This window comes from Protopterus annectens, chromosome 17.part0 (assembly GCF_019279795.1).
Source record: "Protopterus annectens isolate FY-2018-M chromosome 17.part0, PAN1.0, whole genome shotgun sequence".
NCBI classification, from domain to species: Eukaryota; Metazoa; Chordata; order Ceratodontiformes; family Protopteridae; genus Protopterus; species Protopterus annectens.
In genome coordinates this window covers 643,932,376-644,004,464 of record NC_056751.1, presented here as the reverse complement: position 1 = coordinate 644,004,464, position 72,089 = coordinate 643,932,376, and positions in this window count along the sequence as shown.

Below are 72,089 nucleotides of genomic sequence, written 5' to 3'. Positions count from 1 at the left end.
TCGGCAGGAAGATTGTCGGCAGCGAGGGTGGTTGGTTTAAGTTTTGCTAAGAGATTTTGGATGCTAGATATTAGTACTACTGGCTTGAGTGAGAAGGAGTAGTATTTATTTGGGGTTCAGGAGGTTGGGGGAGGTTGGTGAGGTTTGTGTCATTTATGAGTTTAAGTATGGAGGAAGTAAAGTAGTCATTGAAACTGGAGGCTATTTGTTTGTTTGAACCATCTATATTAGGAGGGGGTGTGGTGGCTTTACCGGGTTGGAGGATGTTGTTCACTGTGACCCAGAATTTTTGAGGGTTGTTACTGTGTTTTCTTTGTAGGGAAGTGTAGTGTTTTAGCTTATCAGTCTTAATTTGTTTCTTTGCTTTATTTCTAAGTTTGAGAAAGGCTTGCCTAGTTGTGGGTGTTTTTTGTTGACGCCAGATTTTCCAAGCCTTATCCCTCTCTTTTAGTAAAGCCCTTGTGGTGTTTTGTAGCCATGGGACAGGGTTGCTATTTATTTTAATTGTTTTGGTTGGGGCTAGATGGTTGAGGATGTCTAGAAATGTGAAGTTGAAGTATTCAAGGTTTTGATGGGAGACCAACTGCAGGATTCTAAGGCCTCTAAGAAGTGGTCTGTGGGGGCATTTTTGTGGGCATAGATTTGTAGTAGGGAGGGGGAGTTTTCTGATTTAAATTTGTGCCTAAGGATGAAAGTGGGATTGTGATCACTTTGAGAGTTAGGCAGTGTTACACATTGATGGTCAGTGTTCGGTTGATTTGTGAGGATCCAGTCTAGTATGGATTTCTTTTTTTGTAGACGTGTCAGTGCATGTAGGTGATTGAATGAGTTGGGTGAAATTATATAGGTTTATGTGATTGGTTGGTGTTGGCAAGTGGATAGAGTTCCAGTCGATATTAACATTGCCTAGGACTATGGTTTCTTGGGGGAGGGAGTGGGAAACCCAGTAGAGTACTGACTCTAGTGTGGTTAGGTTGTCCCCTGGGGGTATATAGATCCCAAGTAAGTTTAGGTGCTTGTGCTGGTTTAAGAGGAGTTTGGCACATATGATTTCGGCATTTTTGGAGCTAGGGAGTTATTTTTGTAGTAGCTGGAGTTTTAGGTTGGTTTTATAAACTAGGGCAGTACCTCCACCTTTTTTGTGAAGTCTGAGGTATGCTTGCATTGCCGTGACAGATTGTCAGCTCTTCTGCTGTTTATATACACACTTGATTGCATTGTTGATTTGAGTTTTCTTATAGCCATGATTACAGCAGGTATTGTATATTCCCTACATGAACTAGCTTACAGCAACTGTACGTATTCATAATTAGATTCACATATGTATAGATATGTCAAGGCCTCATGACTATTTATGACTTGCTTTTACTCTTGCTCAGGACACACCTTCTTTCTCTAGGAAGATCATACCAATCAGTCCCATAGTATATCTGTAGATACCCATCCAGTCATCTAGGTTATATTTAAAGAAGATAGTGAATCACATTGCTTAACATGCAGGGGAAGTCTATTCTAGAGGCTTGGGAGGCACTGTTATAAACATTATATGGTGGTTATACATGTGTTATAAATAGTTTTATGAACCTGTAATATTTAAATTAGGAAAAAAAAAACAAGGATTTACTGATAGGAAAGAGAAATGTAGAAGTAAAAGTTATTTTACGCATCTGTTTAACAAGTATTAGGCTGGATTCATAAAGACTGCCAGAAAGTGTACACTATGTGTACAGCTTCTGAATTCAAGAACAGCCCTACCACAATGCTTGTGATGTCTATTGCCTCAGAAGGATTACACTAAATGTACACTATGTGTGCACTTTCTGGTAGTCTTTATGAATCTAGCCTGTTGTTGTCAATGTAATAAATAAAACAGTTAAGAATTAATGTATTTGTATTTATGTTGCTACATGCTTACAATGCCATAGAAACAAACTTCAGAAAGCAGTATTATGAAGAGACTAACATTCATTTTTCTGAAGTGTAGCTCACAACTGTCACTGATTTTACAGAAGGTGCCAGATTTTGACTCATATTTTTCCCCTGTCCCTCACAAAATATTTGATTTTCTGATAAATCACTGATGATTAGTGGGTCAGCAATGACAGACATTAACATTTTCTGCTTCTTCTTCCTTTTCTTAAGAAAATGCATACTGTTCCCTCCACTGTGCTGACCGAGCAACATTCAGAGTGGAAGTGGTGGGAGTCAGAGCTTTTGGAAACTGGCCTGTTGTGTCTTGGGTAATACACAAACCATATACTTAAAGGCTATTGGAGCTGCGAGGAATCTGAACATCTGCTATTATGGGTAAGTGCAAATTGCGCAACTGTTCTTTCTGATGGGTATGTTATAAACTTCCCTACTGGCCATTATTTTCTGTTGCATTTTGAGGCAAAAAGCTGAAAGGAGGTATTCTATTTTACAGCACTGATATACAGAAGCCCTTCATTCAGGGTCATTTTTGCTCTGGGCCAGTTCAGGTAGTGAGCACAGATGATGGTTAGGAATTTTTAGCAGGCTAGATTTTTGCCAGCTTTTAGAGGAAATACTGAAGCCATTTTAGAGTTTTTTTCTGAATTTGGCTTACGTTTCAGTGTCTGCATTGGCTTGGTTTTATTATCTTTGACTGTATGTCATATTTATAACTGAAAAGTGGCATGGTCTGATTTATTCAGTACACATTTTTTTACTGAGCTGGCCTTTTAGTACCTTTCATTTTAACCTTGCTTAAAAAGTATCTGTTCACTTGTTAAAACACAACTTCAGAAAATGGCCTTGTGTTGAGACCTGTTTTGTAAAGCTTTTATTTCCTATTGCCTCATGTCATCTGTTGTCATACCTCTCAACTGTACAGATTTCTGCCTCATATTTTTGGTCCGTTTTTCATAAATTTGTAGTTTTCTGGCAAATCATTAAAGACTGAAGTTAAAAAAATAATAGACATTTGAGTTTCAGACTTCTCACCCTTCAGATATTCATGCTAATGCAAAACCTAGTAGTCTATCAACTTTCTAAGTTTGTAAGAGCAATATTTAAAACTTGCCCCTATTTTTGGTCCTTTGTCCCACTTCTCTTTATGGCTTTGCCCAGATTTCTTGCTCTAAGAGGTTGAGAGGTATAGTCGTGTATCTTTATTATGATGGCAGCTCATGTGTGTTCACTTTGCCTCCAGCTTTATGGTAAGCATAGTGTTTTCAGATAACTGTATTGGGTGCAGATTACTGAAATAACATTTGTCTTTTTCACTTTCAGCCTTTCCTGTGCTAGGTGGCTCATTGGTGTAGGGTCATGATTCTTGCTTTGGCTGTGAGAAGTCTCAAGTTCAAATCTATAATGAACCCAGTACTTTAAATGGGTGGGTTTGGCATATTGGTTAAGGTCTTTACCTCAAAGACACAAGATATAGGGTTTGATTCTAACCTTGGGTTATTGGCTAGGCTTAAAATGGCCTTTCATGGCAACTAGCCTAGTATTCTCCTGTGAACCTGTGAACCTGTGATGCAAAATGTGCTCTCCTATTAACTTTCTAAGTGAATTAGAATAGCATTTAAAATTAGTCTTGCTTTTGCGTCTTTATCCCTAATTAATTTTTCCTTGTTCCTGATTCTTGAGCAAAGAATTTGAGAGCTATGTTTTGAAGACAAATTTATAAAATAAAGATGGAATCCTGACTCAAAATTAAGCTATATCAGATGAGTGAGAGAGATGGCACCTATTAGACTGCAAAGGTAACAGTTACTATATTCAAAATTGTAAAAACTTAAAGATCACTTTTGCTTGTTTATCTTATGGTTCAGTGACATTCAGGTTTCTATTTTATATTACTAAAGGGGATATGCTGATGAAGCCCCCTATGTGGGTGTGATTGTTTCCTTTGCACATAGCCTTTGAGTTTTCATACTTTTTTAAACACCTTTATTGAATAATCACTTGTGACATAGGCAAACTTACATTTATATAAAAGTAATCAAACCATATTAACAAGTTCACATTTACAAACATTATAGTCACATATATTGTTATATGTCTGACATTCTAAGGAACTTAAACCTCATTCATCCTCTAAAACATTTCTCTGCATATATTGTTCCCACAATTTCCATTTTTTTTATAAAGATCCCACTTCCTTTTCTTTTATCTCTGGTATAGTATTCGCTACTTCAGGTATAGTTGGCTTAGATTTTGTTTTCCATTTTCTAGTAATTGCTTTTTTGACAGCTACCAGAAGTAGACTTAACAAGGCCTTACTATGTGTAAATAATTCAGATCTTGTACCCCAGCTCAGAAACATTGTTTTCTTAGTTAACACTCATTTGCTCAACCAATATTCCTGACAGAGTACACTGTAGGGAATGCTTAAAGGCTGCAACTCATTACAGTCCCAGAGCAAATGCTCTCAGTTAAGTTTTTCTTCCCTATCACATCTTCAACATTTGCCATCTACCTAAGGAAAAATTCTTTGGACTCTGCTTGGGGTACAACAGTATCAATACGAACAGTTTCAGGCAAAAATCCTAAATCTTCTAAACTTTGTTGCATATTTGGGAGCTATCCATATGTCCTCCCATTGTTTCTAGATATTGTCATGTTTGGGCATCAAGAGTTAGCACACATTACAGCTTCTCAGTATGGTTTGGTATGGTGTAATGAAATTGTCAAAATCCCCAAATAGTAGGGGATACAATGTTTCGACATTAACATCCATAAAGCTTGCATTGGGACACACCACAGCTATGACATTTGTTTTCTTTTAGAAATGCTTAGAAATACAGTTCCAGGCTAAAAATAGCAGCCACAAGTGTAGTTTAATGAAAGGCCAATACATCATTATAACTGTCCACATCTACATAGGTTCATAGGTTCATAGATGTGTACTAGGCTAATGACCCTGGGGCCTTTACAAGCCTAGCCCATAGAAGTGCCCTGGCATTGTGCTGCCCGTTGTTAGTTCCCAGTGCCTCTATCAAGTAGAGCAACTGGAGTGATCCCCGGGGTGAACTTTCTATTTACCAACCACTCATCAAGATTTTTCTTGAAGACAGCTACTGAGGTGATCTGCTTGACATGTCTGGAAAGTCTATTTGAGAGCATGGGCAGTCTCTGGGTTATGATCCTGTCCCTCCAGCATGTTCTGTTGATTGTGGTAATGAGGTTGAGGTCTCTGGAGCATGTGGTGCAGAGGCATTGGGATTTCTTTAGATTAGCATTTCTAACAGACCTGGGTCAGACATGGCTCTGTAAGTCGAGCAGAGATCGCCTCTTAGTAGACGATATGAGACAGGGAATATCTGGAGTTTTTTGCATCTGTCCATGTAGGACATGTGTTTAAGGCCTAGGATCCTCTTCGTGAGGTACTTTTTTTTGCCTCTCCAGCTCTTACAGGTGTCTAGTGAGTTACATGCCAAATGGGGCATTATATTCTATGATTGGTGTAATGAAGGAAAAGTAGAGAGAAATGATGACCTCTTTCTTACTGGATTCAAAACCCTTGATAATGAGATGTGCCACATAGAAGGACTTTCTGAACATAGTGGCAATGTGGTGGTTGAAGGAGAAGTTGCTGTCAACCTGTGTCCCAGATCTCTTATAATGCCTTCAGTGTTCAGTGGGCTCCCATCGATGTGGTAATTAGTGGGAACTGAGTTTTTCCCAAAGTGGATGATGATGCATTTTTTGAATAAAGCTTAAGGCCATGGTTTTGACACCAGTCGTCAGTCTCAGTGAGGCCTTTCTGTAGGATGTCTGCATCACTTGGGGAGTTAATAATGGCTCCCAGCTTGCAGATGTCTGCAAATTTGGTCAGCCAGAGTCCCTCCGTGTTCACCTGGAATTTTGAGAAGTAGATGCCAAACAAGAGAAGACCCAGGACCAATCCCTGTGGGACTCCACTCATGACTGGTTGGCAGTCTGACTTGGAGTCCGCTACTTTCACACTGTGTGTTCTATCTGTGAGCTAATTTGCAACCCACCTAACGATATAGGGATTGATGCCTAGTTTGGTGAGTTTATCAATAATTCCTGAGTGAGGAATGGTATCAAAGGCCTTGGCCAGATCGAGGTAGGCTGTATGAACTGCCTTACCTTCATCCACTGCTCTAGTGACTGACTCAAAGAAGTCAACCAGGTTGAGCAGGCATGATCTAACTTTCAGAAAACCAAACTGTGTGGAATCTAGTGTTTGTAGATTCCTATATCCTTGTTAATTAGGTCCATGATGATGCGCTCCATAGCCTTACATATCAGACTCATCAGGCTGATGGGGTGATCATTTCCAGGATCTGTAGTCACTCTTCCGTTATGGAGAGGGATGACTGTAACAGTGCACCATTCGGTGGGGACAAAGCCTGAGGTGACCCTGTGATTGAACAGGGCACACAGATGTGGTGTCAGTTCACTTTGTAATTCATGCAGAACACAGCCAGGGATATTGTCGGGTCCCATGGAAACTGTATTCTTGGCCTTACACAATGCAGCTTTAACCTGTGCTGCAGTAATGCTGGATGCCTGGCATTCTTCCGGTATTGAGATTGGTCCTTTAGGGGGTGAGAGAGGGGTAAAGATGCCACTGAATCTGTCGGCCAGTATGTTGGCAATATCTGTTGGCTCAGTATAGGAGATACCATTGAAAAAAGTACATGAAAAAAGTCAACTGATGAGAATGTAATATTATGTTTGTCTGTTTGATATTCTAAAGAACACAAAACTTTGATCAATGAGCAACATTTGTTTATTTTGCTTTATGAATTACATATGGATTTCATCTTTGCTCTACTTCCTGATTTGGTTCCATGCCAATAGCCATCTGACAGTTACGATTCAGCTAACCATACATTTCAAATGTTAATGTAGGGAGGAAAACCATTTCCCAAAGCCATAGTAAGTCTTCAGTGTAAAACCTGTCACTGAAGGGAATTTGGTTATCAGACTGCAGTGAGAGAAAGGCCAGTTCATGAGTTACAGCTAACAGATAATTTCTGTTGTTTATTTTAACTTCATCAGTAAGTTTAGTGACCAGACCTTTTGGGGAACTTGTCAGGGCGGCCATGAGGAATTTAAGATCTGTTCATCACAGCACTGTATATAACTCCCAGTCTTTTGTACAAGGCACTATTCAAAGAGCCGAAAGGGATAAAAATAACTTCCAAAATGGCATTATAAAAAGGAAAATAAATGAATGCTTATGCACCAAGTAGAGCACTGATATATGTAAATGATACAATGTAGTAAGCATCTACTTTGTATCCAGTAGTTTGTCAAATGGAATTATGCAGTAACTATGCAAATTCAGGGGACTCTGAGTGAGACACAATGATAGCACAGCATAATACTGATGTGTGTTGACAAGCTACACGTAAACTAAATGCCATTATTTGAATTGGGGCATTGTATGATACCAAAAAGGCTTTGTGGGTGAGTGTGTTATTGCACACCATCATCACTCCTGAGAGCCTAAAATGCACATTGTTTTGCCTTGTGCTTTGAAGCAGAAATGTAGTAACACATACTTATAGGCTGCATCTTCTGAATGCTATTTGAGAATATTAGCTTGGTATTAATATTATTATTTAAGAATCAGACAAAATGAAAGTTAAGTACATTTAACCTGAAATTCCTGCAAAACGTATCTTGGGTTGGATTCCTTAACAAGGTATAGACAGCAGTACGACACTGTGTATAAAGCAAGTGTTCTAATTCTGACAAAAGCTTCTGACTAGGCATACTGTCACTAAGTGAAGCAATATTGGCATAATAATCTTCAAGGTAATGTAGTACAGCAAGTTACAAAAGGCGCTATTTGTAGCCTAAAATTGTGAAAAAAACATTATAAAGGATACTCAGAGTTTTGGCTTTGTTATTCTGTGCTAAGATATCTCAAAAATGAACTAACAAATGGCGTGAGTTTGCAATACAGTCAGTTCATTGCTCCTTCTTTCATGTCACCACTATATGTGGTATCATCTAATACTTTGGCTATGGTCAACAGTGTACCTATGTCAGGTGTTGCTGTTTTATATGCGGGTTAACATAAGTGAGTATAGTATCTATCATATCTAATTATGTAACATCTGTGTTTGGTCTACGTTGTGTCTATGTTTATCTGTACAGTTGTAACATAAGCAATTTCCTGTGGGATCAATAAAGCATTTCTGATTCTGATTCACTGACTAGTGAAGCCAAAATGAACACTCATATTGTGATTCATAAATGTGAACTGATTTTATCACACCATGCTGGCAGTTACAGTGACAGGAGGATGGGATGAAGACCTGGCAGACAGCCTAACTCTATTCAAGTGACAGGTTCCATCTTAGTCCAATAGCTAAAATTGTGCTTTGTGCTGGGGTGGAAAGATATACCTCAACAATCATATCTTGAAGACAAGAAGGAGGGGGAGGGAGACTGTTAGAAGCAGAATATGAAGTAAGTGTTTAGGCAATAGAAAGTGAAAAGAGATGCAGAACACAGAAGTTGAACAAACATGGGTGGCTCATTGTATGATTGGGTAGTATAACTCCGATATGCAAAGATTCTGGGTAGAAGGATGTGGAAATTGCAAACAATTGGGGAGGATGGATTTTACTGGTATGAAGCTTGTGATAAAGGGGGTTGGGCAATTATGCTTAAGTAGAGGATATTCAGAAATAATAGGGAAGAGAGAGATGGTGCAGAGTAGCAATATATATATTAATGACAGAATCAGATGTGATGTTAAAGAGATGAAGCAGGACACCAAATCAGGAATGGGGCAAGGGTGCAGCCAGGTTAATGCCCTGGCAGGTAACAGAGAAGAATGGGGAAGATGGTGGATTTATACACTGTATCATCACACAGACACACCAAGAGATGAGAATGAGGATCTGGAAGTGAGAATAAAGGAATAAGGGCTAAGTGCCAGCTTGGGGGTTATGGATTGATACTCTGAATCATCCATCAGACACAGCAAGAGTAGATGATGTGAATGGGGTTTTTTAAATAATTATATGTAATTTGTGAATATCAAACTATTTTATAAAAGATGCTTGTGTTACAAATGTATTAGAACTGTATGTCATGCATATATCAAACTGTTCTGTACAGATGTTTGTGTTGAAAAGGCAACTGTAAAGTGTTGTGTTTAAAATGTATCCACAGTCTGCCCTACTGGAAGAGAACAGAAATGTGCATACACTAGTGTAACTGTTTAAATGTATATATTTTAACAGTGGAAACTGGAATACAGAGGGTTAATCTCAGTCCAGTAAACTTTAGAAAAATATTTGAAATTAAATCACTTTATAGGCTATGGCATAAAGGCTATGCCATAAAGAGGCTATCTCTCAAGTTTTCAGTGCAGCTAGAGATACAACATCTGTACCATGAAGCTTTACATATTGTCTTTGGAGAGAACTAATTGCTAAATTGGAAGCATGAATGAATGTAATTGTTTTATGTCTTCCAGCATCTGCCAAAGATCTGAGCAAAAGCCATTTTATGAGTATTTTTACAGAGAGATGCTAAATACTGCCAGCTTCAGCAATGGGGGGGGGGGGGTTGCTTGAGAACTACTAGTCAGATGATGAGAAATTATGTCATTCTGCAAGCTATCCCAGCAATAATAGTTTAGATATTATTTTGAGAAGTCTCTTGGTGAGACAGAGCAATCTGCACTCTGTCTTGGACCTGACAACAAGAACCATTCACCACATCATTTGCCTTGCTCTAATAGTAAGTTACTATGGAATAGTATAATTCTCTTAAATTCAGTCAGGAATATAGCAAAGCTTAGTTTAGATTTTAGTTTTCTTTATTTGTGTGAGCCTGTACTGCAGTGTTATTTTAAATATTTCCTGTGATTCTGAACTCTGATGTACTTATCAATATATATTTAGTATTGTATTGTTTTTTATTATTTATTATTAAATATATTTAAATATTTCACTGTGGCTGATCTGTGTAGAGATATTTAAGTTTTGATAGTACTTTCATATTTATTTGGTGACACTGTGTGGTCCACTCCTAATAGCCTTGCTCTCAGTCAAACTACCATTTGTGTTAATATTAATATTACACAATAAGATTGGACACCCTTTGTTAAGGGCTTTAATGTAGCTGGCAGGAGAGACTGGTGGCAGTGAAGTCTACCTTATAGTCTGGGCAGAAGGAGGCATAGCTAGTAAACCTGTGCCAGACTTTCACCAGATGTGTTTGTGTGTGTAAATCAAACCTCAAAGAATGTGAGTGTTAGATACATGGGCATGGACATGAAGCACTGGTTGGACAGAGAGGGTGCTGGAGGTCTTGGCTTGGTCACTCAGCTGAGATCACAACTCTATAGCTGTGTCAATGGGGAGTCTTACTGGGGAGCTGGATGAAGAGGGAGAAACCAGCCTCGGACTGACTGTGGTCTCTTGTGTGTTGTTAAGGAAAATTGCACTTGATGCAGAGAGCTGCATCTGGAAATACTGTGTGTGTACCTGTTATCTTCCCTTTGACTGTCCCCCACTGTTGCATTCATGCTCCTTGAGTACTGGTTGGCAGTGGTGGGTTGTCACAGAGGATAAGAGACTTTATGAGAGAAATGAGAGTAGGGGTTGGTGGAAAATGGTAATGGACATAGGAATTTGAAACTGCCAGGAGCAGGCTAGGGGATTCTGATATCAAGGTAGAAAGAATGGGAGCTGACTAAGGTCTTGGATCTTTAGGGGTTCAGTCAAGTGGTCTATCATTTTTTAGATAAAATATAAATCTGCTAATGGGCCTAACTAATACAGCAGGGGCCATGGATGTCCAGGTTAAGGCACCATTAGAGAAGGGGAAGGGTATGCATAGATAGACAAAGACCTTGGCTCTAGATTATAGTCACTGTTGAAGTGACACCCTCACCTCATGTGCAAAAATGGGAAAAAGGGGGTTAGGATGGATGGATGGATGGATGGATGGATGGATGGATGGATGGATGGACAGCATGGGTCATTTGGAGCATGAAGACTATTATTCAGGTGACGATGGTGAAAGATGCTTTAGGAGATTGAGTCAGGGATTGTATATTAAGGGTGATGGACAATGTTAAGAGAAAAAGACAAAGCTGGAGATAGGGAGAAAGGCCAGTGTAGATACATAGGAATGTGATGAAGCCAGCAATTAGGATAGAAAATAGGGCTTATACGAGAGGGAAAGGAGGAGGTGGGGAGCTGGGAGAGGCACAATGCAAGTAGGATAGCAAAACCAACAATGATGTTGAGAGCAACAAAGGCAAACATTGAAAGGAAGTTAGCAGAATGGATCATGAAAATAAGCAATAGCATTCTAGGTCCATAACAGAAAGAAGGAGAAATTGAATCAGCCAGGCTGCACCAAAGTGGGAGGGATAAATTAAGAAGCCTGGGAAGAAGTAAATATACTGAACAAATACTTTACTTCAGTGTTTATGAATGAAAGCAAGCGGAGGGTGCCAGGCTAAAAAAGAGGCATTGTAGAATTAGTGCAATGGTAGACCAACAAAAAGGTTGAAAGGGAGCAGAGAGAGAAAGGGAGCTGCCTGCCCGTAGAAAGAATGAAGTATAAGGCCTGAACAGATTACCTTCTAGAGTCCTCAGAAATTTGGCCAGTGTGCTGGCAGCCCCCCGATGGAGATCATCAATAGTACACTGGCTAGTGTAGAACTGCCAGTAGACTTAAAGACATCAAGCTGGTACTTTTGTACAAGGGTAGGGGTGTAAAACTATCTGGGAAACCAGAGGCTTGTTAGTTTAACAACAGTGACAGAGAAAGTCATGAAGGGAATCCTGAAGATGAGGATGGTAACATTTCTAGAGGACAGCTATCCCCCACAATCTACAGAAGAGCATATAATATGGTTTCAAAATCAGAAGGAGCTGTTTAAGTGTTATAGAGGGTTACTGGTAGATATGACAGATGAGCATTGCAAATGTAATGCAATACAGTGTAATCTGTAAAAAAAAAATGAAAGCATAACTGACCCAGGAGGTTAATATTACATAACTTTAAGTCAGTCACATGTACAAATCACATAATTCCCATCCAACAATATTGCAAGTACTACTGTGAAGGAGAAGTATTTAGCAAGCAAATGTATGCATTTGTAATACTGCATTCCCCTATTGTCTTTTCAATTAATATTCCCCTCAGCTTGCAGATGGACACCACTTTATTTTCTGTGTGAAGTGAATACAAGGTACAGCATTTGTGTGCACATTAAGAACTTGAAAGACTCAGAACATAAGTTGCAGTTACCACAACCTTAACTATTTTAGTATGATAGAATAGTTATATTACCTGCCAGGGGTGGACGTTATTCAGGACTTACTCTTTTCTGGACTCTGCATTTAATCCTGTGCCTTAGAATCAAACCTGGATCTCATACCTCTCAACTATCCCAGTTTTAAAGGGATATACCTGATTTTGGCTCAAAAGTTTGCTGTGTCCCTCCTAATCCCTCCTAAAACTGATGATTCTGGGAGAAAAGGTGGTGGGTTAGACCTAATAAATAATGGCAAGAATTAGAGTTGCAGACCACACCTCTTAACTGTCCAGATTTTTGCAGAATGTCCAGATATTTATCTCATATTGTTGGTCTCTTCCTCATAATTATTGTGGTTTTAATGCAAATCATTGACGTCTGAAATCACCAAATAATGACAGAAATAAGAGTTTCATACTTCATACCCTTCAGAAAATGTATGCTAATGCAAAACCTGTTATTCTATCAACTTTCTAAGCTAATAAGTGCAATATTTAAAAAAATGTCCCTATTTTGGGGCTCTTGTCCCTCCATTATTTTTTACTTTGTCCAGATTTCTTGGACTAAGAGGTTGAGAGGTATGATGCAGTCCTCTTTGAATTAATTTATAGTCTCCTATTCCGTGAACTTCTCAAGTTAACAGTAGTGGTATTTTTAAATGTGCTCTTGACTGTGCCTGATTAATTCTGTATTTGTGTCTAATTCTGGAGGTAAGAGGTTGAGAGCTATCCTGGACAGTAGGGAGTAAATCTCTACATGAACTCCTCCACTGGAAGGTATTGCAGGTGTAGTAATGTACTCTGTGTAGCATGCTGCTAGCAAGTCAACTGTAATGTCCTGGAGCTTTTCTCCTCGGGCCTCAACTGAAAAGGGACTTGTTGTCCAGTCGGACTTTCCCGGTAAACAAATGTAAAATAAGTAAATAATAAAATGTACTAATATAAGCGGCTCTATAGGGGTATGGTATATGTTGCATGGGGATGCTTACTGCTGTATGACACCACTTATCTGTCAGAGGGGAAGTTGTAATCTGTACCAACTGCTACAAAGCAAAGAATGGGAAATGAATAGTTAGTTTCTGTTATAATAAATCCTTTTACACCGAGGATTAAGTAGTGGTAATAAAAATGCTCCAAAGTAGCATTTCAGGCTCCTGTTATAATCACAAAAAGTAGAGAAAATGAGTTACATTCTATTGACACGATAGACAGCCATAGTCTGCTTAATCTTCTAAAGCTTAGTGCACAAAAAAAGTAGCGGATGTAAGTGAAGCTAGGTACATGTTTTTTTTTTTATTTGTTAATCATGCAAGCTGGAGCACTATCTGGTTAAATGATTTGCTCAGAGTTACATCATTTGTAGATGGAAGTTGTGAGAATCAAACCCAGGATTTACAGGATGTTGTTCATTAACAGCTCATAGCCCTTGCCTTCTTTGCTTATTCATATGCTGATTTTCTCTTTCTGAGGCTGACATGTTTATATGGCGAAGTATCATCATACAGAGTACACTGGGTGTGAAGGATTTAGTGTAAATTAGAATATCTAACTCTGACAACATCATAGCAGGAAAGAGCATTGGATCCCCAAATTAAGGAGAAACCAGTGGAGTGGGAAACTTCTGATCAGTTGCCATATGAAGATACTTTGGAGCCTTCCATAGGAAACCAGTACAGATGTTCAGCTGGAGTTGCACAGCAAGGGAAGGAACAGGAAACTGTGGCAACTCTGATGCAGTCAATGCTGCAGAGTGATAGGTCAGTGAGTTCCCATATGAAAGAGCAATGGATGACACAGGATGAAACTGAAGAGAATGTGGCACAGGAAAATGCCCTGGAACTTTCTATAGAATGCTCACAGGAAATGGAAAACAAAGAATGTGCCCTCAATTTAGAAGAAAATGATCTAAGAGAAAAGTTGCTTGATTTAATAGAGATGGACAAACATATTAAGATCAACGAAAGAAAATAGACTACAGAAAGTCAACAAAACCTATAAGGTTAGAAGTCTGATAAAAGAACTGAACACAGTAATTAGGACTGTTCATAGAGATTCATGTGATATAACAGAAGTAAACGAGATATATTACTGTGCAGCTAAATTAACAACCGATAAAGTCTTACAACAAAAAACAGACTAGTAAGGGAAAGGAAGGGGAGAAATTGAATGCCATTATGGAAGTATCAAATAGACAAAACTATAAAGCAATTAAGACAAGAAAATGTAAATTTGCCTATGTCACAAGTGATAATTCAATAAAGGTGCTTAGGCAGCAAAAAAAAAAAAAGGAAGCGTCACTGTTAGAGTATAGAAGAGGAAACAGATCAACAAAAATACTCAGAAAAATAGATGTGATAAAAGCAATGCACAATATCAGAATAGATCAGGATGGATCATGCACTATCGCAAATAATAAACTAAAATATCAGCACAGACAGAAAAACTTAGAAGATATGCAGATAAATATAAAGGAAAAGATTTTTGATTTCTGATTTTTTGTTACTGAGGATCGCTTGTCTGTGACGAATAAAGGCTTGTTGCTTTGGAACACTACCTGGGTTTTATGATTTTTGGAAATTATTGTGACTGAGATCATCAATGAAGTATTAAGACCACAAGTTTCTTTGTTTTTTAAATATAAAGGAAAAGTACAAAAATAAGGAATTTATTGATGACTCAAAATGTTTTATAGAGAATTGGGAAAACAAGGCAAAAAGAATTGAAATACCACTCAAAAAAGAAGTAGATAAATTTTGAAAAAATATGTCATGATCCTGTGGAAGATAACAAAGATGCTGCATGGATAGAAGTAGTAAAGAAATAATAAAGAAGTTGAAATGTACAGGATATGAAATGGAATGAAATAATGACCAAAGAGAGAAAAACAAAGTTAAGAAAAGCTCCTAAATGGAAAATCCTAGGCTCAGACACATTACCTAACTTCTGGCTAAAAATATTAGCATCTTTACATGAAGAATTAGCCATGAGTAAGAACTATTTATGTGTATACCCCAAACGGACACCAGCCCAGTTAACAACAAGAAAAACAATACTCCTTCTTAAAAGTGAACCTGCAAGATATCCTAAAAACTATAGACCGATAACTAGCCTTCCAACGATGTATAAACTATACACTGGAATTGATGCTAACAGAGTTTATAGTCATTTAGAAGAAAACTCAGTCATGGCAATAGAAGAAAAGGATAACAAAAGAAAGTCATATGGAACAAAGGGCCATTTGTTGTTAAAGTCATAATGGAGAACTGTAAAAAGGGGAAGAACCTCAGCATGGCATGGATAGACCACGATGCTTTGCCACCTGTTGCCCCTGGGGTTCAGGTTACTAGCTTAGGCAAAGTTCAAAGGACAAAACCACCACCATAACAGGTACAAGAATGCAAAATCTGAAGGTAATGCTACTCAATGCTAGAAGTCTAAACCTCAAAATACACTCTCTTGAGGCACTCCTAAAAATGGAGAACATCAATATCTGTGCAGTAACTGAAACCTGGTTCAAGGCTCCAGAGAGCACGCCTGCAATACCAGGCTACAACTCTTGCCACACTTTTCGGCCACCAAACCAGGACAGAAACACTAAAGGTGGAGGAGTGTCCATATTCACCAAGTATATTCACACCACCAGGCTAGTTGCCCAACACAATATGTCTGAAAATCTCCAGGTGCAACTAACACTAGGTAAGACTGCAATCCAGATTGTAGCTTGCTACAGATCCCCCACCATGCCCCAGGATTCTCACTACACCTTTCTAAACATACTGGAAAATATTAAGATACAACCAAACACCCTAATACTGGGTGATTTCAACTACCCTGCCATTAACTGGGAAAACTACTCATGTACCAACACCTTTGCCCAATGGTTCTTGGAATTTATAAATTCCAATGCCCTGGATCAACTAATCCATAGTCCCACCAGGGGCATCAATATCCTAGACCTGGTCATTACCAACATGGGAAATCGATGCTCCACACCTATGGTCACCCCCTCATTGGTCAGGTATGACCATAAGCTAATCATCCTTAAAATCCCACCCCGACTCCCCAGTAAGGAAATCTCCATAGAAAACTTCTCCACAGCCAACTTCATGCTACTCAAGTCAGAAGTGACAAACTTCATGACACTCATGCAGACAGGAACTGAAAGTTCGACTGCTGAATCCTACACTAAGGCACTGTATGAGCACATCCACTCATGCATGAATCATGCCATCCCTAATAGAACCAAGATTCTCTCCTCCAAAAAAAGGAAGCAATACTTAAAAAAATCCCAATCCCTCAGAGCCACATGCTCCAGGGATCTAAACCTTGTCATTATAATAAACAAAACATGCTGGAGGGATAGGTTCCTGACCCAGAGATTCCCCAGACTCTGGAATAGACTGCCCATACATGTCAAGCAGAGTGCCTCTTTGGCCATCTTCAAAAGGAACCTTGACAATTGGATGGGAGAAAAGAAATTCACCCTGGGGATCACATCAGTCAACCTGCTAAACAGGGGTCCAGGGAAGTAAATAGTGTTGGAAGAAATAGCCAGGAAATTGTTATGGCTAGGCTTGTATAGGCCCTAGGGCCGATGGCCTAGTACCAGCCTATGAACTTATGAACCTATAAACAAGCATTTGACAGTATACCACATTCATGGATAAGAGTGCTTAAAAATGTATAAGATACACCCTACACTGATCAGTTACATTACAGTGACCATAAAACAGGGGCAAATCACTTTGCAGTCAAGCCATGCTAAAGAACAAATTATTATTCCAGGGATAAAAATTGAAAAGTGGGATATTCCAGAGTGACGCTGTCACCACTGCTGTTTTATCTTGCACTTAACCCATTAAGCTGTCTACTTATCAAATTAGGTCATGGCTGTAATTTGACTTCCAGTCTTCTTTTTGTGGACAATTTAAAACTGTATAGTTCATCAGATGAGGAACTTAAAGCACAATTACAAGTGGTCAAAACTTTTTCAGATTATATAACAATGTCATTTGGTCTTGATAAATGTGCAAATGCAACTTTTAAAGCAGGAAAGGTGCAACACCAAGAAAACATCAGCCTGGGGCAGGAATGTGATATAAGAGAACTTGAACAAGATGGAGTGTATAAATATTTGGGAATTGATGAAGACTCAACAATAAAACATGAACAAAGGTGAATAAAACCTAGTAAGGAATATTTTAGAAGACTAAAATTAATACTGAAAACAGTGTTGATGTCTGGGAACAAAGTCCAAGCTATAAACCAATTTGCTCTTCCTGTCATAATGTATAGTTTTGCAGTGATTGACTGTCCCCTAAATGTCTTGGATTGGTTGGATAGGAAAATGAGAAGGATGTTTCATGCTCGTCAAATGATTTATAAAAATCAATGCATACCAAGATTACATATTCCCAATTCTGAAGGAGGTATGGGCCTCCTCGAAATTGATTACATGTATAGATCATGGGACTGCATACATATTTGCTGACCTCATAAGACCCAAACATAGCGAAAGTTTTAAAACATGAGGAGAATAAGTCTAGGATGACTTCCCCCATGCTTAGTTTAGCAGAAGCATATCAGTGTTAAGGGGGAATGAAAATTACCCTACTATCACTAGGGAACAGGTCCTTAATGCCCTCTCTAAGACCAAGAACACTGCATCAATGGGCTCAGACAATATCCCAGGATGCCTTGTAAATAGCATGAAACATGACCTATCAGGGCCTCTGGAATTACTATTTAACTGTAGCTCCAAACAGGCTTCATGGCTCATAAATAGAGAAAGGCAATTATCATCCCTCTGCACAAAGGAGGGACATCTACACACTCTGGAAACTACAGACCCATAAGTCTCACTACTCTTATATGTAAAGCCATGGAAAGAATTATCATGGAGATGATCAATAGAGATGTTTAAACCTCCAGACACTGGTTTCATCAAGGGCAGATCATGCCTACTCAACCTGGTGGACTTCTTTGAGAAGGTCACCAAAGCAATGGATGAGGGCAAAATGGTTCACACTGCCTACCTTCACATGGCCAAGGCATTTGACACAATATACCACTTGGGCATTGTTGACAAACTCAAGAGGTTAGGTACAAACCCATATGGCACCCGGTGGATAGCCAAGTGGCTCATAGACAGGACCCGGGAAGTTAGAAATGGGGAATCCACCTCTACAAAGAGGTCAGTCACAAGTGGGGTCCCTCAGGGATCAATACTTGGACCACTCCTTTTTGGCATTTACTTCTCATAAGTCAAGGCCAATGTCAGTGGTCTCTGGATAACTAAATTTGCAGATGATTGCAAATTAAGAGTTGTCATTGTATCTCACACTGACACAAATATTCTCCAGCAGGGGTTGACACAGACAAACAACTGGTGTCAGAGTCATGAACTAAACTAAATGCCAAGAAATGCATAATAGTATCCTTTGGGAAGTCATCCATCCCTGGTAACTATCACATTGACAGCACACCCCTTAGAGCTGACACAGTAGTCAGGGACTTAGGGACACACATAGATAGTAATCTAGCCTTTGATCATCATGTGTCTACAGTGGTGAGGAAATCATTCTATGCCGCAGAACTTATAAACAAGGGTATAGCATCTAAGTCCATGGAAATCATTGTTCACTGTATTCGGAATTTATCAGACCTATCATTGAGTACAATGCCCCCATTGGTATGTACCTAACCAGGCATATCCCACAACTGGAACATCCACAGAGGCTCCTCACTAAAAGAATACAGGGCGTAAGTAATAAGTCCTATGCAGACCTCCTCAAGGCCCTATCCATGTATTCTGTCTCTTACAGGCTTTTGAGGGGAGATCTATGCTTAGCATACAAGGCATTTTCAGGCCCCACTCTGATGGACCTCCTGCATATCCACAAAGCAAACAGTACCAGAATTACCCATTCTAAAGACTTAAACTTTTCCTGTGTATAAATAGGACCTGATGGAGAGATAGGTATGTATCCCAGAGACTATCCCATCTATGGAACAGGTTCCCAATCCATGTGAAGTAGAGTTCCTCCCTAATCCAATTCAAGTTCATCTTGGACAGTTGGATGGGAAACCAGAAATTCATCCCTGGTTTGGTCCCCTATGTCTCTGATGCAAACAGGTAACCTTAAATGGTTCATCTCCCAGGCCCATGCTTACACTTATCAAGGGCATCAGAACTTGTCAGAGATTTGGGATGCATGGCTAGGCTTAAAAAGGCCCTTGTGGTCATTAGCCTAGTAAACACATATGAACCTATAAACTTATAAACCAGAAGTAGATAAAAATCAGGCAGCAACTGAATGTGCTAAAAACAAAAGAAAGAATATAAGGTGAAGGTTCAGAAGAGAAGTCAAGAAATATGAAAAATGTATAAATATAGTTGCAAGTATAGCAAACTCTTGGAAAAACCTCATATTAATCAGGACTTGAATGCAGGAATGGTTGAGGAGAGGTAAATTTAAACCAAAATACAAAAGGTTAATATTGGCAGCCCAAGATAGTGGACTGCATACATGTTCATTTACAAAGTCCACTGGACCTGTGGGAGAAACAGACAAATGTAGGTTTTGTAAAACAGAAGTGGAAACAGTCACACATCTTGTTTCTGGTTGTGATATACTAATGTCAGAAGGACTGTATACTGAAAGGCATAATAATGTGGCAAAACTGTTGCATTGGGGATTGTGCAAACATTATAATACTGAAGTAGCTGAAAAACACTAGAAACATGAGCTACAAAGCATTATAGAAAATGATGAAGTTTATATCATATGGGATCACCCATTACCAACCATTCAAACAATAGCTGTCAGAAAACCAGATATGGTAGTCTATGGAAAGAACACAAAAGCAGTGTTGATCACTGAAATTGCTATACCCAGTGATTACAGTGTCTTAGGTACAGAGAGACACAAAGTCATAAAATATCAGGATTTGCAGGCAGAAATGAGGGCAATGTGGAAGAAGGATACTCAGACAGCAATGGGTCTAATAACAAAGAATTTACAGTCTTACTCATATATGTTACCAATATTTGTAACTTCATACAAATTGCAGGAGTCATTACTGGACACCAGATAATATCCCAGGTTGTTTGCTAAATTATCTAAAACAAGAACTAGTGGAGTCATTTGCTGTTCTCTTTAATCATTGCTTGAGAACTAGCTATGTTCCTGCAGAATGGAGAACAGCAACAGTAATCCTTCTGCACAAAGGGGGCCATCAAACTGTCCCTGGGAACTGCAGACCCATAAGACTAACCAGCCTGATATGCAAGGCTATGGAAAGAATTATCATGGACCTTATCAACAAGGACACAGGTGACTTCCAAATACTGTACCCAACCCAGTTTGGCTTCATTAAGGGTAGCTCATGCTTATTAAACCTGGTGGACTTCTTTTAGAATGTCACCAAAACCATGGATGAAGGTAAGACAGTGCACACTGCCTATCTTGACTTTGCTAAGGCTTTTGACACAATTTCCTACTCTGGCATCATTGAGAAACTCTTCCAGATAGGGACTAACCCTTACATTACTAGATGGATAGCCAATCAGTTTACCGGCAGAACACACTCTGTCAAAACTGGTGATTCCACCTCAACCACTAGACCTGTCACCAGTGGAGTACTACAGGGGTCTGTGCTGGGTCCCTTGCTGTTTGGCATCAATTTCTCAGAAGTCCAGGCCAAAGCAGATGGCCTTTGGCTCACCATGTTTGCTGATGATTGCAAACTGGGAGCAATCGAGTCCCCCAACGATATCAACATATTATAAGAAGGGCTAACACAAATAAATGACTGGTGAGAAGGGCACATTCAAACACTAAATGCAAAAGAATGCATTATTATTGTTATTATTCTCTTTGAGAAAACAGAATTCCCTACAAATTACAATACTGACAGCACCCCCTTGAGTGTCAACCCAGTGGTGCAGGACTTGGGAACGCAGGTTGATAGCAGTTGAAAGCCTTCTACACAGTGCACCCCATAAGCAAGAATATAACATCCAGGTCAAGGAATGTTATAACCCCACTGTACTTGACCCTCATCAGAGCACTAAAAGAGTATAAAGCGCCCTTATGCATGTACCTCACCAGACACCAGCAGCAGCTGGAGAGATCTCAGAGGTTTCTCACTAAGACAATACAGGGACTCCAAACCATGACCTACACAGACAGACTGAAAACCCTGTCACGTTACTCTGTATCTTATAGGCTGATGAGAGGTGACTTGTGTCTGGCCTATAGGGCAATCTCCAGCCCTGCTCTATTGGAAATGCTGCACATCTGCAAGTCAAATAGCACAAGAGTCACTCTCAGTAGGGATGTCAACCTAGCTTGTGACATTAACAGAACATGCTGGAGAGACAGATACGTTTCCCAGAGACTGCTGCTTCTCTGGAATAGACTTCCAATTCATATAAAACAGAGCTCCTCACTGACCCTATTCAAATGCAGCCTAGATTATTAAATGGGAGAAAGCAAATTCACCCTGGTGTGGCACCCATGTCGCTCATGGATAGGGGTAGCCGGTGTTGATCACAGACCCCTTCTGTTCATAAATTCATTCAGCGAACCACCCAAACAGAACCAATGGGGATAGTTGGGATTAACATGGCTAGGCTTCTACAGGGTCTAGGGCCACTAGCCTAGTAACCTCCTATGAACTGATTTACGTCAAATTATCAAAAACTCACTTTATCAAATCCCATTCCAGCAAATCTCATTTCATTGACTTCCATTATATTGAATTCCCGGAGCTATGAAAAGGAAACCCTGGGAAAGGAACCACTCGACCACCAGAACAAAAACAACAAACAGAAAAACAAAAAACCTCATTTCATTGACTTCCATTATATTGATCTCCTGCAGCTATGAAAAGGAAACCCTGGGAAAGGATTCACTTGACCACCAGGACAAAAACAACAAACAGAAAAACAAAAAACCCTCCAAGTGTCGGAATTCACCCCCCTCCCCGATGTGGGTACTGCACCCCCCATACCCCCCCAACTAAATATACCAACTCCAAGACTGCACTACAGTGGAGTAAGGGCAAAGTTCACCATGGTGGCCACGTGTTTCTTTTCCCAGGGTTTCCTTTTCATAGCTCTGGGAGTTTGATATAATGAGAGTCGATGAAAGGAGGCTCGTTGAAATGGGGTTCAATAAAGTGAGTTTTTGATAATTTGAGATAGACCCCTATGAGCACTTCTAGCTCACATCAAAGATTGAAACAATACTAATTTTAAGACCTTTAATCATGCTTTGAGTTAGGAATGGGGTCCATTCCAGTCATGGTATTAGAAATCCAAAAGACTTGGAGAAATTAAAAAAAGGGAGTATGCCATACATGAACCCTTCTTTTCAAAATATAACTCAAATATTGTACAGCTTGTAGTTTGACAGCTTTTTCATTATCATGGCAGCTCAGTGGTTAGGTCTTTGCCTCACAGGTAGAGGGTTTAATCTCGGCCACTGGTTACTATCTTTGAGGAACTTGCTTGCTCTCCCTGTGTCTTCATGGTATTTCTGGGTACTTCAGTTTCCTCCCATCTCCCAGAAGTATGCAGGTTGACTGACTATTCTGAATTCTCTATTTATATTTTATTTACCTTCGCCATTGTGCCCCGCATCATTGCTGAAACAGGTGCACGATGACCAATTGTCTTGTTTCTCAAGAAATTAATAAATTATACATTTAATTAATCTGCTTGTGCACATTAGAGTGCTAAAGTATACTTTTAATTAGTTGTGCTTTATACATGCAGTCACAGCTAATGTAATGATTTTCTATAATTATTATGCATATCTTTTAGCATGAAATACTGTATTGTGGAAAACAATGTAAATGATTTCCATGTTCTGTATTTTTTTAAGTTTACTTAATGCGTACCACATGGTTGACCTTTGTCCTTCAGGTCTTTCATTTAGCTTTATTAAGTGAGTTCTAGCTAATTCTATTCCATTTTCAGTTAAACATAAAATAATTAAAGTGACAGAGCTATGCATCAGATTTATAACCATACTCAGTTGCTGACATGCTGGATGTAAATATAGCATGCATACCAAAAACTTTATGCAATTACATCACAAATCAGACATGCCCTCTGTATAGTGATGAATTGTCCATCCTTGTGAACAATATAAGTAGGCACGCATGTACAGGAGATAGCACTCCGCTATGATAAAGTCCTGCATCCTATTCACAATGATCAAGAGATTGTTTACATGACATGCAATTTCGTCTTCCTGGTCATTTTCCATATTTAAGCTATTCATTTATTAGAATTTTGATGTTTTTATTTAATTAGAAAACAACAGCCCATCAATCATAAAAAAATATGTTGTTTGGCTTTGCTGTTTTACTTTGTGAATAGATTTGAGTTGTTATGAGTTCATGAGTGTCTTTTCTGTATATGAACCTTGCATTCATTTTTTGTGTATAACTAAATACATTCTGTGACTGTGTGTGTGTGTGTGTGTGTGTGTGTGTGTGTGTGTGTGTGTGTGTGTGTGTGTGTGATAGTAATGACACTTTACTGCTGTGCAGAAGCTTGAGGGATAGAAGCAAAATATTTATTCTTATTTTAAACTAATGCTGCTGCATTTCTAAGGCACTACATTAAAACATAACATTTAATTTTCTTTATTCAGTAGATTGTGCACTATTTTGGGGTAGAGGCATATAAACTACACATACAGTGGCAATGTTTCAGTTTGATGTATCTGTCTGAAATTAGTTTTCCTGTCATGGCTGAATAACTAATAATAAAATCATATTTAACTGAATACAGCTAATCAAACTTACAGAACATTTAAAGTGACACGAAGTATAAAGCTATCATGAAATTAATTCTGTTTTATTTGGAATGTATGTACAAAGTCTAAGTTTAATGGTTCTTACAAAAAGTACATCTGTAACCTATATATATTCATTACATGTTGTACAGGAAGGCAAATCTTCATTGCCTCCTTGGTGGTCGCGCACCTCTATCCCTACTATATTTATTCTTATTCTGAGGTAGCTGTACCTCACAGGAAAAAAAACATTCTAAAAATGTTTTGTGCTGTAACTCTTTTTATTTTTTTATTATTTATTTTGGTACCAGTATTGGGGCAGGCTAGGGATTGTACGTTCATGGCACTGCCACATTTATCATATATATCTACATCTCACACCACAAGTTCCAGGCCAGATGAATTCACTCAGTTTAGTACATAGACTGATTTATTAAAGTAAAAAATAACTTCTGCAATAAAAGTTAACAGCAAAACTTCAAACTCTTATACCATTAAGAGCAAGAAACAATTCTCCGGCACCTCAACTTTCAGAAAAGCCTTTGCAGTGTACATCTTTCTGCTAGTAAGCATACACTTAAATACATGCATTTGATCAATTAAATAATCATCCAATTAAGAATTCACTAAAAAAGCCAGCTAAAAATTTAACTTTTAATATTCTTTTTCTAACCTTCTTATATTAAATGCTTCCAAGAGAATTCAATATTCAAACCTCCTGAAAACATTGTACCATATTTTAACATAAATATTGCTTCCTTCCTTCTTAAGGGTTCCTTATTTTTTTCATCAGTACTAAACCCAGTATTCCCTTGTTTCAAAACAGTTGCCTGTAACCCCTGTAGGTCTCCATTATGGTGTTCCTTAAAGGCCCTTAACTGTAACCTGCCCAAGCAACAAGGATCTCTGAAGCTGAAATGCAAACAAACACCAATCACAACCAAAGTGTCACATAGGTCACAACACCAGTGTGCAACCCAGCAACAGCCCCTAAGACAAGACAACGTACCTAACACTTTAGTCATAGATGACTCTATAGTCAGGCACACTGATGTCCCACTCACCAGGCTGAACAAGGAGAAAATTACAGTGAGCTGCCTGTCGGGTGCCAGGATCCGCCACATACATCATGCACTCAAGTCACTCCACAACAAGTAAAAATATGACTCTGTCATTGTCCATGTTGGAGTGAATGACTTGAGATGTACCTCCCTGGACTACATGAAAAGAGACATGGAAGAGCTCTCGGATCATGTGGCCCAAGCAGGTATGACCCTAGCCCTGAGTAGCATCCTGCCTTCACCCAGAATTATACCACAATATAAGGTCAAAATGATTGACTTCAACAATTGGCTAAGCTTCTGATGTCATTCAAAGGGGATCCAGTATCTGTCTGCCTGGGATGACATGATCGACAGACCACGATACTTTGCCAGAGATGGTCTGCACCTGTCGCCCCTGGGATTCAGGTTACCGGCTAAGGCTCTTGCCACCCCTATAGTGTCTTTTTTAGGCAAAGTTCAAAGGACAAAACCACCACCATAACAGGTACAAGCATGCAAAATCTGAAGGTAATGCTACTCAATGCTAGAAGTCTAAACCTCAAAATACACTCTCTCGAGGCACTCCTAAAAATGGAGAACATCGATATCTGTGCAGTAACTGAGACCTGGTTCAAGGCTCCAGAGAGCACCCCTGCAATACCAGGCTACAACTCTTACCACACTTTTCGGCCACCAAACCAGGATCAAACACTAAAGGTGGAGGAGTGTCCATATTTGCCAAAGATATTCACACCACCAGGTTAGTTGCCCAACACAATGCATCTGAAATTTTCCAGGTGCAACTAACACTAGCTAAGACTGCAATCCAAATTGTAGCTTACTACAAATCCCCCACCATGCCCCAAGATTCTCACTACACCTTTCTAAACATACTGGAAAATATTAATATACAACCAAACACCCTAATACTAGGTGATTTCAACTACCCTGCCATTAAATGGGAAAACTACTTGTGTACCAACACCTTTGAACAACGGTTCTTGGAATTCATCAATTCCAATGCCCTGGATCAACTAATCTGTAGTCCCACCAGGGGCTCCAATATCCTAGACCTGGTCATTACCAACATGGGAAATCGATGCTCCACACCTATGGTCACCCCCTCATTGGTCAGGCCAGATCATAAGCTAATCACCCTTAACATCCACCCCCCCCCCCAGTAAGGAAACCTCCATAAAAAACTTCTCCAAAGCCAACTTCATGCTACTCAAGTAAGAAGTTACAAACTTCATGACACCCATGCAGATGGGAACTGAAAGCTTGACTGCTGAGTCCTACACTAAGGCACTGTATGAGCACAACCACTCATGCATGAATTGTGCCATCCCAAATAGAACCAAGATGCTCTCCTCCAAAAAAAGGAAGCCAATCTAGTGGTCCCCTGCCATAAACAAACTTTACAACAAAAGGAAGAAACTGTTGCAGAAAAGAAGCTGAGATCCCTCATAAAATCCTCCAAAGCTAGTTGCAAAAATAAAATTGCCAACGATTCCAAAGACAACCACAAGGCATTCTATAACTATGTCAAGAATCTAAATGGAAATTCTCAGATCTTCTCTGAGTTACAACAGAATGGCATTAAATATACTGATCTTAAGGATATTGCCAATATCCTGGCACATCGATTCAGTGCCAACTTCACCCCCCTCTCACCCCCTAAATGGCCCATCTCATTACCAGAAGATTGCCAAATTCCGGTAATAATGGCCACACAGGTAAAAAACGCACTCTCCAAAGCAAAGAAGACAGCATCCATGGGACCAGATGACATCCCGGGCTGTGTACTACATGAACTACAAAATGAACTGGCACCTCACCTAAGTGTCATGTTTAATCATACCTTCACCTCAGGCTTTGTGCCCACTGAATAGCGCACAGCTACAGTTATCCAACTCCACAAGGGAAGATCCATCTTAGATCCTGGGAACTACTGCCCCATCTGTCTGATGAGCCTGATCTGCAAGGCCATGGAATGTATTATCATGGAACTTATAAACAAAGACATTGGCAACCTTAAAACACTGGACCCCACCCAGTTTGGTTTTGTGAAGGGCCGATCTCGTCTCCTGAACCTTTTTGACTTCTTCAAATCAGTCTCCAGAGCCGTGGATGAGGGTAAGGCAGTCCACACAGCCTATCTGGACCTAGCCATGGCCTTTGACACCATCCCCAACTCTGGAATCATAGATAGATTTACTAAGCTGGGCATTAATCCCTACGTCACTTGATGGGTTGCCAACTGGCTTACTGACAGAATCCACACTGTAAAAGTAGCCGACTCCAAATCCAGCTCCAGACAAGTGACAAGTGGAGTACCTCAGGGTTCAGTCTTGGGACCGCTCTTGTTTGGCATCTACTTCTGTGAAGTAGAGGCCAACACTAAGGGACTCTGGCTAACAAAGTTCGCGGAAGACTGCAAACTGGGAGCCATTACTGAATCCCCAAATGATGTGGATACTCTACAAAAGGGCCTTACAGAAACAGATGCTTGGTGCCAGAGCCATGGGCTCAAGCTCAATGCCAAGAAATGTATAGTTATCCCCTTTGGGAAAAAACATGTACCCGTGAATTACCAGATAGGTGGCAGTACACTAAACACCGAAAGTGTGATAAGGGACTTAGGGACACAGGTGGACAGTGGTCTCACCTTCAATAACCACATTGCCACAACAGTCAGGAAATCCTTCTATGTGGCACACCTCATCACTAAGGGCTTTTCATCAAGAAAAAAGGAGGTCATTGTCCCACTGTACTCATCCCTCATTAGACCCATTATAAAATACAACACCCCATTTGGTATGTACCTCTCAAGACATCTGCAACAACTGGAAAGGCCGTAGAAATACCTCACTAAAAGAATCACAGGCCTAAAGCATATGCCCTATGCTGACTGCCTTAAAAAACTCCTACTATACACTGTCACATATCGTCTACTCCGAGGCGATCTCTGCTTAACATACAAGGCATGTCAAAGTCAGAGCTGTTGGACATGCTACACTTAAAGAAATCCCAATCCCTCAGAGCCACACGCTCCAGGGATCTAAACCTTGTCATCACAATAAACAAAACATGCTGGAGGGATAGGTTCCTGACCCAGAGACTCCCCAGACTCTGGAATAGACTGCCCATACATGTCAAGCAGAGTGCCTCTTTGGCCCTCTTCAAAAGGAACCTTGATGATTGGATGAGGGAAAGGAAATTCACCCCGGGGATCACGTCACTTACCCTGCTAGACAGCGGTCCAGGAAAGTAAATAGTGTGTGTAGAAATAGCCAGGGAATTGTTATGGCTAGGCTTGTATAGGCCCTAGGGCCGATAGCCTAGTACCAACCTATGAACCTATGAACCATGCTACAGCTATATCAAGAATCTCAATAGTAGCACTCAGATCTGCTCTGAGCTACAGAACAACGGCACTAGATATACAGAACCAACTGATATTGCCAACATCCTGGCAGATAGGTTCAGTGCAAACTTTACCCTCCCATCCCCCAAAGGGCCCATCCCTATACCAGAAGAATGCATAACCCCTGTAATCATGGATGCACAAGTTAAGACCGCACTCTCCAAAGCCCAATACACAGCATCCATGGGACCAGACAACATCCCAGGCTGTGTTCTGCATGAACTACAGGATGAACTGGCACCCCACCTAAGTAGCATGTTCAGTCATAGCCTCACTTCAGGCTTTGTGCCTACTGACTGGCACACAGCAACAGTTATCCCACTCCACAATGGGGGCACCACCACAGACCCCAGGAACTACCGCCCCATTAGCCTGATGAGCCTGGTCTGCAAGGAGCTTATAAACAAAGACATAGGTAACCTGCAAACATTGGACCCCACTCAGTTTGGGTTTGTAAAAGGTAGATCATGTCTTCTGAACCTGATTGATTTCTTTGAATCAGTCACCAGAGCAGTGGATGAAGGTAAAGCGGTGCACACAGCCTATCTTTACCTCACCAAGGCTTTCAACACCATCCCCCACTCTGGAATTATAGATAAACTCATTAGACTGGGCATAAATCCCTATGTCACAAGATGGGTGGCTAGCTGGCTCACTGACAGAACCCACACGGTAAAAGTAGCCGACTCCAAATCCGACTTCAAACCAGTGACAAGCGGAGTACCACAGGGTTCAGTCCTGGGTCCTCTCCTGTTTGGTATCTATTTCTCAGAAGTCCAGGCTAATACAGCAGGTCTTTGGCTACCAACTTCACAGATGGCTGCAAACTGGGAGCCATAATAGAATCACCAAATGATGTGGACATTGTACAAAGCGGCCTCACTAAGACTGATGCTTGGTGTCAAAGTCATGGCCTCAAGCTCAATGCCAAAAAGTGTATTGTCATCCCCTTTGGGAAAAACACTCTGCCCATGAACTACCACATAGACAGTAGCCTGCTTAACACAGAAAGTGTGATAAGAGACCTTGGGACACAGATGGAAACTAGTCTCTCCTTTGACAAGCACATCACCACAGTAGTCAGGAAATGCTTCTACGTGGCACACCTCATCACTAAAGGGTTCTCCTCCAGAAAAAAAGAGGTCATTGTTCCCCTCTACTCATCCCTCATCAGACCCATCATTGAGTACAACACCCCATTTGGCATGTACCTCGCAAGACATCTGCAACAACTGGAAAGGCCACAGAAATACCTCACTAAGAGGATTACTGGCCTCAAACAGATGCAGTTTGTTTCTGCGTTTACTAGTAAAAACAGTACTGCATATCTTTGGCATCTTACTTTCCAAAGACCTTACTTAGGAATGGCTACTCACTTCTGTAGTGGTATTAAAAAAAAGAAAGAAAGAAAGAAAGAAAGAAAGAAAAAAAAAGCTAAACATTTGGACAAATTAGGCAAAGGCAAAAACAGCAAAGTTAGTAAATTATGCTTTCGAAGTGACATTTCTAGCAATTTTCTTTACCATTCCCAGTATTGTTTACTTAAGTGTTAAAGTCAATTAATAAGTCTCGAGCAGTTCTGCTCAGCTGTTGCTTCACAGACTAGGTAAAACAGCTTTAGATATCTAGTGCTGTTGGTTTCTTAGATTTTTTTTTGCAATTACATGGATAAATGTAACACTTCAGTGGGTAAAATAAGAGTACTTACCATTTTATGTGGTGTTGCGTTAAAAATGATCCTTGTTCTTTATATAAAGTAATCTTTCAACAACTACACAGAAAACATTTTCACTGCAGCTGCATATGCACTTTTTGCAATTTACACATTCAAGCCACAAAACTATTGATGGTAACTAACAGCAAAATTACAGAGTGGTTGTCATGTCACTCATGCCAGTTAAGACAAATTCCTTTCACAGAAACTGACAGAATGGGAAATTTGAACTGGAGTAAGATGGAGGGACCTTCATGACCTGTGAAAGAAAAAAATGAAAGTGAAATGCTTTCTGGATATTGAAGTACATTGAAGTAAAATTATAGGCTGAAAAATAATTCTTGATTAAGGCTAACTACATTAGGTTCATAGGTTCATACTGCACTAATGAACACCAGGGTCTTTACAAGCATGTCCCACAGTGTCTTGGATGGTTATATTGTGGAGTATGTTAGTAAGGAGGTAGCTAAAGGTTATGTGTGTGTTGGTGAGTATGTTATTTGGGTATTAATTTACTTACTATCGACCTCTATTAGAGACATGGAGGCAAGGACAGGGGTGAATTTATAATTTCCCATCCAATGATCGAGCCTTCTTTTGAACAGGGTCAGGGATGAACTCTGCTTCATGTAGATGGGGATCTTATTCCATAGTGTGGGGATCCATTCAGACATATTTATGTATTTATGTTGCAGAGGAAGTTTGGGTCCTTGGATCTAGTGTTTCTGGTGTTTGTCTTGCAGATGTGCAAGAGATTCATCAGAGCTGCATCTGAGGATGCTTTATATGCTAGGCATAGCTCGCCTCTGAGTAACCTGTAAGAAACTGAGTACAGAGATAAGACCTTAAGGCGATCTGTGTTGAACAGGGTATTCATACCCTGGATTCTCCTGGTGAGGAACCTTTGAAGGCATTCCAACTGTTGCAAGTGTCTGGCTAGGTACATGCTAAAGGGGGCATTGTACTCAATGATGGGTCTGATAAGGGCTAAATAGGGTGGTACTATTACTTCCTTGGACCTGGATGCCATACTCTTGCTTATGAGTTGGACATCATAGAATTATTTTCTTACTATCTTGGATATGTGTTGATCAGACACCTCATTACTGTTTACATATTTTCCCAAATCCCTTACAATTAGGTCAACTCTTAGGGGTCCTTTAATGATAAAGTAATTAGTTTGGGTGGGCACTTTGCCAAAGGACAGTATAGTATAATGTATTTATTTGCACTGAGTTTTAATCCATCACTTTCACTCCAGGTGCTTGTTTTATTTAGACCCTCTTGTTGAAATTTGGGTCAATTAGGAAAATCCATCACAGCTCCCAATTTACCATCTTCTGTGAACTTGGTGAACCAGAAGCCTTTGACATTAGCCTTGGCATCTGAGAAGTAGATGCCATACAAAAGTGAGCCCAACACAGAGCCCTGGGATAATCCACTGGTGACCAGTCCCTTGGTGGAGATGGTTTCACTGAAACTGACTTCTTGGGTCTTATCTATGAGCCAGCTGGCAATCCAGTGAGTTATGTAGGGATTTAAGCCTAGTTCTGAAAGTTTGCCATCAATACCCAAGTGGGGTATTGCATCAAACACCTTGGCCAGGTCAAGGTAGATGATATGCACCATTTTTCCCTTATCCATAACCATGGTGACCATCTCAAAGACATCTATCAAGTTAAGTAGGCAAGACCTTTCCTTAACAAAGCCAAACATGGATGAGTCCAGTGTCTGCAGGTTGCCAATGTCCTTGTTGATCATTTTCATGACAATTTGTTACATGGGTTTGCATATTAGATGTATCAGACTGATGCATCTGTAGTTACCCGAGTCAGTTGATGGTCCACACTTATGAAAATGGATGACCATTGCAACTCTCCATTCATCTGGCACATAACTTGTTTTGAGGCTGTAGCTGAAGACATCCTCAAGTGGTCCTGCTAATTATGTTTTAGGCTATCTAAGAAGCAACTGGGGATATTGTCAGAGCCCAGCGAAGCAGTGTTTTGGCCCTAGTAAGCACCTCTAGGACTTGCTCCCTGTTGCTAGTTGGGCGATATGCTAGAAGAGATTTCACAGGAGATAGTGGGGAGTAAAGTTAGAGATAATAAGTACAAATATGACACTGTCATTGTCCATGTTGGTGTGAATGACCTGAGACGTACCTCCCTGGACTACATGAAAAGAGACATGGAGAGCTCTCCAATCTTGTATTCCAGGCAGGTATGACCCTAACCCTGAGTAGCATCCTGCCATCACCCAGAATGATACCACAGTACAAGGACAAAATGATTGACTTCAACAATTGGCTAAGCTTCTGGTGTCATTCTAAGGGGATCCAGTATTTGTCTGCCTGGGATGACATGATCGACAGTCCACGATGCTTTGCCAGAGATGGCCTGCACCTGTCGGCCTTAGGATTCCGGATACTGGCTAAGGCTCTTGCCACCCCTATAGTGCCTTTTTTAGGCAAGGTTCAAATGACAAATTCACCACTGTAACAGGTACAAGCAAGTAAAATCTGAGGGTAATGCTACTCAATGCTAGAAGTCTAAAGCTCAAAATGCACTCACTCGAGGCACTCCTTAAAATGGAGAACACTGACATCTGTGCAGAGACAGAGACCTGGTTCAAAGCTCCAGAGAGCACCCCTGCATTACCAGGCTTCAATTCATACCACACCTTTCGGCCACCTAACCCAGAAAGAAGCACTAAAGGCGGAGGCGTGTCCATATTCATTAAGGATATCCACACCTCCAGGCTAGTTGCACAGCATAATGCATCCGAGATTATCCAAGCGCAACTAACTCTGGGCAAGACCGCAATCCAAATTGTAGCTTGCTACAGACCCACCACCATGCCCCAGGATTCACACTCCTTATTTATTGATACACTGGAAAGTATTAGGGTACAACCCAACACCCTAATAATGGGTGATTTCAGCTACCCCACCATTAACTGGGAAAACTACTCATGTACCAACTTTTTTGCTCAACGTTTTCTAGAATTCATAAATTCCAATGCCTTGGATCAACTTATTCACACCCACACCAGGGGCAGCAATATCCTAGACCTGGTCATTACCAACATGGGAAACCAGTGTTCCACACCAGAGGTCAATTCCTCGTTGGTCAGATCTGACCACAAGCTAATCAGCCTAGCATCCACATCCCACCCCCAGCCCCAATTAGGGAAACCATCGTAAAACTCTTCTCCAAAGCCAACTTCACACTTCTTAAGACAGAAGTGGCAAACTTCATGACACCCATGCAGACAGACAATAGAGGTATGACTGCTGAATCCTACACAAATGCACTTTATAAGCACTTACACGAGTGCATGGATCATGCTATCCCTAATAGAACCAAGATGTTATCCTCCAAAAAAAGGAAGCCAATCTGGTGGTCGTCTGCCATAAACAAACTCTACAACAGAAGAAAGAAACTGTTGCAAAAAAGAGTAAAATCCCATGACTGGAGGAACTCCCTGGTCAACCTCAGTAAGAAGCTGAGATCCCTCATAAAATCCTCCAAAGCTAGTTATGAAAACAAAATTGCCACTGACTCTGAAGACAACCACAAAGCATTCTATAGCTATGTCAAGAATCTAAATGAGAACACTCAGATCTGCTCTGAGTTACAGCACAATGGCACTAAATATACAGAACCAACTGATATTGCCAACATCCTAGCAGATAGGTTCAGTGCTAACTTTACCCCCCTCTCACCCCCTAGAGGGCCCATCTCTATACCGGAAGAATGCAAAGTTCCTATAATCATGGCTGCACAGGTAAAAAACACACTCTCCAAAGCCAAGAACACAGCATCCATGGGACCTGACAATATCCCAGACTGCGTTCTACATGAACTACAGAATGAACTGGCACCCTACCTAAGTACCATGCCCAATCATAGCCTCACCCCAGGCTTTGTGCCCACTGAATGGTGCATCACGACGGTTATCCCACTCTACAAAGGGGGAGCCACTACGGACCCTGGGAACTACCGCCCCATTAGCCTGATGAGCCTGGTCTGCAAGGCCATGGAATGTATCATCGTGGAACTCATAAGCAAAGACATTGGTAATCTCCAAACTCTGGACCCTACCTAGTTTGGATTTGTAAAAGGCAGATCATGTCTCCTAAACCTGATTGACTTCTTTGAAGCAGTCACCAAAGCCATAGATGAGGGTAAAATGGTTCACACAGCTTATCTAGATCTCGCCAAGGCTTTCAACACCATCCCCCACTCTGGAATTATAGATAAGCTCACTAAACTAGGTATAAATCCCTATGTCACAAGATGGGTTGCCAACTGGCTCATGGACAGAACCCACACTGTGAAAGTAGCGGATTCCAAATCCGGCATCACACCAGTGACAAGTGGAGTACCACAGGGTTAAGTCCTGGGTCCTCTCCTGTTTGGTATCTACTTCTCTGAAGTGCAGGCCAACACAGAAGGTCTTTGGCTAATAAAGTTTGCAGATGACTGCAAACTAGGAGCCATAATCGAAACTCCTAATGATGTGGACAAACTACAAAAGGGCCTCACTGAGACAGATACCTGGTGTCAAAGCCATGGCCTGAAGCTCAATGCCAAAAAGTGTATTGTCATCCCCTTTGGTAAAAACTCTGTACCCAAGAACTACCACATAGCTGGTAGTCTACTTAATGCTGAAAATGTGATAAGAGACCTTGGGACACAGGTGGACGGTAGTCTCTCCTTTGATAATCACATCGCCACAGTGGTCAGGAAATCCTTCTACATGGCTCATCTCATCACAAAAGGATTCTCATCCAGAAAAAAAGAGGTCATTGTTCCCCTCTACTCATCACTCATTAGACCCATTATAGAGTACAACGCCCCTTTTGGTATGTACCTCACAAGACATCTACAACAACTGGAAAGACCACAGAAATACCTCACAAAGAGGATTACTGGCCTCAAACAGATGCCCTATGCAGACCGTCTCAAAAAACTACAGCTTTTCTCCATCGCATATCGCCTACTCAGGGGCGATCTCTGCCTAACATACAAAGCTATGTCAAACCCAGAGCTGTTGGACATGCTCCACTTAAAGAAATCCCAATCCCTCCGAGCTACATGCTCTAGGGACCTAACCCTTGTCACCACAATAAACAGAACATGCTGGAGGGATAGATTCCTGTCCCACGGACTTCCCATACTCTGGAACAGACTACCTATCTATGTCAAACAGAGCTCCTCATTAGCACTCTTCAAGAAAAATCTTGATGATTGGATGGGAAATGGGAAATTCACCCCGGGGATCACTACTGTGGCTCTGCTCGACAGGGGCACAGGAAAATAATTTTCTTGGGTGGCGACAGCCAGGGTACATTTTTTGGCTAGGCTTGTATGGGCCGTAGGGCCGATAGCCTAGTACCTACCTATGACCCTATGAACCTATAAATTTATCAGCCAGCAGATTTGCTATGTCACCCTGGTCAGTGAAGGTTGTGCCATTTACCACAAGTTCTGCACACTGTTGTGCATTACCTTTAAGATTCCTAACATAGCTGAAGAAAGCCTTGTGATGTCCTTAGCCTGAGAGGCTATCCTGATCTTGTAATTCACCTTTCTGGATCTTATTAGACTTCTTAGTTTCTTATTTAGTTGAATCAGAGAGGTCTTGTCTGTATGAGACCTGCTCTTTCTGAGTCTGGCCATGACTTTTTTTTCTTCCGCTGTATAATTTAAGGTAAGGATTCCACCATTGTGGTTTGTTTTTGATGTTAGATCTGGGCTTACTTCTGGTATGTACAGCAGTCTCAATACAACCATTTATATATTTGTACTGGATTTCTGTAAATAATTCTGCAAACGTTTTTCGTGTTGAATTTAATTTTGAGGGGACAGCTTTGTTGTCTGATTTCACCAATGAGGATGTAACATGGTGAGGCAGTCTCCCATGTTTGTGAGTACTAAGTCCAATATGTTTGCTCCTCTGGTTGAAGAGTGTGCTATCTGGTCCAGGGTGTTTGTGTTTATGTTGATGAAGTCCAGAAAATACTGTGCCTGTGAGTTAAAGGCGGTGTACCTTTTCCAGTCTGTAGAGGGGTAGTTAAAGTCTGTCATTAGTAGGGTATTTTGTTAGATGTTGAGCGCATCTAGTAAATCTATATAACAGCTTTGTGAGTCATAGAGGATAACCTGTATTTGGCCAGTACATGGTAGAGAACCTTGTCGATGGAGAACTGGATGTGGATGAACTCCAAGGCATCATCGTGTTTAACCAACCTAGAGTTGTCTTTGCTGCTAACATAGATTGAGACACCTCCACCTTTAACCCCTGCCTGTGTGCTGTTTGTCTAGATGTGCAGAAGGTACTGTAGCCTTCCACTGCTGGAGTACTTTTAACCCAGTCTCAGTAACAGCAGAGCTGTTTGCATTCTCCAAACTGAGGTGGAAGGATTTACCATTTAATCAAATTAGTTGCTGGTCTGTATGCAAAGCCCCTCTTTAGGAGTGCTGTTATACCTCTGGGAAATAGACATAGAGCATTATACAGTGATGGTCACTGTTGATATGACACCCTGACCCCATGAACAAAATGGTAGGGGGGTGAGATTTGAAGCTGATGCAGATATAAATGACCATTTAGAATGTATTTAATATTAGAACACGCTCAGCTTCATAGGTGTTACAGTTTACTTGCTGCTGGCTTTTCACCACATTTCTTTCTCTCTTTCATGGCTTTAAGGAAGATACAGTTAATATGAGCAGTCATAGTGCAAAAATAAATGTTGACCATTGCTAACATAGTTGGTGTACTGAGTAAGAGTAAACTTTTTTAAAATCCCTTCTAAGGATCACAGTGTACTCTTGCAAGCACTGCATCACAAATCAAATGACATGATAGGTTGTACAGTCTGTAGCAAAATCAATTCAAAGAGATGAGAAGTCTTACAATTGATCAGCAGTCTCCTGTAAGGACAGAAAAACTTGTGTCATCACAGAAAATGCTGCTTTCAGCTAGCTCTGTAAAATACAGAGTCAGTTTTAATTTATGGTAGATTTACATGGATAGCAGTGCAGTGTATGTGACAATAACCTAATAAGAGTGTTCCTATGATTCAACATAATTACCTAGTATTGCTTTACATCTCTGAAATGGTCTTCTTAAATAGTGGCCCCTTCCTGTCTGCAGCAAGCCAAGTCTATTATTTCTGCGAAATAGTTTTCAGCATACTATTTTCTAGTCTACTTTAGGGAGCAAGAAAATGAACCAAATTTGATATATTGTTGTGTGTGCAGTAGCTATGTCCTTTTATGGATTTATTATATTCTGATAGTCTAGGTGAAAACTCAACAAATCCCAACTGTACAAAAACTGTTGTGTCATAAATGAAATAGAAATAATCACAGATGTACTGCAAATCACACGCAGGGTGTATGTTATAAAATAGCTTTTACATTTTGTGGAGAATGACAGGAAATCTTATGAGATGAAATGTATTTTCTATTTGGACTTAGCAATAAATCTGTTTGAATGAGGTTTAGTACACATTGTGGGTAGAAATATTCAGAAATGGGAACAGTGCCTTTATCAGTGTTTTATCATACAGAGTACAAGCAATTACCATCTGAACAAAATACATCACAACAGTATGCAATTATAACAACACTCCAAGCTCTGTGTACAGTGCAGACTAATGAATGAGGCTGCATTATTGTCTATTTCATACAGACATTTTAATAATGAAATGTAAATTATTAGTAACCAAAAATAATTCACGATTATAATCAATGTTGTCCAAGGGAGCTTTATAAAACAGAGATTTAACACTTTCATCCTTCTTGTTGGGGACTTCATCAGAATCTACAATGCTAATGTACCATAATCCTTAAATAGTCCCAGCAAGGAATATAATTAACTTAACTTGATAACAATTAAATCATTAAAAAGCCTGATAAAAAGGATTCCTTAAAACATAATCTAAAACATTAAATATGAATGGCTGTGGTTATGAACTGACTAAGTAATACATATTTAAATTCTAAAACAATAAGACAGTATTATATTGATATAAAAATAGTAAATTGTGTAAATGATGAAAAACAAGAAATTAATGCAGAGAAATACAAAATATGTATGCAAAAATATACAAAAGATATGAAGACAGTTCCCTTTTAAAACCTACCACAAAAGTACTGCCAGAAAAAAAAACATGCTAAAAACTCAAGTACACCAACTATCTATGTAGAATAAGCTATAATGTTGCTGCCCATAATCTTAAAACACTTCTAATAAAGATGTTATCACTGAGACCAAGTGGTTGTAGTGCATTAAGGTATGATAGCCAAAGCAGTTCTTTGTATTCAAGCCTAATTTCCCCCAAACACCCAATATTAGGTCTTCAATTACTCTGTCAATAACAAAAAATATTTTAAAGGATTTGCATCTCAAAGTGTGCCTATATAGTACATAAATAGTTCTACCCTTCTTTATATCATGGAGATGGTCCTTAATTCTGTCTTTCAACCTTCTCTCCATCTTACCCATGTAGAAGGCTGGGCAAGAAAAACATTTAACCACATACACTGCCTTTGTTGTGTCACAATGACAGTAGCCAGGGCATCCAATGAACCTCTCACAACTGTCAAACATAATATTAGGACCATTTATGCATGTATTCACAAAGTTTAACAGTACCGCACTTTACTATGTTTCTCTGCCTACTATGTTTATCAATATTGTGTGTTTATTATACTGCTCTTCTAGGATATGTTTAATGTTTTTATCTGTCTTATAAATAATAGTAGGTTTAGCACATACTTTCTCTTTAATTGCCTTTGGAAATGTGAAATTCCAGAGGCAATCAATCCTGGACTTAATGCTGATCACATCTATACTAAATGGTAAAGCCATAACAGGTTGTCTGTGAATGATAGAGTTGCTTTCTGTTTTAGCTGCTCCATTTTGCTTTCTCTTTTAAGGAATGTGCTTGGCATGGTGTTTTTGTTATATATGAGAGAAAGACACTTACATTATCTAGTCTGCATATTTCACATGTTTATTCATTAGTTAAATTCTTTCTTGAGTGATACTTAAATACACAGTGAATTTCTGGACCTTTGTCTTTTTTTGAAAAGATTTCAAGTCTGCATAAGCTAAAAGCACTGCTGGTTATTCCCTGCTAGTTTTTCCCATCTGCCCTCCTTTTCAGTGATTTGCTTTTTAAACCTGGTGATTTTAACCTGCCCACCCCTACTGTAAATTGAGCTTAATAAGCTCCTCTCTTTCTATACTGCTGTTGATATCTTGAATGATGTGTTTGCATTTCATTGTGCTAATATTGAAAAAGTGCATTTTGCCTGTCATTGTCTGCTCTCCTGATTTACTTGCTCTGAATTCATTATCTAGCTAGCTGTTGGATAAAATACTGTACTTCAACACCCTAGCAAGCATTTGTTTTTAGAACAAGAGGTTAGTGGATTTTCCATCCACTGCACTGGGAGGTAGCTTGATCTGTTTAGGTTGGGAAAACACTTGAGATTTCTGCATGTAGTTTTATTGGCTGGAGGGCTTATTAATCATCTTATCTTGTTTTTAGTGCTGTTCAAATTCTATACAGTTGAGTGGCTGTTGACTCATTTATTCAAAGCAAAGTAGTTTTATTGAATAATCACACTTTTATAAGCTGTTTAAAGTACACTGCTATGTGCATATCTTTAAATTTGTTTGCAGTAGCATTTCTCATATTTTAAGATTGCTGGTGGTAGCATTTCACTCTGGACACTCCTTTACTGTGTTTTTAAATTAGGAGGACTGGGATTATTAATCTAGTGGCAGTAGATGTTTACCTGGTTTATCTGATCTGGGAAGCACACAAAAGGGCTCTAAGTATTTTTTGCATGTCTCTTATATACTGTGACTGCATATTAGCAGCTTCAAAAAACAAAACTGTACTTTCTGGTGCTGCTTTAAGTAGTTAAGTGCACTGTATTACATTGTATCCTTTAGTTGTAGGACTTTTGTAGGTAGTTTTTGTGATCTTGTTACACTTGTGCTCCAAACCAGCTATTCTACATTAAGAAGATGTTTGTCTGCACCCTTGTGGCAGAAGTGTGTTGATCTAACCTGTCTGAGTTGGGAATTGCTGGTGGAAAGCTTATTGTGGGTTTTCCTGATTGGTAGTTAGCTTAAAACTTGTTTCTCTTTGCTCGTATTTAAACCTCACTTTTGTGCAGTGCTGTTCCTCATGCAGCAGCAGTTAACAGTGCCCTTTATAGACCCAAAAGCTTAGAAGCTCAGTTTTCCCCTAAACAGTTGTCAGTGAAACCTTTACAAGCTTTTCTGCTGCTCTAGGAGCAACTCAGTTGCACACTGAGCAGCATTGCCTTATTGATCAACCTTAGCATACAGAAAGTATATGCCCCTCTTGTAGTCTTGGTACTACTAGCACAGTCCTGTAAAATGAACTCCTTCCCTTCCCTAATAAAACATACACTAAGAGCCTGCTATCATGGATGGACAGTTTCCATCATCTCTCTGGACAGCTTGATATACATGGGCATCCTGAGGCAATGTAGTAATTGTCTCATGTATATGGGCAACCACTTACTCCTGAAACAAACAAATACTTTATGTGAGAGATGTAGTTACACTATGAAATTGGAGGCAAGACTCTCACATAAGGACAAATTGAATGCCAAACAGGTTGTCAGAAGATGTTCCTACCCATTCTAGGTAAACATGTGGTTGTGGAACACAACAGGTTAGAGGTAGTAATACATTTGGAGAAGAGAAAGATCTTCATAGGTTCACAGAAGATTACTAGGCTAACACCCCCAGAGCCATTACAAGCCTAGCAATATTTATCCCGAATTGCCCCAATTGTCGGAGGTTAGGTGAGCAAAGTTTGCAGAGGTAAGGGACTATGGTAGTTAATACTGACTTCCTCTGTCTTGGAGGGACATGAGCCTCACCCCAGGAGTGAATTTGCAGTCACCCATCCATTGATCTAGGCTGCAGTTGAAGAGGGTCAGTGAAGGGCTCTGTTTCACATGAATTGGAAGTTTGTTCCAGAGAAGTGGCTGTTTGTGGGAGATGAATCTATCTCTTCAGCATGACCTCTTCATGTCAGAGGCTAGGTTAAGATCCCTGGAGTGAGTGACCCTTGTGCAGTTTGATTTATGAATGTGTAGCATTTCCATCAGGGCCAGGTCAGAGACTGCTCTGTAAGCAAGGCACAAGTCATCCCTTAGCAACCTGTAGGAGACAGAATACAGTGACAGAGCTTTCAGTCTTTCTGTGCAAGACTTGTTTTGTTTAAGAGATGTCCCCTTGCCTATAGGGTGCAAACAAAAACCGAGTTTTAAAAAAGCCATAATGGTAGTGAAAGTCACCTGAATAAAAGTGTAAATTTTAAAATCATTACCTTCATTGACGTGACCACCATAAGTTTCAAATGTTATAAGGTTGGAATAATATGAGACAGCACTGTTAGCTATTTCTTTCTGCCTCTTCCCCTGCTTCAACTGCTGCTATGGGCCACTGTAGGTAAATTACTGTGCTGATGGTTCATGTTCTGATATCATTTGGCTATCCTTTTGGATCTCCTCATTGGATTTTTTCCCCAAGAAACTGGCCCATTGGCTGTACTGTCTTGATTATCCTATATAACCTGATTTAAGAAAACGTCTGACTTTCTGATATTAGGCTTAGAGGAAACAGAAGTGGATAAGCATGCTTGTGTGTGTAGCCATCCTTATCCCTCTGAAATTTGCACTGTTTACTGTCCCTTAAAGTAGGACACATCTTGTCAACTCTGTAGAAGAACTTGTCATTGGTGGACTCATAATTAATAAACAATAATTCTTTAGTAATATTAGTATGTAATTCCTTAATGACCTTGTCCAGGGTTGCCAGTTTTTGAGTATTTTACTGTATATGCAGCCACGTGATTTCACAGACAGTCCATTCAAACAAGTCCAATAACTTGTTATGGAAGACCGAATTATTGTCTAATCCATTAGGGTATTCCACAGCCCCTTAAAGACTTGAAGAGCGCAAGTACACTCAGAAAAATAAATTATCCATCTGAAGACTATGGAATTTACTCAGCTTTCCTCAAATAATTGTATGTGAGTGTGTAAAGAACCTTTTTTGATCCTGTTCTTCATACCAAACTGAAGGTAGGGCAGTTCAACCCTTCATTCAACCCTGCCGCTGAATATTTCACTGAGATGTGGTTGTTACTATTATTCAGTCAAGTACAAACAGAAGACAGTTGATGAGTCGTGGGTGAGGTAATAGCATTCCTTTGTTCTGAATCAACAATCAGCCCACCAATGTGTAGCCATAGGTTGTGTAGGCTGTGTATATCTAGCAATTTTTTTGTAACAGAATGGTCAGTTCAGCTGGGATGGACTCCACAGAATTATCACCATTCAAATCATCCATTGCCGAAAGAGCCTTTTCAAGACTGGGACCTGCAGCAAGGAATCATTTACCAAAAGAAGTCACAAATCAGCAAGAACTGGGGCTTTTTAAACTTTACTAAAAGAATGCCTTCAAGGAAATGCTAAGTGAACTTAACTTCATGACAATGGCTAATGGATTGGCAGTCTTAACTCGTTCTACACTGCACACTAAATAACCACTATATTGTGTGTTGCTCAGACACAAAGTTTTTACATGTTGTATATAGTGTATATAAGTATTCTACCGGTCTCCATCTTTTTATACACTAAATTATTTGTGATGCATTTTATTCACATTTCAGTACATATAACTGTAAATATACCATTGTGTGTGTGTGTGTGTGTGTGTGTGTATGTGTGTGTGTGTTTATATCTATATTTTTATTTATTATTTTATTTACATTTGTTTACGGGGAAATTCTGACTGGATGCAGGTCCTTTTTCAGCGGAGGCCCAGGGAGAAAAGCTCCACAGATTGTAAAAATGAGAAATAATAATGACATTCAGTAACAAAATTTATGACATATATTAGAGAGACCTTTAGTATAGATTATAGTCATGAGAAATAAAAATATAAACAATAAAGTTTGAACAATAACACAGACATACAGTTTAAACAATATAAACAACTTAATGTACACAGTAGTATATAGTAGTAATAGGTTGTTGAGTACACTAAGCGAGGAAACTAGTATATATTCATTAAATTTCCTTTATGGTAACTGAAGGTTAATTCAGCCAGAGTGGGGGGTAAGAGCAGAGAGAGCAGTATTTAGTTGGGGTTTGGGCAAGGACAGAGCCAGTGAGTTTTAGGTGCAGTTTAAGTGCAGTCTTGAAATGACTGGAGGAAGTTAGGGTAGTAATGGTGGGGGGCAGGTTATTCCAAAGGTTGGATATGGCACAGGAAAATAGAGATTCTCCTGCAGTGATTTTGGCTTTGGTTATGTGGAGGAGAATTTTGTTGCTGGAGTGTAGGGGTCTGGAGGACTGATAGGGCTGGAGAAGTGATTGAAGTGATGGGATTTTGAGAGGGTGGTTTACAAGTTTATGGGCAAAGGAGAGTTGATTCAGGTGAAGGAGTTGTGGGAGCTGGAGCCAGTCTAGTTCTCTAAGGGAGACACAGTGGTGGCTGCGGTAGGGAGCACCAGTGGCGAATTTAATGGTTTTGTCGTAGCATGCCTCTAGCTTGTTTAAGCCTTATTGTCTAAGATTAGTAAGTATGGGAGATGCATAGAGTAGGGTGGAGATTAGTTGGGAGTTTGCAATAGAGATTCTAGTAGTTTTGGTGAGGTATTGGTTGTTTCTATATAAGGTGCCAAGTTTTTTGCGAACTTTTTTATAGTAAGGGATATGTGGGTGTCAAATTTGAGATTATTGTCAATCTCCACTCTGACTAGTTTGGTGTGAACTGATGGAGAGATGGAGGTATTGTCTTTGGCAAATATATTGAAGTGAGGAGAGTTTGGGGTAGATCTGGATGGTTGAAAGATGAGGAGTTTGGTCTTATTGGGGTTAAGTAGGAGCTGGGAGTTGGATAGCCAGCTTTCAACAGATGAAAAAGATTTTTGTGTGATCTGTTGGGAGTTCAGGTAAAGTGGGGGCAGAGCAAATGAGGGTGGAATCGTCAGTGTACTGTGAGAAGCTTGTTTGGAGGCAGCGTGCAGGTTGTTGCTGAAAAGGGGGCCGAAGATGGAACTTGGGGGACACCAAGGGTAACTGGAAGATGAGGGGCAAGGGTGTTTTCCCAGACAACTGATAGCTGGCGGCTGTGGAACCAGTTTGTGGCTGGTTTGGAGAAAGAGAGGTTGGAGAGAGCACAGAGTAGAAGTTTGTGTGATACAATGTCAAAGGCCTCAGACAGAGCCTTAGGCAGAGGAGAAGAGGCCATTGTTTTTGTGCTGAAGGATAGTGTTAGTGAAGGAGAGCAGAGCAGTGGTTGTGCTGTGATGTGGCTTGAAACTATGTGGGTATTAGAGAGGAGATTATTGGTGAGGAGGTAGTTAGAGACTTGAGAATTGATACATTTTTCTAGTATCTTGGAGAGAGGAGAGAGGATGGCAATGGGGCGATAATTGGAGAGGTCAGTGGAGGGGCCAACTTTATGAAGGGGTATGATGTGGGATATTTTCCATAGTGATGGTACCTGGGATAGCTATTTGTAGATATTCAGCAGGGAGGTTGTCAGCAGCAAGTTTGGTGAGTTTGAGTTTTGTCAGAAGTTTTTTTATGTAGGAGGTGGGAACTGTTGAGAAAGAGAAAGCAGGGCAGGGTGGATTGGTGTTTGGCGAGGGGGGAGCTGAGGTAAGGAAGTGTTGCTTTGTAAGAGATAGTATGGTTTCTGTGAAATGTTTGTTGAAGGACTCAGCTATACAGCTGGAGTTGGGAGGGATAGATGACAGGGGGTGTTTACTTTGCCTGGGGTGAGGACAGAGTTAATTGTAGACCAGAATAGCTTTGGGTTGTGGTTGGAAGAGTTTAGTGAAGATATAGATATCTATATCTCTATATATGTATGTATGTATGTATAATAGATAGATATAGACCCCTTTGCTTTGTTTTGTAAAAATGTTTGTAAAGTTGTATGTTGCATTTCTGCAAAGGTTTTATAACCTCTCTTTTGAGCAAAGGTTATGAATTAAAAGGGTCAGTAGGCCAGTTCACCTACTACAAATACTAGCCAATTTTTAATCAAGATGTAAACAATCACAGCTAAAACATTCAAAGCTACACTAAATTGTGCATTCAAACAAGTGCCACTAAAAAGATCATGTAACTCTACTAGGTAATCATTTTGTAGGTGGGACCCTCTTTTGTACCCTCTAATGTGAGAGCTCTACCACCATACCCTGATATCTAAATATACTAACTTTGAGGTCACTCAAACTTAAAAAGAAGCATAAAACTCAACGCTGCTCTCATCTCCTTGTCATGTGACCAAAAATCAAAGCATTGAGTATGTGACAACATAGTTTTCATGTACTGAAACATCAAAACTAGAACATGCAATGTCTTCTGCAATGTTTGTGACATGTGGCTTCATTTTTCACTTGTTATTCTTTATTCATGGTTTTGGCCCCTACTACATTTAGCATTTGCACAGTTTAGTTTTCATTTTGTTATCAGATTCTCCAAGGCTTGCTAGGTAGTTTTACTTTATCAACTCCCTGAACTTAGAGATATCCTTTATCTGAGCTTTCCTCGTGCATCTTTTTTGCTATGTGCTTTTTAACCTTGTGTCTGCAAAACATTAAGCCTCACCTACCAACTAGAGAAGAAGAAATCAACCAGGCAGACATGAGGGTTGCTTTACCTCAGCAGTCTGCCGACCATCAGCCTTTTTTATGGCCTAGTAGTTAACTGAATGGCTTGCAAGTACCACCCCATAGGCCATTCTGACTGGTAGGTCATGGACACAGAGGAAGGAATTGATACTGCCATCAAACCCTGCATGCAGCTTCTATGCATACCAAATAACTTGCAACATCCTATGCTGCCTGTAATCACCTGGGTTGTTGATGAGATGGTGAGGAAGCCCTAATTCACAACAGATGGCTAGGTAGTTCTTACTTACTTATAAATGACAAAATTAACTCTTCATCAGTGTGGGGTATTCAGTGCCCTCCATGATATGTATTTATTTATTTATTTACTGGGAAAATCTGACAGGATAATGTCATCCATTTTCAGTGGAGGCCCAGGGAGAAAATCTCCTAAAAATAAAAAAAAACAGAAAATACATATACATAAGTGAAAATGTGACATCATATTATGATATACTAAAAATACTTGGATTAATACAAATTTTAATACACATATGACATAGTATAAGACACATATGCCATCATTAAAGCTAGATAAATACGATATCATGTAGCACTGAAAAGTATTCACATGTTATAAGAGCTACAGTTTATTACTCACTCATAAAGCAAATGTCAGAGTGGAACCTTAAACAGTGGATAGGGAGGAGAAGAGGAAGGGGGGGTGAGAAATAAGTATTTGTTAGAGGTAAGTGAATCAGATACAGGATAAAGGGAAAATAAAGAGTAAAAACAAGTAAGGGAAATAAGAGTAGGGATAAGAGAAAGAGAAATAAAAACAACAAAAGGAGAGGCAGAGTGTATATGGGTATTAATGGAGTAAGGCATGACATTATTAGACAGGAGAGCAACATGTGCAAACCGGGGAGTCAGAGAGGAATCGTTTTAATTGCATCTTAAATAAATGAATGTTGTATAGTGGCCCTCGTTGGTGCAGGACTGTTTTCCAGACTTTTGCAACACAGTGTGAGTACAGACTTAGCCCACAATTTTTGTAGGGCCTATAGATGCCAAGTAGATTTTTGTCAGAGATCGAAAGTGATGATTTGGGAGGTAGCGGTGGAGAATTGCAATTATAGCTGGGCAGGCAGTGAGATTAAATATAATTCTGTGTGTTAAGAGAAGCTGGGTACAATTTAGTTGGCTGGACAATTCTAGATGGTTTAGAGTTTTTAGTACAGGACTTTGATGTGTTCTGTGACTTGTATTAGCAGCACATCTAGCTACCCTTTTGTACCACTGATTAGTTTAGATTTTAGAGTAGGTTAGTCAGGATGGGCAAACCAAATAATAGAGAGGGGAGTATATATGTAGTGGAAAGAGGGACTCTGATGGATGTAGTAAGGAATTTTTTTGGCTATATATAGCTTTCCTAGTTTTATGTCAGTTTTTTTTGTTGCTCTGTGCAGGTCATATTTGAGGCTGTCATGTACTGTAACCCCCAGCAGTTTTACAGGGGGCACTACTTCAACTAGTGTATTGTTTAGGGATGTGATTTTAACATTATATTTCATGGGTAATGGGTTTGGGGAAAACAAAATAAGTATGGTTTTCATTAGATTAAGAAGGAGTTGGTTATGCAAGAGATAATTGTACACATTTCCCATGCATATGGTTCCTGAAGATTATCATCACCAGCTTGGGGTACCAAGTTAACATTGCCCCAGTCTATGCAGCAATAAACTTCCATTTGCCAGGAGCAACAACTTTCTAGGAACCACCTTTCTCTCTCTCTCTCTCTCTCTCCCCCCATAGTGGGTGAGCTGGCATACACTGCTTACTCCTAATCCTACTCTCTAGTTCTCCCAGCTCCTGAGTGCTGAGAGAAAAATGTAAAAAATGATGACAGTGACAACCTAGACACTGTATACATTGCTGAACTATAGACGTCTGTCCCAAATGAAATCAAAGATATGTTATCATGGCTACAATTTAAAATCCCATTGAAATTGTGCCTGTCAACAAAACGTTCATGCATTTTTAACAACCTGATTAATAAGCCCCCCTTATTATTCTAATTTATAGGTTCATAGGTTCATAGGTGTGTACTAGGCTAATGGCCCTGGAGCCTTTACAAGCCTAGCTCATAGAAGTGCCCTGGCATTGTGCCGCCAATGTTAGTTCTCAATGCTTCTATCAAGTAGAGCCACTGGAGTGATCCCTGGGGTGAATATTCTATTACCCATCCACTCATCAAGATTTCTCTTGAAAAGGGCCAGTGAGGTTCTCTGTTTGACATGTATAGGAAGTCTATCCCATAGCATGGGCAGTCTCTAGGTTATGAACCTGTCTCTCCAGCATGTTCTGTTGATTGTTGTAATGATATTCAGGTCTCTGGAGCATGTGGTGTGGAGGGATTTGGATTTCTTTAGCTGTAGCATTTCTAACAGAGCTGGGTCAGACATGGCTTTGTAAGTCAAGCAGAGATCGCCTCTTAGTAGACAATATGAGACACAGAATAGCTGGAGATTTTTTAGTCTGTCAGTGTAGGACATGTGTTTAAGGCCTAGGATCCTCTTTGGGAGATACTTTTGTGGCCTCTACAGCTGTTGTAGGTGTCTAGTGAGGTACATGCCAAATGGGGCATTATACTTGATAATTGGCCTAATGAGGGAAGAGTGGAGAGAGATGATGACCTCTTTCTTAATGGATGCAAAACCCTTGGTAATGACTTTCTTACCACAATGGCAATGTGGTGCTCGAAGGAGAGGTTGCTGTCAACCTGTGTCCTCAGATCTGTGTTCAGTGTGCTCTCATCAATGTGGCAATTAGTGGGAAGTGAGTTTTTCCCAAAGGGAATGATGACACATTTTTTGGCATTAAGCATGCGACCATTGTTTCGACACCAGTCATTGGTCTCAGTCAGGCCTTTCTGTAGGATGTCTATATCACTTGGGAAGTTACTAATGGCTCCCAGCTTGCTGTTGTCTGTAAACTTGGTCAGCCAGAGTCCCTCTGTGTTAGCCTGGACTTCTGAGAAGTAGATGCCAAACAGGAGAGGACCCAGGACTGATCCCCGTGGGACTCCACTCGTGACTGGTCGGCAGTCTGACTTGAAGTCCGCTACTTTCACACTGTGGGTTCTATCTGTGAGCATATTAAGTTTAACTCATTCACTCCAATGGAGCTCAGGAAGTTTGTACTGTAACTTCCAATAGGCGGACACAAAGCCTTTTCACACAATCAAATGATGTCCTCACATTTCAAACAGTAGTTCATATCTCTGGAATTATAAAGATTATGAAAGAAGTATACATGGCAAACTCTTCAGCACAAACTGTTTTTATAGTGATAGTATTCTCTAGGTTTTAGGCCTTAATCCAAATTTTATAAGTCACAGTGAACACAGTAACTAATACATTTGTAATATTTTGTAAATAACTTACAATATCTCAGCAACCAGTCAAGTTACACACACACTGTCATCGGAATTTTATTCATCTAGCTGAGAGCTTTCTTATGAGGCTAAGGAGTTCTGTCTGTATTACTTGGTTGTTGAGATATTTAGAAAACTGTGAAAATTCTATCTATATAAATTAATATGATAAAAACAACAGTTAATATCTATTTACCTGCAGTAGACAGATGTCAAATATTAATGCAGTTGAGTTTGTCATTGTGCAAGCTTTAATATGAAATCTTTTAAAACCTTGTACATAGCATGGTTTTGGAATTATTGATGCAAATATGAACAAGCAATATTTGACGCCTAGAGGTGTCAGTAGGAGTTAACTGCAGATGCACCTGGAGGTGTCACTCAAATGTAATGAGTTAGGTTCATAGAGTTGGCAATATAGTGGCAGGGCAAGAATATATGGTGAATAGATATTGATATAACAAAAGACTTCCTTGCCCAGTTCTACATGTTCATACATCTCAACTCATAATCCCTTCCTCAAACTCAAATCACTGTGGATGCCTGGTCCCAGAGCCTGCATATACTGCTGGGAGGCATCATGTCATTCTGACTGATGTATTCAGAGCAATTCAAATGGAGAGTAATAGTATAAATGACAGGAGAGAAGATCTATGTGGAGTGCCCACTCAACATTGCACTGTAAGATTGTTACTAACATGAGGCCTAGATACTGGGGGGCATTAACAGAAGAGGTATTTACAGCTTTGCACACTTCCTGAAATTACTGGGCATAACATGCTCCTCTTATTAAAGGGACTAGACCTCGTCTCCATAATGATCTGTTTAGTTTTCCATTTTGCTTTGTACAGAGGAGGTGTAACACAAAGTTTGTGTTGCAAGCTGCTCATGTTCCATGTACTTCACCCCACACTCTACATTGCTTCATTCACTACGTTATTTAATGAAGTCACTTTTCCTCTGTTATCAGTAGTCATGCTGCATTTAATATGATACTGTGCTGCAGTGATTACAATGACCTGCCATGAATCCACAAAACAAGAAGAATTTAACTTATAACTGAAAACTGTAGGACCCCCGGCACATGTAAAACATCTATGTTTCACATAGTGCAGAAAACATGATAACTTTTAAACAATTAGATGATGAGATATTTGCAGAATTATGAGAATAGAATACTGTAAGGTAAAGGACAACATAGGAAGCATAGAACTGAAGTTTAACCACTGGAATCAGAAGATGTTTCCCAGCACGCTACATCAGCAGGGTTTGTCCTGCAGGAGGTATTGCTTAGTATATATCATACAATCTAAACACACTTTGCAGTGTCAGTGACAGTTTTAAAGCTGAAATAGAATGAAGTGTAGTCAGGAATTATGACAGATGTGTGCTCACAGCCAGTTTATGAGTGTGGCCTAGCATTAATTGCAAGAGCGGGAATAGAAGTTTGAATGTTAGCAAATATAAAGTGCAAGTAACAAAAAAAAAGAAAAAAAAAATATTTGGTATACATACACATGGCTTTGAATTTACTTGGATGAAGAGAAAAAAGCCAGTACAGCTTATTGAAAATCAGATGATTGTAGATTGGATTTTTTTTCTGTGCAAAATCACAGAACAGTGGGGAACAGGGAATTTGCTTTTTCCTCACTGTAGTGTGTTCATTGGTATATATGGGAGAGCAGGGCACTTGTCCCCTACAGAAAAGAGTGTTTAATGTATTTTTTTTTTTTTGCAATTGAGTATTTCACTATATGTCATACACCACTGCATGCATATGAATCTAGTTAATAAGAGCTAACACACAAAATGTTAACACAAAAAATGTTGACCCAAAATAATAGAAAAAAAAAATTCAACCACACACAACACATGATCTGAGACATAATCTCTGAATATGCAATTAAAATGTATTTATTTATTTATTTTTTTTCGCAGTGAGACAGACAGTTGAGAAGAAGCTAGAGACAAGGAAAGAGCCCTAAGTGGGCATTCCCAGTCTTTGGGAGACAGCATACATACAACAAGGTTCCAAGAAAGCTGACTTTGGCAGTCATATGATAGAACAAAATTCCAGAAACATTAGTAGAACCAGCAAAGGCTATGTACAAGGACCAAGAACACAAGTATGAACACAGCCAAATTATAGTCAAAAGGGACCCTAGACAGAGTAATGGATAAGCCCTCCCCCCAATACCCTGCAGCCATTTCAGTGTCCTATTACTTGGTGGTCTCTCCTAAATTACCGTAAACACTGTTCAAACCTGTCAGTGTACATACTATTTTCTTTTTGCCTGTTACAATGATTACAGAGATGTGTATTTCATTTCCAATTTTTAGTTCAAATTTTATAGCACAAACACAGATGGTCATTTGTACACAAACCAGCTTCAAATGGAAAACAGACTTAGCATGAGCAACAGTAAATGTCTCTTCCCTTGAAATTCACATTAATTGAAAATGCATTGAAACTCACATTAATTGCAAATGTACCTGACCAGTGGCGGATTCAGTATTCCTTGGTCCCCAGTCTACTTTCAAACCATGGGCCCCCTGCATACATTTTATGACCATGCATTAATTAATGTGTTCTTTGATTCACCTTCCTGATTGTTTTAAATTATATTTGTTGTTTAATACAGCAAGATTTGTTAGAGTGCATTTTTAATTTGTAGTTTTTAACATTTTTTTCCAGTAAGCAGTGAAACAAAATGTATGAACCAATATAGACAAAAATTACCAGTTTTATAATATTTCAACCAACCATAAAAGGCCATTTAAAGTGCTGTCATTATAATCCTCCAGTACCTGTACTCAGCATTTTTTGCCACTAAATTGACCCTACTCATCATATCTGATTGTGATAAAACTGGATGCAGTAAAGTATCCCAATGTCCTTTAAACAAATGCACACTAGTTCTGCAATTACAGACTACAGAAGAGCCAGTCATTTTTATCTACAGACATCCCCAAACTTAGCAATTATAGTTAAATTGTTGTGTCCATCTTTCTCAGATGTTTGTGTCAAAAAATGAATAATGATATTATTAACGCATATTTCAAATTTGTTTCACACGAGCACACAACAACTAAATTATTCTTATTTAATTCATGCACACATTAAGCTAGTCCTGCCTAGCCAGATTAAACACTGTTTAAAAATGACCAAATGAGTGCATAAGGTATCAACAACAGAGACCCCCACCACCACCTAAAGAAACAAGGTACATCTACTTTACTGGTAGCTTTGGATGAACTAAATTATACTGTATGAAGAGCACTGTTATGATCGTATGTCGCACTGCAACATACAGGGCAGAGACCAAAACAAAGCATTAGAAGCTCTTTTACAACTCTAAAAGCTACAATATACTTTGGCTGCAACACAGAAAACAAAACAAAAACATAAAAAAGTAAAAAAAAAAGTGTGACAAGATGAAATGTCTAGGGTCCCCTTTGAACGGTCGACATTTCACAATGTTGACATTTATATGGCCGAGACCATATGATTGACATTTGAAATGTCAACCATGCAGAACCGGCATCTCCCTACAGTGCAGAATGGAAAGATTTCCACTTCCGCTCTGTAGTGCGATCTGGGAGTTGGTATATTTAAGTTCCGGGGGTGGGGTGGTTGGCGGAGCCCCCCACGGAGGGTGCAGGGGGGTGAAACCCCCCTGCTAGCAGCATTAAGGTAAATTTGTTTTTGTTTTTTTATGTATGTTGTATGGTCTAAGCGGCGGTGGTGCAGTGGTAGCATTGTCGCCTCACAGCAAGAGGTCCTCCCGTTCGATTCTCAGCTGGAGCGCCTTCTGTGTGGAGTCTGCATGTCCTCCCCACGGTCGAGTGGTGTTTGAAAGACATGTGTAGAATGGGCGTGCCTTCGTTGAAGGTTGGGCATCGAGCTGGCACCTCAGCACCATAAAAATCTACTGCCAGTCATTAGCGGACAGGAGTTCTGCTGTAGCGACCCCTAACCAGGAAAAGCCGAAAGAAGAACAACATGTTCTACTTGCATGGTCGACATTTCAAATGTCGATCATATGGTCTCGGCGATATGAATTTTGACATTGTGAAATGTCGACCATATCAAGTAGACCCATTGTCTAACATCTTTTTAAGCTGTTAGCAACCTGCTTAGTGGCACTAAGATTTTACAGCTTTTATGAATGCAAAATACTTTGCAAGCTTACACTTTATTCAGGTTTACTTCTAATCTTCAAAAGATCACTTTTCTGAAACTGAATTTACTGAGACAACATCACAGAACTTTGAATACACCGAATGTTTACACTACAACAATTTTTAACAGGGAACATATGCACTTAGTCAACATGGAGAAATTTGCCCTTTTCCCCAATGTAGTGTGATTCTGGAGTTAGTATATTTAGTTGGGGGGGGTGTGGGGAGCATAGCCCCCCACCTAGGTGGGTTTGACATATTGCAGTGTGTTTCTATGTTGAATTTTGGTCAAGTGCATATGTTTCCTGTTAAAAAATTCAGCAGTGTGATTGTTTGGTGAATTCACAGTTTGGTGGTGTTGTCTCAGTAAATTCATTTTCGGGTAACTGGTCTTTTGATTATTAGAAGTAGACCCCATTATTCGTAGGTTCATAGGTTTACAATAAGTAAGGGGTAAGTCAGCACCCTTGTTTAATTTGATAGATATTGACAGAATGTTACTAGATTGAATTAGAGAGAAGAGATATATTTTGGTTAAAAACACTCTGGTCTTTCTAAATGGGGTTTTGCTTAGAGACATACATGCTACATGGAGCATTGTGTTCTATGATGGGGGATTAAGGGCAAAGTAGTGAGGAATTAGGACAGATTGAGATCTGGACAAAAACTCATGACAGATACGAGAGGTTGAAGAATATTTTGTCAATACTGGAAATATTTCAATTTAAAGCAGTTCATTGTATGTGTAATTTCCTAAATCCCAGATCACAGTGTGAATCTTAAGGTGAGGTCCATTTATGTGTTACCCTGTAGGAACACTTGTGTTGCCAAAGGTGACTGTAGTACACTACATTTGAGTGAAACTGTGATTGAGCATCAGTTATAAGTGTAATTAAGGCCTTGCTGGAGTGTTAGTGAATATGTGGAGGAATTTAGGATGATTTCTAGTTTTAAGTCATATGTAAATGTAGTTATCCAACAGATTATTAACAGCTGCACACACTTTAGAGAAATATATTCCAAAGAATTGTGGGCCTAGGACAAAGACCTGAGAAATTGCACTAGTTACATTTTGCTTTTTGGAGAGTGGTACCATTTATTCTGATCAACTGTGTTCTCTTTGAAAGCCTGTTAACAATCCCACCAACTGCAAAGGTATTGCTGTATTGTTCAGTTAGCCTACTCATAACACTGGAATAAAGAAAGACATCACATGCTTTGGCTAATTCCAGATTAATACTGCACATGAGAAGACTTTATCTAGAGCTTTAGTAACCTTTTCAAAAATACTAATAAGTTTAAGAAGGCATTATCTAACCTTGACAAAGGTGAATTAATTGGAAATGGTAAAAAATCTGAAGATCTTGTATGTCTTTACTGATTCATTGTAGAATAACTCATGCAATGGCTTCACAGGCAAGACTAGTGAAACTGGTGGGCTTATGGTTACTTAGGTCAGAGGAGTACCTGCCCTCATGGTAGGGGATTACTATGGTATTTCTCCATTCTTCACATACATATCATAGTTGAGACTTTAAATGAAGGTGTTTAGGAGAGGTGTGGATAACTGATGTTTTAAACTTATCAATAAAAAACTGGGCATGTTCTCTGGCCCCATGGAGGTGTTATTCTTTGCTTTGTTGAGGGTGGCTGAAACTTGGTCAATATGCATAATGGGAGCTTTGGCCTGAGCTGAAATGGGGGACTAAGTGTATACTAAGTAGAGTCAAATTTTAGGTTTGGTAGATTTTTGCTGTCTACCTCAACATATGTAGGTTTACTTTACTGACATGATCCAAACTTCCAGTTTGGCTCACTTATAATGAATTCAGAGGACAGCAAAGTATTATTCTTAATTTTATGTACATAACTAAAGAAGATCTTACAGCTCTCTAGTGTTGGTGAATACTTTATTCTTGCTATTAGCCTTGGTGTTTCTGATTGTATTCTTAAACATTTTATTAATTTGAATGTGTAAAGTAACCAAGAGATGCACCAATAGCTGTAGGATGAATGACCACTGGAACTTGAATAATCCAAGATTTAATATAAAACACACAAACGAACAATTGCAAGGTAGTAAGCGCTTTCACGTTATTACAACGCTTCATCAGAATTCTAAAAAGCAACGTGATAACTTCCTCCTATATATCATTATAAATCACAGCTTGTGTCAATTAATTAATCATCTAAGTATTTACAACAGTTAAAACCAACAGTATATCAGTGACACCTATTTATAACTAATAAAAATGTAGATGGATTACTGAGATTAGCGAGGCTGGTCTTGAAGGAGAATGTGATCGCTAAATATTCTGTTTTAACTAAGGAAGGGAATGCTTGTATGGCTGAGTAGAGGGTGGGAAAGTTAGTTAAGACAAGGTTTTGGATGTTTAAGCCTGTTGTAGGGAGAGTAATTATTTGGTCCCGGGAACTGGGGTTCGTGACATTGAGAAAGACCTGGATATAATAATAGCTGGACTTGTAGGAGGACCTGTTGATATTTGGATAACTGAAATATGCTAATAAAAATTTGTTTGGTTTGACTTCCAGTTGGGGGAGCATGCACCAACTTGTCACCGCCCTCTGTTATACCCTGTTTCTTTTCCCATTTTGTACCTCCAGTGCTTCTTCATTGCGGTAGGTTTTGTTCTTGTACTGTTCTCGACACTAACTGACAGGGGAGTGTGAGATCTCTGTGTGGACTAAAAAACATTCAAGAAGGGGACAACACCCGCAACAGTCAGGACTTGTGACCCCAAAAGGGAAGGAGGGTTGAAGCCAAAGGACAGTCGCACCCAAGAGAGTTGGAAGTTATCAGCTGTAGTGATGATTTGAGCTGGATTTGAGTACACAACAGTTTTTTATCCATTGTCAAAAGCCCATGTTGTGCAGGGAACCCTAGATACAGATCTTCTAGTTTGATGGAGTGGACTTGTTTCCTGCATTTTGATAACAACATAAGGCTGGACATTGGCAGTGGACTTCCAGATGCAAACTTCTGTTCAGTTTCCCAGCTTAGCTACTGACTGAGTCATCCGGTGATGCATAGGAACAATTGTTCATGGCACTAGTCATATTTAGACTTTGGACCACCCTATTTCTGCCATACAAAAATGACTGGACCCTATCCAGACACCTGCAACTTGTTATAGCCTGCATTAGACCAATTACCTTAGACCACCCTATTTTTGCCGTACAAAGCGAATGGACCCTGTTTCAGGCACCAGCAACTTGTTATAGACAGCATTTGACCAATACTTTGGACTACCCTATTTCTGCCATACAAAAGTGAATGGACCCTATCCAGGCACCTGCAACTTGTTACAGCCTGCATTAGATCAATTACTTTGGACCATCCTATTTCTGCCATACAAAAGTGAATGGACCCTATCCAGGCACCTGCAACTTATTACAGCCTGTATTAGACCAATTACTTTGGACCATCCTATTTCTGCCTTACAAAAGTGAATGGACCCAATTTCAGGCACCAGCAACTTGTTATAGCCATCATTTGACCAATGTATGTTTAATTCTTCACATTGCTGAACTACTTTTGCAAACTAATCTAATTTAGCCTGCTCTGTTCTCTCCCTGCTACTTGCATCACTGGGACAAAGCTAAGCTCTCCCGCCCCGACAGCCTTCCAGTATACTCACTTTCCCTGCCTTGGGTATGCCATCTCAGCACCCCTTGAACACAGGCAACTTGGACCTTCACGCTGTTTTATCTAGCTGTGTAATTTTGTAGGTTAGCTCTGCCCCAAATATGCTCCTAAACACCACATTTCAGTTTCAGAAGGTCTCCATCTGGAGAACTATGTATTAGTGCATAGTATCCTTCTGGCACAGAAAAATAAAGCCATTTTCTTACTAATTATTTTTCTAATGTAGAGACATGGGACTTGGCTCTTCCCGCTCTGTTCCCCCTCTGGGCTCACTCTGCTCCCCTACCCTGACCCTAAATTCCACCTTCCCCCTCTGCTTCCAATCTTATACTCAATAAACTCCACCCCTATCTCTACACCAACCGCAAGACACCCCACCCCTGCATACCACTACTATATTTCTCCACTATCCCTCCCCTACCCTAACTCTAATAACATCCACACTATTTAACACTAACACACATCTTTATTTCTACTAACAACATCCTACTTCATTTCCTCACTAACGTTTCTCACTCTACAGAACTACCTCACCTTTCACTACAACCATCCTTAACTCTTACATTCACACACACCTTAAACTAATATGTTTCCATACTCTACATTCCTCTTCACCCAAACATTACTGCTACTCCTTCTAAACACTTAATTTCTCTTAACTGGCCTTCCTTCCTTTACTCTCTTACCTAATTCTCTCCAACCATTCCCATAGCCACTTTCAGAAATGTTACTAGTTACTGAAATATATCTCCTCATCTTCTTCAAACATCTACTATCCTCCATTTTAAAATAAAAACGTTTTCCTACTCATCCAAATGCACCATACCTTGCAGCTATAATAACACCCTCCTATATTATACCAATCCCAAACAAACCACTAAGCAAAAATACCCAAAGTCTATACTCCATCCATCCACCTTACCTTTATCTGGCGACATTCACCCAAACTCTGGCCCCCACCAAACCTCAAACAATAACCCTAAACCTCCTAACCAAGTAAACCCCCACAAATCTCTCTACTTAGTGACAATAAATACCCGAAGCCTCTGTAACAAAATTCCCAACTTCCATTCATGGCTCTCCCACAACCAACCTGACATCATTGCCTTAACTGAGACCTGGCTTAAACCCTATATTAAGGACACTGAAATTCTTCCCCCTGGTTATCAAATACTCAGACGTGACAGACTCAACAGAAAAGGTGGAGTTGAAAAAATGTTTACAAATTCCCTCAGTATAACACCATACTCCAACCACATCCCCAAGTTCTCTAATGCTGAAATAAAAATTACCTTTCTAAAAATAAACAATAATAAAAACCTCTGCTCATCACCTTATACATCCCTCCAGGAAACAACATCCCAGTCCTTGAAGAGATACTCTCTTAGGTTTCCTCCAACATAAACAATGAAATAATCATCCTTGGTGATATAAACACCAACTGGACTAACATAAATTCAGAGTCCTCTACCCACAACTTAAACCTATTCAAATTTACTCAGCTAATAAACTCCCCAACCAGAACTTCCAAAGACTACACATCTGGGTCCACTCTGGAGTGGATACTTGTCAGTCAGCCAAACAAAATAACAGACGCAGGCACCCTACCTGATACCGTAAGTGACCACCTCCCTGCATACATCCACTGGCCTTCAAGCTCCATACAACTCCTACACCACTATAATAATCCCGCAACCTAACAAACTTCAACCCACTACTCTTCTCTGAAACCCTCCAAACTATAAACTGGAACATCCTAAAAACACTCCCACTAGACAATGCCATCAATTATTTCAACACTGCCTTCACAAAACACTCACACTAAACAAACTAGCTCTAATTTGTATAAAGAGAATAAAGAGCAACCCTGCCCCTTGGCTGACCAAACCCATTAAGGATCTCATGCACCTTAGAGATAAAACCCTGAAGTCCTACAAAACAAAAACAAAAACTCCCTCTTGATCTTTAAACATTTCTGCAACCAAGTAAAGAAATTAAGAACCAAAAACCACCAGTAGTGTAGCCAATGGAAAACCAAACAAATGCAGCCACAACGTTTTTAGGGCTTTCATTCACTAAATTTTAATCTGTGAACTTCTTCAGAAAAACAAAACCAAAAAGTTACCCAACTCCCTTAAATACCTGAAGACACAGGATGTGACATCACTTAAAAACTCTTTTTTTAAAAACAAACTTATTTCTGCATTGACATACAAAATACTAGAAACTAACAATAAATACATTGCTCTAATAAAACTGATACGTGATGAAATATGAAAATAAAACTAATATTAAAATATCTAATATTAAACAATCTATATACAGAACTGGTGATCCATAAACTATCTATTACACAAGAAACATTTCAAATTAATGGACTCATTGAGCCCTGGTGATTTATCTGCCCCTAAAATGAGTTGCCATAAGGTCTCCCTACATTCTAAAATGTTGTTTGCATCCCCACCAAACTCTATTTTGTGAACTTTTTCCAACACTGAAAATTCAAATTTCTTAAATTACGGACATACTGCTGCATGTTTAGCCAAAGAATTAAACTTGTCTTTGTTCTTAATAGCTAGATTGTGCTCATAAATTCTTCGTTTCAAAAACCTTTTGGTTTTCCTTACATAAAAATGGCTACAGGATACACAGCAAGCTATATACACAACAAATTCTGTATTACAGTTGTAATACCCTTTAGCCCAAACAGTTTGGTTAAAAGACTTAACTGTTACTGAATTGCTATTACTAATAAACCTACATTGCTTGCAATTCCTGCAAGCATATGTACCTCCCTTCGTGCTAACCAATCTATTACTGTCAGAACGCGTGTTATTACTACTATTGGTAAATTCTAACATAGACTTCAAATTAATTGATTTCTTATAAGTATATTTAGGTAAAAACCAATAGTCATGGACAATTCTTTATTCCCCAAAAGGACCTTCCAGTTGTTTTCTATGATATTCTTTATATACCCCATTTCATTCACTATAGGTAAAGGAAATGAAATGTTGTAATTTTGAATATTGTCCATTTTTGTGGAACACGAATTGATACAAATGTCATTTGACAGAAGAATTGGTTTAGCTATTCCTATTCTCAAAGTAATAACTTCCTGTTCAATCTTTTGTACCCAATCATCACTGTAACCTCTGTTAACGAACAAAGACCTTAAAAAATAACTTCTTTTAAAAAAACATCATCATCGGTTGTCAACCTACTCAATCGAATGATTTGACTTTTTATAACTCCTTTTTTCATGTGTAGTAGATGCAAACTGTCCTTATGTAAATACTTATTAGCAAACATTTCTTTTCTAAATATTTTGCTAATAAAATAATTATTTTCTTTGTCTAAACTCAGCTGTACATCCAAATAAGAGATGACTTCACCAAACCTGCTCACTTTGAACTCTAAAAACTTGGTAGTATGGTTCATGTCTTCTACCAATTTAAAAAATTCTTCACGGGAACCAATCCACAGAAAAAACAAATCGTCTATAAACCTAAAATAAGTTTGAACCTTAACAAAAAAAGGATGTTTCACCAAAAACTTCAGCTCCCAATTTGCCATAACCAAATTAGCAAAAGCTGGTGCTACTCTTGCCCCCATAGCAACTCCTGAAACCTGTTTACCAGGGCTCAATGAGTCCAATAATTTGAAATGTTTCTTATGTAATAGATAGTTCATGGATCACCAGTTCTGGATATAGATGGTTTAATATTAGATATTTTAATATTAGTTTTATTTTCATATTTCATCACATACCAGTTTTATTAGAGCAATGTATGTCTTGTTAGTTTCTAGTATTTTGTATGTCAATGCAGAAATAAGTTTGTTTTTCAAAAAAGAGTTTTTAAGTGATGTCACATCCTGTGTCTACAGGTATTTAAGGGAGTTGGGTAACTTTTTGGTTTTGTTTTTCTCAAGAAGTTCACGGATTAAAATTTAGTGAATGAAAGCGCTAAAAACGTTGTGGCTGCATTTGTCTGGTTTTCCGTTGGCTACACTACTGGTGGTTTTTGGTTCTTTGTTTCCTTTGTGGTATTTTTGAGTTTTCACGCCTGGTTTCATTACAACTGGGAGTCTAGCTATGGCAAGAGATGGAGTCAGCCCTACCAGCAAAGCAAGTCAAGCCAGTTTGCTTGACTTATCAGTTTACCCAATTCCTGGTAGAAGTCAAAACTCCGGTTCTGGTTTGGAGCACAAAAGTCACGAGGAGTTTATTTCCTTGGTTGTGAATATTGTAAAAGACAGTATGAACCATTTTGTTTCTGGTGACTGCACTAGTATTGGCAAATGAACAGAGCCTGTGGTTGTTTCAACTTTGCTGCCGAATGGTGCAGGATGTCCCTCGGGAAGTGATGAGGAAGTAGGCGGGACACGAACGGTCGGAAGTTCCATTACAGCTGGTTCTTTGCCTTACCAACTAAAAGCAGTAAAGGAGATGAATGTCTGGGATTATATTTGCAGATCTAACATCAATCCTTTTGCTAGTGTGGAACTGAGCAGTGGTGATACAACATCAAGTAAGTCGTCTGCCGATAATGATTATATTGAGCGCACAAACTGCAGGAAATTTATTTTCGACCTAGAAAGAACTGTTTTTAGGCACGTAACTTTGGTACTTGAAATCTCTTACTTAGAAGAGTGTATCAATAGAAAGATTGTGCCACAGGGTTTATGTACAGCTAAGTTCCCCAATTTTGTCTCAGCAAGAGATGAACTTAACGAATTGTTAATTGATTTGTATAATAACACTGGTATTGCTATGATGCACATGTTAATCACGCACTACGAAAAGGAAATATTAGTTTTAAAAGACACTATTAAAGAACTTGATGACATAATAAAGGGTTTTGGTTGCTTTAAGGAGTACGTTGTACTTTACAATGGTGTGGAGGTGAAGGCCGAAAGACATCGGGCCACTATTGTGGCTAGGAAGCAATCTAAACTTAAAAGAGATATTTTAGCTTACCAAATGAAAAGGGCTTATATTTTTGATGAAAGGGTTATGAAAGTGCCTAGTAGTAATTAGACTTTGGTTAACAACAATTCTTCATCTAATAACCCTTCATGTAGTACAAATTCACAGCCAAAGGTTGGTAACACTGTTAATTCAACTTCTGTTGGGAATGTCAGGTCTGACAACCATAACATAGTTGCAAATATGGACAGTCAAGTCTCCACATCTATTGATAGTGGAGAATGTAATACACAGACTATAAATACAAATGTGAACAGGAGAAGTTATGCACAAATTGTTTCCCAGGATAATTCAACAGATAATTCTGGCCCTTTTCCTGTGGGTCAAGCACACCACAAGCAGACTCGCAAGTGGTACAACAACACCACGAACAAAGGGAAGGGAAAGGGCAAAGGAAAGAATTGGAATCAAATGTACAAGAAGCACAAATGGTGATGCATTCTGGATCAACTGTTGCAGCAGGGGATTTTGAAATTAATGTTATTAACTTATCTGAAACAGTTTTATCGAGTGAAGTTATTAATGTTTTGAAAAAAGGTTTTTCTTTCATTCCTATGAATAATGTGAATTTGGGTAGATTGCTAATTGATTTTAGATTGTATCTTAGAAAATTGAATTTGTGTTATATTATGAAAGAAGTGGTTGGGACAAATAAGGCTGAAATGGCAAATTCAAGAAATGCTCCTAAAAAAGCAAGCACTTTTAACCCCCCTTTACACACTACACTTCAGGTGTTCCAGGGTCTATGTGAGAATGATTTTAGAAAAATCAAGTCTATTAATTATAGAGAAAATTTAAGCATTAAAGAAAAAGAACCTTAACATCAGCTTTGTAAGAATCCTGATATCAGAACGATGAAGGCTGATAAAGGTGGAAAAATTGTAGTTATGAATACAAATCAGTATAATGACACTGTCAGAAATGTTGGAAAATAAAGACACTTATGAGAAAGTAAATAGTAAAGATGTCAAAGCACATTTTCAGGGAATTGATGTAGCCTTGTTTGACATGTTTAGTCAAGGTGAATTGGATTATAACACCTATGAATATCTTTTAGTGGTACATCCTAAACTAGCTACTTTTCTTGGCATTCCCAAAGTGCACATTAGTTCGAATAATCCACCATTTAGACTGATTATTTCAGCCAAGGATTCTAAAACTGAAAATATTTCCATTTGGCTTGATTATTTATTAAATCCGGTAGTGCAAGACTCTAAATTCTATATAAGGGATTCTTGGCATCTGTTAGAAGAACTACATAATTTGAAGGTATCTTTAGAACACACAGTTTTTGGAACATTGGATGTCAGGTCGTTATACACTTCAATTAATCAAGAAGTGGGGATAGAATATATGAGGGAATATCTCACTGATCACACTGACTTTGGGAATATTAAAATCAACACCATTTGTAGTTTGATGGAATTTGTTCTTGATAACAATTTTTTTAGATTTAGGAAAAATATCTATAAACAGGTTTCAGGAGTTGCTATGGGGGCAAGAGTAGCACCGGCTTTTGCTAATTTGGTTATTGCAAATTGGGAGCTGAAGTTTTTGTTAAAACATCCTTTTTTGTTAAGGTTCAAACTTATTTTAGGTTTATAGACGATTTGTTTTTTTTGTAGATTGGTTCCCGTGAAGAATTTTTTAAATTGGTAGAAGACATGAACCATACTACCAAGTTTTTAGAGTTCAAAGTGAGCGGGTTTGGTGAAGTCATTTCTTATTTGGATGTACAGCTGAGTTTAGACAAAGAAAATAATTATTTTATTAGCAAAATATTTAGAAAAGAAATGTTTGCTAATCAGTATTTACATAAGGACAGTTTGCATCCACTACACATGAAAAAAGGAGTTATAAAAAGTCAAATCATTCGATTGAGTAGGTTGACAACCGATGATGATGTTTTTTTTAAAAGAAGTTTTTTTAAGGTCTTTGTTCATTAACAGAGGTTACAGTGATGATTGGGTACAAAAGATTGAACAGGAAGTTATTACTTTGAGAACAGGAATAGCTAAACCAATTCTTCTGTCAAATGACATTTGTATCAATTCGTGTTCCACAAAAATGGACAATATTCAAAATTACAACATTTCATTTCCTTTACCTATAGTGAATGAAATGGGGTATATAAAAAATATCATAGAAAACAACTGGAAGGTCCTTTTGGGGAATAAAGAATTGTCCATGACTATTGTTTTTTTACCTAAATTTACTTATAAGAAAACAGTTAATTTGAAGTCTATGTTAGAATTTAGCAATAGTAGTAATAACATGCATTCTGACAGTAATAGATTGGTTAGCATGAAGAGAGGTACATATGCTTGCAGGAATTGCAAGCAATGTAGGTTTATTAGTAATAGCAATTCAGTAACAGTTAAGTCTTTTAACCAAACTATTTGGGCTAAAGGGTATTACAACTGTAATACAGAATTTGTTGTGTATAAAGCTTGCTGTGTATCCTGTAACCATTTTTATGTAGGGAAAACCAAAAGGTTTTTGAAACAAAGAATTTATGAGCACAATTTAGCTATTAAGAACAAAGACAAGTTTAATGCTTTGGCTAAACATGCAGAAGTATGTCCGTAATTTAAGAAATTTGAATTTTCAGTGTTGGAAAAAGTTCACGAAATAGAGTATGGTGGGGATGCAAACAACGTTTTAGAATGTAGGGAGACCTTATGGCAACTCATTTTAGGTGCAGATAAATCACCAGGGCTCAATGAGTCCATTAATTTGAAATGTTTCTTGTGTAATAGATAGTTTATGGATCACCAGTTCTGGATGTAGATTGTTTAATATTAGATATTTTAATATTAGTTTTATTTTCATATTTCATCACGTATCAGTTTTATTAGAACAATGTATTTATTGTTAGTTTCTAGTATTTTGTATGTCAATGCAGAAATAAGTTTGTTTTTAAAAAAAGAGTTTTTAAGTGATGTCACATCCTGTGTCTACAGGTATTTAAGGGAGTTGGGTAACTTTTTGTTTTTGTTTTTCTGAAGAAGTTCACAGATTAAAATTTAGTGAATGAAAGTGCTAAAAACGTTGTGGCTGCATTTGTCTGGTTTTCCGTTGGCTACACTACTGGTGGTTTTTGGTTCTTTGTTTCCTTTGTGGTATTTTTGAGTTTTCATGTCAAGTAAAGAAATTAGTACACAAGGAAAAAAAAGTTACTACACAAAACTTCAATCCAACCACAGTCTAAACCCAAAAACATTCTGGAACTTCATTTCCTCCCTGCTTAACCCAGGTACCAAGGAAGATTTTGCCCACACCCAGACAAATCTCCACTAGAAATAGCATCACTTTTCAACTCCATCTTCATAAACTGCATAGCTGATATTAACGCGACCTTTCCTAACACTGGCAATACTAATAGCACTCCTTTCTCCAACTCACCCTCCTCCTCCCTAGCATCCCATCTCTCTCTTCCCTCCACTGACCTCCACCCCTCCCACCAACCTTACTCTACAACCCATCTCCACCACAACTGTAAAACGATTACACCTAAAGCTTAAACCCTGCTCTAATGCTCCTGACAATCTTCCTCCTACCTTCCTGAAGATAGCCGCTAATGCCATTGCTTACCTTATCAGCATCCTGATTAATAGATCCATTCAAGAATCTTATGTAACCAATCTTTGGAGAAAAACTTATATTCTCCCTCTTCACAAGAATGGAAAAAATCATGATATAACCAGCTTCTGTCCTATTGCCATCCTCTCCCCAATCTCCAAGATTTTAGAAAAATGTATCTAGTCACAAATCATGCCCCATCTTTTACATAACCACCTCCTATCGCCATCCCAACACAGCTTTCAATGAGGTCATAGGACTTCCACTGTCCTTATATAATTTCTTAATACAGTAAACAAAACCCGTGACTCAGGAAAAACTGTAGCAACCATATTCCTAGACCTCTCAAAAGCCTTCAATACCATTTCCCTCCCCCTATTACTACCACAACTCTCTCACTTCTAGCTCTCTCCCTCCACAATAAATTGGTTCTCTAGCTACTTTTCTAACAGGCAACAAGCTGTCAAATGGCAAAATTCCTACTCTCCCTACCTCAACACCCTTTCCAGAGTGCCTCAAGGTTCAATACTTGGACCCTTATATTCAACATCTTTATCAATAACTTCCACTCCTCTATCCCCAACGCTGACATAATTCAATATGCAGATGAATCTACAGTCATCTGCTCAGCTGACTAGGTCCCAGATCTGGTAGCCAAAACACAATCTGCCTTTTCCACCACTGAAAATTGGATGAAACTAACCACCTGGCCCTGAACCCAAACAAAACAAAAATCATAGTCTTCACCCCATCAAAATCTACCTTAACACCAAAAGAGGCTTTCAGAATATATAGCCAAAATCAGTCCCAAATTGAAATTGTCCCCCATACAAAACTCCTCGGGATAATCACTAATGAACAACTAAAATTTGATAATTACATACAACAAAATATCAATAAAACACATCAAAAACTAGGTTTGCTTTACAGGAATTCCCAATTCCTAACCCAGTCCTCTAGAAAAACTATACCATCCACCTACCTGCTCCCCTCTCTCATGTACAGTTCACCAATACTAACCAACCTCCAATCCTCCCTTATAGCCAAACTAGAAGCCTGTTATAATAAGATATCCAAATTCGCTTCTAACTCAAGACATTCCTCCCACCATTGTAAATTGGCTTGAACTTCCTAACTACCTAGACTATCTACAACTTACCACCACCCACAAACTTATCGTTAAACCTTCTGATTATCCATCCCTTAGTTCCATCTTTACCCTCTACAATCCAAATAGGCCCCTTAGAGCTGACAACACAAACCTCCTCTTGGTATACAAGCCAAAGCGTTCACACAAACAGCTTATCTTCTCTTTCTCCCTCGCCAAAAAGTGGAATGCCCTCCCACCATCCCTTAGAAGTATCCACAGCCATGCCACTTTTAAGTCTTCCTTACATTCTTATCTCTCCTCTTTCTGGAAATGCTCATGGTCTCAATCCTCTACTGACCACCCCACATGAAACTAGTTTGATTTATGACTATACTTTAAATGGAAAAGCTTTCCATTATGCTTGAATCATATTGTGTATAAGGTTTAGATATGTTTTATTCTTTCTGTACAGATAAAATTGTGTGTAAACCTTCTTTACTGCGAATTGTATAACTCTTCTTAATCCTGTTTGTATAAACTCTACTAATGTTGTATCTTTTGTATATATTACATTATATATATAAAACTCTTTATAGGAATTGTATTAACTTTTCTTGTTACTGCAACACTTCTGTTAATATGCAATCTTTGTTTTACTGTGGAGATTTTCACCCCGGGCCTCCACTGAAAACGGGCTCTTTATAGCTCAGTGGACTAGCCCAGTTGACAAACGGCAAATAAATAAATAAATAAATAAATATTTAGGCATTCAGCATGTTTCTATGAGAATATCAAGAGGGACCTTTAATTAACAATTAAGAAAACACTTGTTTCATTGAGAGTGATTGGGACCTGTACTAAATCAAGCCTGAGGTTACGCAGGATGAGGTGTATAGATATGATGTCTCTAATAATTATGGATACACACCACTATTACTAGGTGGTGAATTCCAGAATAGAAGGGGTGATTTCCATAGACTGGAAGTAACTTCAGAGCTGTATGTTTTTCCCAGGTGAAAGAAAGTTTCCAAATCACACATTCTGCTTCTGAGGCTTCATGTTTTGACACATCCCCTCCAATATTGCTGCTGAAGTTTGTGCTCTAACCTCCAATGGTTGCATCCTGATCCTTACGCCTAAATTGAGTTTTATCCTCACAGTTCAGACAAAAGTTCATATCTCTATTATTTGTTACAGTGAGCATATTTCCCTTTAAAATTCATTGTTTTGCATCTCCATACTGCTAATAAAACTCTCTTACATTTACTTTTTACTTTAAAGTAAAGTTAAAGTTGATCTTCTAGTCAGAATTTAAACTTGCTGAGAGCTGTGTTGATTATCCAGTGGCAAGGATTAATCTACTACTGTTTCTGAGGGGTAGACATTACTTGCTGGACTTTTAACTGCCTTCTTATTGTTTCTTTCACTTTAGCTCCTCAGCTTATCTGTGGTAGGTAGTGCTTAGCACAGCACCACATAATGCTGAATTTGACAAATGCAGGCACTTTCACTTTCAAATTATCTCTCTCAGGTACCCCACCTCCCATTCATAACTGTATAAACTGCAGAGCTAAGCAGCAGTATATTGCTGTACATATGAAGGCAATATCAAAGCCAGTTTAGACAAATTATTTACCACATACCTGCTGTTGGTGCTCATACACACTTATTAGTATACCCCAAATCAATACCTCAGCTACCAGCTGAGATGCCTTCCTCAGTACTTCCATGAACAGGCTCTGGTTTCCTCTATAAACAGGTAAGATGCATTGTTTTTATTTACTATTCTCCTTTTAGCCTCATTAGTAAGCAAGTAGAACCATGGATTTACACTTTTGACTGTCTCTGTAGCCAGCTTAGTTGAAATCCTGAGACAGTGTAGCAATTACCTCATGATTACCGACAACGTTCTACTACTTAAACAAGTTGACAGTATGTGAGAGATGTAGCTATTTATTGTTACTGGAGGAATAGCTCTCAAACAAAGCTACTATAAACAGGAAGCAGGTTGTCAGTGCCACATGGTATCACACTAAAAAACACATAGTCCTACATATGCTGAGGTATATAAAGGTAATTTACCTAAATCACAAAGGTATCTTAAATGTTACCTAAAATCAAGTACTCCCAGGAGTCTCATAAACACACAACATAAGCAGAACCCTTCATGAACATACATCTGTGAGTCACATTATTTCAAATCACAAGCCCATAAGGTAATACTTCACACATTCCAATATCCTAGTCACAGGTGACTCCATAGTGAGAAACACCGATGCACCACTCACCAGCCTGTACAAGGAGAGGGTCACAGTGAGTTGCCTATCAGGGGCTAGGATTCACCTTGTGACATATGCACTCAAGTCCCTGCCTCACAAGTACACATATGACACAGGCATAGGGTATATGGGTGTAAATGGCGTCAGATGTACCTCCTTAGATGATATTAAGTAAAACATGATTTAGCTCTCAGAATTTTTGTCAGAGGCAAGTAAGACCCTAACCTTGAGCAACATTCTACCATCACTAAGAATAATGCTGTAATATGAATAAAATATTATCATCTTCAACAAATGGCTTAGCTTCTGGTGTCATTCTAAGTGGGTACTCTCTCTCTCTACATATATATATATATATATATATATATATATATATATATATATATATATATATATACATAGGAGAAAATGGTAGACAGTCCTAACTAGTTTTGCAGGGATAGGCTCCACCTATTCCCCTAAGACTTTTGCATATATTGGTTGACCAAAAGGCAGCCACCATATAGGAAGACGTGGGGTTCTGAATCCAGGACATATCTCCCTTGGAAATTTGATAGACAGGGATATTTTATTTTGGACAAGCGTGGTATGCCTATCATTATTATATTTTATTTTTAGATCATGGAAGATACCTCTAGGTCAACGGAAATCTCATTTCATACTGTCTCTTATTATGAGTGCAAACTGGATCCCTGATGGAGTAGGTAAGCATGAATGGCGAGGGGTTTTGGATAATTTTCTTAAAAGCAGTATAATTACTAGCTTTTTATATAAAATAGACTGAAAATGGGGAGGATAAACCTTCAGCTTAATTCACAGTAGGTGCCAATTGTTTAGGAGGGACAAATCATGAAGGAAAACCTGAGACACAATCTGCATCCTTAGAAAGTTATTAAACTCTATAGGCTAGGACAATCTAAGTAAAGGAGATATAAATTTTACGTCACAAGTATTTATTTTATGAGAATGTGGGAACTAAACAGTCATAAAGTTTATCTTCCTGTGTTAAAGGTACAACACTTTAGGTGTGGAATCTGCGTTTGGGATAATTACTGTGGGAGTGTGCTCTAATTATAAATTAATTGTTATATTTATGTGTTACAGAGATTGTATGACAAAGTGTGCAATATGTGATGTGACATCATTTTTGTTGAAGTTTGGGTATGATCTTGTCCAATAAAGATATATTTGAAAAAATGAAGAACAATAAGATCATACTCATATTTGTAATATTTCAGGGCCTGGAGTGCCGTGGTGGCTTCCATAATCCTGAGAGGCAACTGATGGCCACCCTATCCCTTTCAATCTGGGTGAGCATAGAGCCTATATGTCTGACAATGGAATTGTTAATAGCTAAGTCATTCCTATCCATTTTAGCTGTAGGCTCTGTCTGCCTTAAGCGCACAACCTTTTTAGGCTGGTAATGTATTATAGTCGTATGTGCAATTTGATAGCCATTAGATATGGAAGCTATTATAGCTATGTGTTGGGTTTGTGTGATTATGACGCTATGTGTGGCTGAGGTGTCCTATCATGACTTTGGTAGGTCTTTGATGTCTATCTCAGCATACATACATTTATGTTTACTGACAAGATCTAAGCTTCCAGTTTGTGTATGTAAATGAATCACTTGCAGATGGAGTTTCTGTTAAGTAATAATACCTGTCTGCCAGTAAAATTGGGACCATTGCTGAAACTGCTTCAAGATGCCTGGGTACAACCAACTGGCCATGGAAACAGAATTAATCTGTGGCTCCATAGCTGCTAGTCAGATAGGATGAGATACTGGCTGAAAATACTAGATGTAGTGGTCATAACAGAAGGTCAGTTACTTAGAATGGATTAGATACAGCAATGAACTACAGAGAGACTGAGGGCTGCTGAAGTTGTAGGTTTAGGCTATTGAGTGAATGAAATAAAAAATGTGAATGGGTTGTGTGAAACTAAGATAACAAGAGGGAGACAGATAACAGGAATAAAGATATAATGATATAACATTATGATTTTGAGGTATGCCAAAAAAGGTGTGGGAGGGAGCAACAATAACTAGCAGTTAGTATGCCTGAAAGAAACAAAAAGACACATGGAGATGCAACAGTGGCAAAGTGGCCAACAACTAGGCACCAGAAAAAATAAATCTTCTAACTAGAGTGCCAATGAGTGGGTACCACCTAAGTACTGAGACAGCCAACATAATGACAATGAAAATAGAATGTATTAAAATGGGAGTCCTATTCATAAAGTAATAAACTGTAAACACACGAGTATGAAGCAATGTGAACACAAAACCACAACAGAGCAGCCAATAGATACCCACAAAGTATTAAAACTGGGTTTCAAAAGCAAACACACAAATTTGATTTGATTGGTAAGGCTAATGAATAAGTATCAGATTGAAAAAGAAGTATCTATAATATACTGGATTCAAGTTTAATAATAAAATCAATTATAATACTGCAACTAAGCAGAGACCGAGAAAGCAGTGACATTTATATGCTCTAAAAAGATGTAGAGTTTGCCTTACCTGTTGTAGACTAGGCTCTTGTGCTGCTTATCCAGTAGGATTTACACTGTAGTAGGATAATAAGCTGGGTAGACCTCTTGTTATTTAAAGTCTGTGAGACTCCACACCTGCAGAAGCCAGTCAGTCAAAATCTAGCCTACATTCCCCATAACAGCAGTCCAATCAAAAACAGGCACTCTGATCCTTCATTGGAACCCTAGCTCAGGTGATTAACACATAAAAGCCTCTACTCATACCAGATATTGGTACACTGCAGCTATAGTCCTATAACGCTGATTAAGTCCTTGTTGTACAATGAATCCATAAGAATGCAGATGGAAAAGAACTTTGTGGTCTTCTCCTTTTGCTCTTTAGTTTCTTCTTGTCTTCTCCAGATCATCTGTTAAGAGCTGTCAG